General features: G+C 53.0%; 4 protein-coding genes across 10 annotated transcripts in view; 3 read left to right on the forward strand and 1 right to left on the reverse strand.

The window, feature by feature from the left end:
- ppp1r2 (protein phosphatase 1 regulatory inhibitor subunit 2) overlaps positions 1–2,383 on the forward strand; it is an 11,704-nt gene extending 9,321 nt beyond the window's left edge. The window contains exon 6 of one of the 4 annotated variants that reach the window (XM_062977577.1): positions 1,363–1,501. In XM_062977577.1, the coding sequence (XP_062833647.1) occupies positions 1,363–1,376 (14 nt within the window). In that variant the 3' untranslated portion in view covers positions 1,377–1,501. Of the gene's footprint in view, positions 22–347; positions 1,341–1,362 lie in introns of those variants that run through there. The other 3 variants (XM_062977576.1, XM_062977575.1, XM_062977574.1) reach the window with 3 other exon arrangements.
- A 3,073-nt stretch (positions 2,384–5,456) lies between these two features.
- On the forward strand, positions 5,457–26,975 carry acap2 (ArfGAP with coiled-coil, ankyrin repeat and PH domains 2). 4 transcript variants are annotated; one of them, XR_010005039.1, is made up of 25 exons: positions 5,457–5,623; positions 9,403–9,460; positions 9,749–9,868; positions 10,435–10,488; positions 11,412–11,470; positions 12,119–12,302; positions 12,446–12,490; positions 13,303–13,398; positions 14,160–14,234; positions 15,085–15,197; positions 16,133–16,153; positions 17,446–17,497; positions 17,689–17,789; positions 18,247–18,352; positions 18,746–18,957; positions 19,089–19,158; positions 19,914–20,008; positions 21,120–21,322; positions 21,759–21,863; positions 22,239–22,331; positions 23,722–23,972; positions 24,106–24,215; positions 24,470–24,580; positions 24,998–26,317; positions 26,733–26,975. XR_010005039.1 is itself a non-coding variant. In XM_062977554.1 (25 exons), the coding sequence occupies exons 1-25, from the start codon at positions 5,571–5,573 to the stop codon at positions 26,834–26,836; spliced, it is 2,553 nt and encodes an 850-aa protein (XP_062833624.1). In that variant the 5' UTR covers positions 5,457–5,570; the 3' UTR covers positions 26,837–26,975. The 4 variants fall into 4 exon arrangements, 3 of the variants coding, with proteins under 3 accessions (XP_062833624.1, XP_062833626.1, XP_062833625.1); XM_062977554.1 differs by having other exon boundaries at positions 24,998–25,059; XM_062977556.1 differs by lacking the exon at positions 21,759–21,863 and having other exon boundaries at positions 24,998–25,059.
- Positions 26,976–28,993: 2,018 nt separating this feature from the next.
- Positions 28,994–41,552, forward strand: xxylt1 (xyloside xylosyltransferase 1). The gene is made up of 4 exons (XM_062977570.1): positions 28,994–29,382; positions 36,722–36,869; positions 38,227–38,359; positions 40,249–41,552. The coding sequence occupies exons 1-4, from the start codon at positions 29,038–29,040 to the stop codon at positions 40,676–40,678; spliced, it is 1,056 nt and encodes a 351-aa protein (XP_062833640.1). The 5' UTR covers positions 28,994–29,037; the 3' UTR covers positions 40,679–41,552.
- A 17,642-nt stretch (positions 41,553–59,194) lies between these two features.
- Positions 59,195–60,735, reverse strand: fam43a (family with sequence similarity 43 member A). The gene has a single exon (XM_062977569.1). It carries the CDS (start codon positions 60,428–60,430, stop codon positions 59,330–59,332), a length of 1,101 nt encoding a protein of 366 aa, XP_062833639.1. The 5' UTR covers positions 60,431–60,735; the 3' UTR covers positions 59,195–59,329.
- Positions 60,736–67,773: the final 7,038 nt, after the last annotated feature.

The raw sequence follows: 67,773 nt of genomic DNA on the forward strand, positions 1-67,773 counted from the left end.
CAGTTTGCTCTGAGATTTCAAGAGTGGTGAATGTCAATGGAAATTGGGGACCATTGGGGCCTGAGTCCTTGAATCAGCTTTCCCCTTCCAGAGCTGCCTGGCTTCCAGTCTTGTAACCACAGTAATATGAAAACAAACTCTTATTTGCCAGAAATAGATTCAGTTGGGAAATAGGACTGGAAGGTACACCTAGGTTCTGGAGGAAGTTAGAAAATAACGTGTGTATGAGAGCATTCCACTGGAAGGGGCTGGTGGCACAGTTCAGAAGAGAGGGAACCCGTTTGAGGGATTGGCTTAGCGGCAGGGAAGGGTGCCTTCTGTCCTCTAGGAGCTCTGTCCTTCCGCAGGGGGTTATTCAAGGAGCCATGAGGGAGCGGCACCCCTACTCCCATGAGAATCCTACCTGTTGGGCTCCAGCCCTGCTTCCCCTTCGCTAGAGACTCCCCTTTGAATCCTCCAAGAAGCAGCTTCCTCCACTAGGTGAGGACTGGCTGTTGTTCTGGGACCAGTGGGGGGAGGGGGTCTGCAGAGGGGGGTCGCATAAAGTATGGCTGCATTTCTTTATCTCATTTGGAAATCCCTCAATTTGGCTGCGTTATTGCCACCTGTCCGTTGCCTCTTTGGAGTTCACAGAATTGTGTCCTGCTGCTCTGTATCAGTCTTCATTTTACCCCCTGCCCTGCCCTGCCTGAGTCAACTTCTGGAGCAAATTATCTCCCCGCACCCTGTCTCTCTCCCCTGGGAGATGGTCTGCCTGCTGTCTGCTGCAGTGGCCCCCAAGACTTGACCTGCCCCCTTTCTAGTGCAGGGCTCCATGACTGATTGAGCTGCGAAGGGGGAGGCGTAATAATGTTTATGCAGGGATTCTTTGAGACCTGAAAAGTATTTGGGGGGTCCTTCCAGGGTAAGAAAAGGATGGGGAGGATTCCAGGCCAGTGAAGAATTCTGGAGAATTGAGAAAAACTCATGCCTTTGTGGTTTTTGTTTGATGTGGTGCAAGGTACCATCTGTGGCAAGGGGGGGGGGGGGCTCTCTCTTGTTTAGGGAATCAGGATAAAATTGAGGGATGGAGGGTGTGATTTGCAAGGCTGAAGGGCCTGAGTGGGCAGCCTTATGGTGCTGCAGTTCAAGGGAGCAAAGGAGCTGCTGGGCACCTGGGGCGCTGATGCATCCCACTGTGTGTAGGGGACAGCTCTGTTGCATGTGCACTGCATAAAAAGGGTATCCCTTGTCACCACAGTGTTTCTGGAAGCCGCTTTGTCTTTTCAGAAGTATAGTAAAGGCAGTACCACTGCCTTGATGTAATGTGATGTAGTGTCATGTACTTTCCTGGGGCTGTAGAGGCCTAGTGGGCCTCTGCAGCCCGTCCCCTCTGAGAAACCCATGTTGCTCTTCTCTCTTTCCCGCAGTCCCCGCTGCTGCGTCTGCTGCTCCTTCTGACCCGCTCGAGAGCATGGCACACGGCCTGGAAGAGGTCTGCTCAGGACTGTAAAGCCAGCAGGCCCTTGGGTTCCTGCATCACGCCTCTCTGTCGTGGCCCAGCCCTGCGGAGTGGCCCGCTTGCACTGTTGTATTGCCAAGAAAGCAGCTGAGTAGCCACCGAGACTTTTCTGTTAGGGACTGGAGATGGCCTCAGAAGGCAGCTTCGTGTAAAATCTGTGACCCCAGCTCATTCACTCTGCTCCTCTTCTTGGTTTGAAGGCACCCAGCGCCTCCTGCTTCCTGCTCTTCCCCGTGGCTGCTGATGTGCCAGACCCTCCAGTGAGGGAGATGCCCCTCGCCCTCCTCTCTCTGCCACTCGCTTCCTACCTGCACCCACTGCCTCAGTTGTTGTTCTCTGAGAAAGAGCGGCTGCACTGAACCAGGCAAGGGGCTGGTGCTTCCTCTGGCCCTTTGTGGTTGCGCTTGGGGTGTTAGAGTTGGGAAACCATGAGCCAACCCCAACATGCGGTGTAGTTTTTTTCATGTCCTTGGCTGGTTTTTGTTCTGCCGTGGCTCTTTTTCCACCCTGCGGTGTGCCTCTCTGCCACCTAAGGCATCCATTCACCATGCTGCTCTGCCGCACTGCTGGGGCCCAGGGAGAGGCCAGCGCTGGGGGTCTTTGCTGGGGGAGGAGAAGCTCAGGGAGGCTGGGCCCTCCTCCATCTGGGAATTGGCCTCGGAGAGGAGCAGCATCTGGGTGTCGAGGGAAGCCTCTGGCCAAGAAGGGAGGAGCTGGCTTAAGTCTTCCTTCTGACTGCACTGGCTCAGAGAATATTTTTCCATGACTCCTTTTTAGATTTTGCGTAAATTCTGTATGTTTGCAGGACTCTGTATGACTGTGTAGATCTTATTTTAAGATGACATCTTGTTGTGTGTCCAAATAACACCTTGAGCTATTTTATCATTGTGTCAAACGGGGACTTTTTTCAAATGCCGGGCTCTAACTCTCTTGGAGGACTGTGCAATGTGTGTAACATAGTTATCAAACTTTAATTCAAGGAGGAGGGAAGCTGTAGAAAGGGTCTAAAAGAGCTGAGGCAGTGTTGGATTGCCTCAGGCAACCGGCTTGGATTTCTGTGCCCCCCCCCCCCCCACTCCCATCCAGTTGTGGCATTTCCATAAAGGAAAAGGCATTCTCTCCTCCCCCCCCCCCCCCCAAAGCCCTGGTAAATGTGTTGTCGAAGGCTTTCATGGCCAGTGGAAGAGGGAGACTCAAAGGATCAAGGGTTTAGAGAACAAGCCCTATGAGGAGCGGCTGAAAGAGCTGGGCATGTTTCTTCGAAGGCTTTCATGGCCAGGATCACAAGGTTGTTGTGTGTTTTCTGGGCTGTATGGCCATGTTCCAGAAATATTATCTCCTGATGTTTCGCCCACATCTATATACCGCACAATCTCTGAGGATGCCTGCCATAGATGTGGGCGAAACATCAGGAGAGAGTACTTCTGGAACATGGCCATACAGCCCGGAAAACACACAACAACCCTGACCTGGTAAATGTTTGACATTTGTTGAGAGAGGCTGGGGCCTGGTAACTTGGCATCTGGGTGGAGTGAGCCTGACCTGCCTCCCTGGGAGGCTGCCCCCCCCTGCTCCCACTTGACCCCTTCATGTGCAAGACAATGGCCGGAGGGTAGCGGGGTTGGGAAGTGGAGGTTAGCTTGCGCCCTGTACAGCACTTGGATTATTGACACTCAATAAAACATCAAGCAACTAGTTGTTGAGGCCAGTGGTTGCAGAGCTCCTGACTGGGTTATTCCTCCCCTACATGCATGCGCACGCACGCACACACACACGGGGGGGGGGGGAGGGGTGACAGTCAGAGAGGCCTGGCCCTGGTGGGGAAGGTGAGCAATCCCTGCGCTTGAGCAGCAGCAGCAGCTGGAACCCCCAGGATGCCTTTCTGCATGAGGTCTCTATTAAGAGGCTGAAACGTTTGGGGGGGGGGGGGGCGCGGCAAAGAGTTGCCCCAGCCTTTTCCAGAAGCTGCTGGGTCCGCCTGCCAGTCCCTTTCATTCTGAGGCATTTGGGGAATTGCAACCCTTGGTTTTGGTGGGATGGAATCTTAGGATCATGGAAGTCATAGAATCATAGAATAGTAGAGTTGGAAGAGACCACATGGGCCATCCAGTCCAACCCCCTGCTAAGAAGCAGGAAATCGCATTCAAAGCACCCCCGACAGATGGCCATCCAGCCTCTGCTTAAAAGCCTCCAAGGAAGGAGCCTCCACCACGGCCCCGGGGAGAGAGTTCCACTGTCGAACCTCCCTAGGACTTCCCTTCACGTATTTGTACATGGCTATCATGTCTCCATGAAGTCCAACCCTCATCTTTCTGCCAAGCAGGAAGGCTCCATTCAAGCACCCAGGGCAGATGGCCACCCAGCCTGTGTTCCAAGACCTCTGGGGAGGAGACCCCCGGGCAATCTGTTCCATTGCTGAACAACAGTTATCATTGCCAGGAGGTTCTTCCTCAGGTGGAGGGGGTCCCCTTTTCCTGCTGCTGAAACCCAAGGCTCCACTGTGTCCCTCAGGCCACGTTCTGCACCACCTTCCTTAGAGGAAGCAACTGGAAGCTGGGCTCCTATGTTGTGGGTACCGACCTGGTAGGGAGACCAAGATGCTTGTGCGTCAAGCCTTTGTCCTCCCAACTCTTCTTGTCACTCTCGGCTTCTGGAACAATTCCTTTAGTGTTGCCGCCAGAGAATCCTGCAAATCTCTTGGAAAGAAGGCGGATGAACATCAGCATCTGAAGATGGAGAGACCGTGACCCTCCGCCATCCCCTTCATTGGATCGAGTGCCCCGTTGTCTGAAGGCCCAGAGCAGTTGCTTTTCTCTCTGCTCATGAACAGAAAATGGCAAAAGAGACTTAATGGTGGGCTTAAAGGAAACCCAAACAAATGTGGGAAAATAACCGAAACTGGGAAGCCTGGGCCCTTGGAACCAGAAATCAGCTGCAAAGAGGCGCGACATCTGGAAATGCATGTCCTCTTTGTGAAAGACCAGCCCTGCAGACCCAGAACAGGCCTCCTTCACGCTCTGAACATTTTGGACACAGGAAAGGGTTTCGGAAGGCCAGCCACATACACATATTGGTAAGCAACAAAGGGAGCCCCTGGGGGCACATGGGGTTAAACCTTTGTGCTGGCAGGACTGCTGACCAAAAGGTCAGCGGTTCAAATTCGGGGAGACCGGGTGAGCTCCTGTCTGTCAGCTCCAGCTCCCCATGTGGGGACATGAGAGAAGCCTCCCACAGGATGGAAACATCCGGGCCATGTCCCCTGGGCAACGTCTCTGTAGAAAGCCAATTCTCTCACACCAGAAGCCACTTGCAGTATGTTCTCAAGGTGAGCTCCCGTCTGTCAGCTCCAGCTTGGGGGACACGAGGGAAGCCTCCCATAAGGATGGTAACACATCAAACAGGGCAATGTCCACTGGGCAACGTCTTTGCAGACTGCTGATTCTCTCACACCAGAAGCGACTTGCAGTTTCTCAAGTCGCTCCTGACACGAAAAACAAAACATCAAAATGGAGTGTTTGCCGTGGACGCTGCGGAAGAGGCTCCAGCTGCTCTCCACAAACCCGCGTGGTCTGGAAGGCTTGCCAGTGCTGCCCATGTTTTGGTTTTTATACCTCATTCATACACCTAAATATTCCCCGGGTGAGGCGGGGCCGCGAGTGGGAAAGGCCGAAGGAGGCCCTTTTCGCGGAGGTAGGCCGCAGGCAGCGGCTTCCGTTCAGCAGCCCCGGTTGCCAGGCAACGGCGCCCTGAGGGGCGGGGAGCGGAAGAGCTGTGGCGCCCCGCGATTGGGCCGCCGCCTCGGGCTTTCTCCCCAGCCATTGGCGCGCGGGCCTGCCATTCAAGCGCGGGGCGGGGCCTGCGCGCGGGAAGCCCTCCCCGCTGTAGCGCGCGTTCCTCCATTGGCCAGTCCGGGCGGAACTCAGGGAGTGGGCGGGGCCGGGTGGGGCGAGGCGCGCGGGGGCTGCCGGGAAGAGGAAGCAGGCAGCTAAGCCCCGCCCCTCGGCTTCTCCCGCTTCCTCGGCCCGGAAAAGCGGAAAGAGAGGAAGGAAGGAGCCGGGCGAGGGCGAGGATGCGCGGCGCCGTGGACTTCGAGGAGGGCCTCAGGGACTCCCCGCGGTTCAGGTGAGCCGTCCGCAAGAAGAAAGCTTTTTCGAGGGTTGTCTGGCCATGTCCCAGAAGCATTCTCTCCTGACGTTTCGCCTGCATCTGTGGCAGGCATCCTCAGAGGTCGTGAGGTCTGTTGGTAGCCAGGCAAGCGGGGTTGATATACAGTAGAGTCTCGCTTATCCAACATAAACAGGCTGGCAGAACGTTGGATAAGTGAATATCTTGGATAATAAGGAGAGATTAAGGAAAAGCCTATTAAACATCAAATTAGGTTATGATTTTACAAATTAAGCACCAAAACATCAGGTTATACAACAAATTTGACAGAAAAAGTAGTTCAATATGCAGTAATGCTATGTAGTAATTACTGTATTTACGAATTTAGCACCAAATTATCATGATGTATTGAAAACATTGACTACAAAAATGCATTGGATAATCCAGAACGTTGGATAAGCAAATGTTGGATAAGTGAGACACTACTGTATATCCCTATGGAATAATGTCCAAGGTGGGAGAAAGAAAGAACTCTTGTCTGCTTGAGGTAAGCGTGGATGTTGCCATTGACCACCTTGATTAATGTTGAATGGTCTGGCAGCTTCAAAGCCCGGCTGCTTCCTGCCTGGGGGAATCTTTGGTTGGGAGGTGCTACATCAGTGCTAATGAAGCTGGCCAATGACAACATTCACACTTGCCTCCAACAGACAAGAGTTCTTTTCTTCCACCCTGGACATCAGTCTACAGATACTGTCTATAAATCCGACTTGCCTCGTTTCCAACAGACCTCACCACCTCTGAGGATGCCTGCCATAGATGTGGGTGAAACGTCAGGAGAGAATGCTTCTGGGACATGGCCAGGCAGCCTGGAAAACTCACAGCAACCCAGTGATCTGACAACACAAAGCTTTTGCAGTTTAATAAAAAAAATTCCCATGTTTTTATGATACAGCCAATTAGGAAGTGTCATTTATAACCCAGGATCAAAAATCATGTTACATAGTGTAATATATTATAATACTATAATACAATTATAGTATAATTATATACAGTAGTCTCTCACTTATCCAAGCCTCTGGATTATCCAAATCATTTTTGTAGTCAATGTTTTCAATATATCGTGATATTTTGGTGCTAAATTTGTAAATGCAGTAATTACAATATAACATTGAACTACTTTTTCTGTCAAATTTGTTGTATGACATGATGTTTTGGTGCTTAATTTGTAAAATCATAACCTAATTTGATGTTTAATAGGCTTTTCCTTAATCCCTCCTTATTATCCAAGATAGTCGCTTATCCAAGCTTCTGCCGGCCCGTTTAGCTTGGATAAGTGAGACTCTACTGTAGTTATAATATAGTGATATAACACAACGTGCTGCAGGATGTCCCTCCCACAAGAACAACATTTTTGCAGTTTAATCCATTTTTCCCATGCTTTTAGAACCAGTTAGGAAATGTCATTTATAACCCAGGAATAAACATCATGTGACAGAGAGCAATTAGGGCCTTGAGGCCCCTCCCTCCTGGCAACAAACCAACCAAGCCCTCCTCCCCTTTCTCTTTGTTTTGGCGTTCCTTGGGGGGGGGCATCCCTCCCCATTGGTGCCCAGCACCCTCAGAAGCTGCCCGCCTGGCCTCTGGACTTTTGGAGGGGCCGGGTGCCAAGGGCGGGGCGCCTGAACCAATTGCTTAAATGTGACAAGCGGCTTCTGCCGCTGGAACTTGGGAGGATGTTGCCTTTTTGGCCGCCAGAGTGGAGGCAAGCGCCCTTCCTGCTTTGTGGTGAGCTTGGGTTTCCTAGATGAATCACTTGGTGCGTCTCAAGAGGGAAGCGACATGGAGGAAGATTGGCGTCTTTGGCGTGAGACCTGCAGTTCCTTGTGCCGCTTTCTGCAAGGAGAGCAGGCCCCGCTGCACACAATGGAGGGAACAGATGCAGGAGGTGGGGGGGGGGGGGCTGTGGCCCCTGATATTTGAAGGAAGGAAAGAAGGGAGAACTAGGCCCCCTGATTGACTGGACTGCAGGCCTCTAACCTTTACCCAATGCAAGAGACCTCTGGGTCTTGGTTCAGGTTTTTGGCCCTGGCCTTGTTTGGCCTGTTCCCTCCATAAAGGTCATCCTTCCTAAGCATGTCTTAGGTCAACTATCCACTAATTCTCAGGGCAAGTATACCATAGAACAGGCATGGGCAAACTCCGGCCCTCCCTCCAGGTGTTTTGGACTCCAACTCCCACAATTTTGGGAATTTACCATATATACTCGAAGATATAGCCGAGTTTTTCAGCCCTTTTTATCGTCTGAAAAAGCCTCCCCTGGCTTATAATCGGGTCAAGGTCAAGCTGGGCTGCAGAGCCTGGAGGCCGTTGCTTGCAATATATGATATATTTCTCTCCTCCCTTATCAACGTGTTTTATTTTCCAAAGCCTCCCTTGCTCTTAACCAAGGGAATGTTGTGAAAAGTCAGGAAGAAGAATATATATATATATATATATCCATTAACCTTATAAAAGCATTTTCCCCTGAAATATTTGGTAATCTCTGCTACAGAGATATAGGCATTTCCCCCTGCAAGCCTTTGCAATCCCTATGTACCTAAATATTTATATCTCTCTATATATTAATTTTATATATGAATTTCCCCTCATATGTTTGCAAGTCTTTGCAAATCCTATATACATATAGATATCTAGAGATTTCCCTATACCTGTATATATGTATCTATGTGTATACATTATTTTATATATGAATTTTTGCCTCACATATTTGCAAGTCTTTGCAAATCCTATGCAGATATAATTACCTATATAGAGAGAGATGTCTAGATAGATATATATGAATATAGATATATATAGGGCTTGGAAATGGTACAGGGGAAATGCACACACACACACACACACACACACACAGAGATTTCTAGATAGATGCAGGAGGAAAATGCACATATATAGACAGGATCAGAAACTGTGGTTATACATTCTGAGCATGGTCCTGGATTCCTTGTGACAGTCATCACAGCCCTTGCCTTGCCTTTTGCTGCTCTTAGTGAAAGTGGCTGTGGTGGAGGTGAATGTCACGAGTGCTTTGAGCTGTGGCCAGAATCGGTTGACGGCGTGCCCCTTTCCCCTCTAGATTCCACACAATTCTATTTCCTCTCCTTTTGTGAGTCTAAAATCATTGCTTCATAATAATGTTTCAATCCCTGATGGGCTGCCATGTAGAAGACGGGAGTGAACACAAACCAGGGGATTCAAACGGCAAGGAAAGAGATTCCACCTAAACGTCACTCCTGTAAGAGCTGTTTCATAGTGGCCTGTGAACCACGTCAGGAGGCCTTTGGGGACATTTAAATCTCGGTTGGATTGACATTAGATAAGGTTACATCATGATTAAATATTTGAAGGGATATCATATGGAAGACAAGGTTCTTTTCTGGTGCTTCAGAGATTAGGACACAGAGCAGTGGGTCCAACCTTGAGGAAACATTAGGAAGGACTTCCTGAGGGTAAGAGCTGTTCAACAGTGGAATGCTCTGCTTCAGGGGGTGATTGAGTCTCCTTTTTTTAAAGGGGATTTTTTTAAGCCTGAAAGGCTATCTGTCAGGAGTGCTTTGTTTGTATATTGTATTTGGATGGTAGGTTCCTCCCTGGCAGGGGTAGGTCTAGATAGCCCTTGAGGTTCCTTCCCACTCTGTGGTTCAGGGTTCGGCCAGTGTTCCAGGAGGGGAAATGCTTGCTGTGAGGCTGGAATGCAGAAGCGTTTGTGTTGTGGCATTTGACCGTGTTCCACGTTGCAGGGCTGCGCTTGAGGATGTGGAAGGAGATGTGACGGAACTAGAACTGAAATTGGACAAGGTGAGCAGATGCAACGGGTGGCTCTTCAAGGGGTGGGGGCTATCAGGGATGACGAGGCTGATTGGGGTGACACCATAGCCCTGGGTGTCCTCCCCTGTCCCTCCCCCCCCCCCCCCACACACACACATGCAGGGGTTTGCAGGCTCCATCCCAGTGAGGCCGTGGCCTTGGGGGTTTCAGGGGTGGCCAGCCCAAGGGTCAGCAGGAGGGAGGACCCGGCTGCAGACCCAGGGGTTCCGTGGCTGACCTGTGGCACTTGCTTTCTCTCTCCCTCCCTCCCTTTCTCAGTTAGTGAAGCTCTGCATCGCCATGATCGACACGGGGAAAGCCTTCTGCGCAGCCAACAAGCAGTTCACCCACGGCATCATGGACCTGGCCCAGTACTCCAAGAACGATGCCTTGGTGGAGGTGGGGCCAGGAAGGGGGGCCGGGGGGGGGGGCTTGGGAGGCGGGGGCCAGCTTCCCAAAACGGGGCCCCTGGCCAAGGTATGCTGGTCCCTCCCCTCAGAAACATGGGTGCAATTCAGGGCCTGCCTGCCTACTGGGTCCCCCAAACTGCCTCTGGGCCACATCACCCCCTCAAAAGCCTTGACCGTCCCCTGTCGGACTCTCCTTTGCAAAAGATCTCCAGTTCAAATCTGCTCTTGGAGGGGCATTTTTGCTCTTCCCCCCATGGCAGAAATTTCCCCCCCTTCCTCCTCCTCAAAAAGGGGAACCAAGTGGGGGCCTGGTCTCTTTGGGGATTCTTAGTGGGGTGTAAATATACCGTCCCTGGCCAGTTTATGACTGTCCCCCAGGCCCACAGAGCTGTTTCTCCAGCCTTTGCTTTTTCTGGCAAATGGTTCTGTGCTGCTTTGTGGCCTCTTTGTGGGGAGGGGTCCAAAGAAGAGGGTGATGCAGGGCGATCGGTGGCCCTTAGTGACCCTGCTGCCCGCCGTCCTCTCACTGCCTCTCCCTCCCTCCCTCCCTTCCAGGGCAGCCTGACCAAGTTCTCAGACACCCTTCAAGAGATGATCAATTACCACACGGTGAGTTTGGGGTCCGGCTTCACCTGGACTGCACTTTGTTTAATGTGAGGCAATGAGGGTTTTCTCTGTTTCTGGGACAGGCCTGCACCCAATGAAGTGGAACATCCCCACAAAACTGCTTTGCAGTTCCCTGGGGAATGCTTATATCTTTGTGTGTGTCAGAGAGAGAGAGAGAGATCTGCTTTTCTCTGGCTTCCTGGAACGTGGGACGTGGCTTGGCACGGCGTTCCTGTTGCCTTGGCTGCCCATCTGGAAACTGCAACGCTCCTTCCTCCCTCCCTCCCTCCCTCCCTTCCTTCCTTCGTTTGGGAGCCAGAGTTTGGGGCTTCTTGCTTTCTAGAAGGTTGCAAGCTCCTTAAAGACACCCCTCCCCCATTTCAGGCTTCCTCCTTGTGTCACCTCTTTCTCCCCCCCCCCCCCAAGGAGACCCCCTGAGAGGAGGTAATGTGGGTGGAGGGGGCAGACCCTTAAGTGAGAATGACTGAGAATTATAGCATCATAGAATAATAGAATAATAGAGAGAGGAGAGACCACGTGGGCCATTCGGTCCACCCCCCAGCCATGCAGGAAAAGCACAATCAAACCACCCCTGACAGATGGCCATCCAGCCTCTCTTTAAAAGCCTCCGAGAAGACGATGTGCTGTAAGACTGCCCATGAGGTCTCGCTCCTTCTGTTCAGGCAGCAGTGGGGAGTCCTGAGGGTTGTGGGGCTGACCTCCCAAGCACAATGCGCCTCTACTTCTGTACCATGGCAGTCATGCTGCCTCTTTCTAAACGGAGGATGAAGTTTTGGAGGAGTGTCAGGAGTCTTCATTTGCGTCCTGCCAGGGTGCTGGGGTGGGGCAGAAGGGCGGTGGCCCCTTTGAGCCAAAGAGGTGAGGGGGGGGGCTCTGGCTTGAACCAGACACTTTCCCCATTTCAGATCCTGCTGGACCAGACCCAGAGGTCCATTAGAGCCCAGCTGCAGATGTTCGTTAAAGAGTAAGTTGTGGGGTCTGCCTCCCTCTGCTGTATAGAGTGAACCAGAAGATGATCTGCGTAAAAGGCTGAGGAGAAGGTGTGGGGTGGGACCTGCCTCCTTTCCCAAAGACAGGCTCCTGGGGTCAGGATTCTTCTTCCCGTTGTCTTTTGGGGAGGGGAGAGGCTTTTGCAAGGTTTGCTGTGTCCTGTGACTCCTTTCCTGGGAGGGAGCAGTGGGGGGTTTGGCTGCAGTGGGAGGTTAGCGAGGTCTTGGAGCCCAGGGGTTGCCTTTGGCCCGTGTTCCGTGCGTTTGCACCTTTCGAGTGCCGTGTGAGCCACCCTGAGTCCCTCTGGGAGGTGGTGGTGGGATATAAATAAATATTATTTATTTATTTATATTCTGCTCAGCTAATTCAGGGGCAACTTATAACCATTCTCTTAACCGGTACCAGAAATAAACTTTGTGCCATGTTTCCTTTTGGGCCCAAGCGTTTTCTCCCTCTCCAACACGCCCCGCCCGAAAGGAAGGCCCTTGGGCCTGTGATAGAACGTTTCAGGCAGAAGTCCATTAGGAGAAGGAGGCTTCCCGGCTTAAGTGCTTTGGCGGGACCGCTCTGCAGTGGAGGGGAGGTGGACCAAAGGGGGTGACTTGTTTCCTTGGCGCTCCAGAGACATCAGGAAATTCAAAGAGGCCAAGAAGCAGTTTGAGAAGGTCAGCGAAGAGAAGGAGACCGCCTTGGCCAAGAACGCCCAGGCCCCACGGAACAAGCAGCACGAGGTGGAGGAGGCCACCCACATCCTGACCGCCACCCGCAAGTGCTTCCGCCACGTGGCCCTCGACTACGTCCTCCAGGTGAGCGTCCCAGGAGAGGGGCCGGTGGGTGGGCCGGGGGCCTGCTGCTGGGGGGCCATCCTCTCGCGACCCCAATCTGGCCTGCCCAGCCCCCTCCCCTCTCCAGGACACAGGACCTCAAGCAGGCCATTTCTTTCCCTCAGATTAATGTCCTTCAGTCAAAGAGGAGGTCGGAGATCCTGAAGTCGGTGAGTCTCTCTTGTGGAGGGGCTGGGGGGGGGGGCTTGGGCTCAGTAGGGTTTGGGTCAACTGAGGAACAGGATGGGGGCTCTACCCAAGAGGCGATGGCTGTGTGGAACCTGCCAGCAGAAGTCCCGTGGCCTTTGAGCCTTCCCCTCCCTGGCCATTGAAGAATGAGTTGCCCGGCTCTGGGCCCGAGGGACCTTGGCAGGGCCTGGCCTTTCCCTTCCTCAGCCTTGCTGCGCTGCCGCATGGGAGCCGCTTATTTATTTATTTACCATATTTATATGGTAGCCTGTGTGCCAGCTTCCTTCTCATCTTGTTGACTTTGCACCTCAGAGGGTTCCTTGCAGTCTCAGCATGCATCTTTGAGATTGGGGGCCAGGCCAGCCTACACTGCAGGGTTGTTGTGAGGAGAGAATGGGAGCAGGGGAAGCTTGTGCCTTTTTCTTCACCCTGGAGGTCAGGTCTGGTGCAAAAAGAGTCATTTGGATGTTCCTTTCAATGGCTTGCTGCCCTGGCTTCCTTTCTTCAGGGCTGGGAAGCCACAAATATCCTGGGAACCGTCTCTCCCCATCATTCCCAGCGTAGGCTTTTTGCTTCCAAAACAAGAAGTGATTCTTGGAGTGAGGCTGGTTATCGCTGCAGACACCCCTATGAGGGGTCTTCACAGATTCGCACTGCTGGAGGGGGGCTTCTGTCATGTTGGCAGGGATGGTGTGCTGTGTTGGTTGTGTGTTGTCAATAGGGGAGTGTGGGGGGGGGGGGCTACTGCTGGAGGCCCCTTTGTTCACTCCACCGTGTGGGCCTCTCTCCCCAGATGCTCTCCTTCATGTATGCCCACCTGGCCTTCTTCCATCAAGGCTACGACCTCTTCAGTGAACTCGGGCCCTACATGAAGGGTCTGGGGGCTCAGGTATGGAGCACCATGCATTTTGGGGGGGGGGGGATGCCAGAGGCAGAGAAAGGAGGGGCCCAAGGAGGGGACAGATTGGGGGAGCAGAGAGCATCTGACCATGGAGGGTCTCCCCATCTTTGCTGTTCACATCCCGATTAAACCATGGAACGTTGTTCCTGGGGAGGCTGGGGTTTCTCCCTGTCTGGCTATGTCCAGCCAGTCACGTTTCAGTTGAGAAGTAGCCTCTGCCGTCTTGGCCGTCCCTTGGGAGCCATTTCCAGGTGGTCCCAAGGAAAGAGGGCTCACGGGGGCCGGTTCAGGAAGCCTGTGTGCCTGGGGCCGGGTCAGTCCCCGCCAGAGGGCTGCAGGTCAGGCCAGTGCCCGTGTGGAAGGGGGAAGGGCCTCCTCCCAGGTGGTGCTCTGGCACAAAGAGGCCCCGTGCCCTTTCCCAGGAGCACTGCTCCCAGGCTGCTGTGGGTGATGAGAGGTGGCCGGCCAGCAGTCCGCCAGAGCAGCTCGGCCACAGTGAGTCAGCCTTTCCCTGCCGGCTCCTTTGCGATGCAGCCACACCGCTGCCTGCCTGCCTCTGGGCCATTCCTGGAAGGCAGAGTGGTGCCGAGACAGAGGCCGGCAATTGGGCACCTGCAGGCCTTGCTTGGCCCAGGCCTGTGAGGAAGGGGTGTGGGCAGCCCCTTCTCCCCCCCCCCCCCCCCAAGCAGAGCAGGCCCCTCTCCCCTTGCAGAGCCTTCTCCTGAGCAGGTCTTGTCTCCCCCGTTCAGCTGGAGCGCCTGGCTGTCGATGCTGCCAAGGAGAAGAAGGAGATGGAGCAGAAGCATTCCACCATTCAGCAGAAGGTACTGACTGGGAGGGCAGGAGGCCCAGTGCCCGCCTCTCGTGTGTGTGGTCCTTGCCTTGGCGTCAGGGCCAGGCAGGGCTGGCTGGGAATGCCCTCTGCCCTGGTCAGCAGCAGGGACACCTGGGCGCCCACCATTCCCGGGAGGGCAGACCCTTCTTCCGCCAGGCACAGAGTGGGGCAGTGGCCCTTGGGACGGAGAGGACAAGCAGGTCCCTGCTGAATGCCTGCAGGAGCAGTTCCTCCTGGGCTGCCGCCATGCGAACCTGCAGAGCCTTGGGCCGCCTGCCAAGTGCAGTCGCAGCAGCTGCTCCTCTGATGGCCGGGCAGCCAGCCAGCCAGCCATTCGCCTTGTATCCAGCTCTCCTGCCTCTGGTACAGAGTGGCCTGGTTTGCAATGGAATGGCTTCCTACATTCACTGCATTAACATCTAGATCTAACTCTTGGAGGAAAATGCCCCGGAAGTCAGTCTTCGGCAGCATTGCAGCCAGAGACATACAGTGTTGTCCAGTCCAGAATGTGTGTGTGTGGGGGGGGGGGGGGGGCTCGGTGGTGGCCTGTCCTCCACAGAGCAGCCTGAAAGCTGTCCCTTTCATACATTTCCCAACTCCTCCATGGCATCCTCCTTGAAGGGAGCCAGGGAGAAACGGGGATACTTTCCAGCCACCCATTTACTGTCCAGAGGCCAGGCCCTCCTCCATGGCTGCCCTGGGGCTTCCATGGCGCTCTGGCTGGCCTCGGGGTCCGGGAGAGGTGGGCTCGATGTGCCGGTCAGTGTGGCTCCCTTTGCCCCGGCTGTCCTCAAAGAGGCCTCCCTCCCTCCTTCCTTCCTTCCCTCGGCTGTTGCCAGGACTTCTCCAGCGATGAAGCCAAGCTGGAGTACAACGTGGACGTGGCCAGGGGCATCGTCATGGAGGGATACCTCTTCAAGCGCGCCAGCAATGCCTTCAAGACCTGGAACAGGTGAGGATGCTCCCCTCCCGCCCCAACACCCCCCTGAGGCTGCCATGGACTCAAAGGGGCGGCTGGGGGTTTCCCCTCCCACTTTGGGCTCAGACCCCCAGGCAGCCTCCCTGTTGCCAGGACCTGCAGGTGCCGCCCATTTGCCTCCCTGGCAAGATGCTCAAGGGGAGCCGTGGGGGTGTGCTTATGTCCGTGCTGCTGCTTTGACTGCTAACAAGAATGAATGCGGTGGGGGGGGGGCAAGGTGGGAGATGCTGCATTGAGAAGCCTCCATCAGAGTCCGTGGCTGTCCTGCCTTGATGGTGGGTGGCAGTGGGGGGCGGGGGGCGGTGTTGAATGGATGGAGGCCTCGCCAGCAATGTCACCTTCAGAGGAATCTCAGGGGTGTGTTCTGGGGACAGACAGGGAGGGGTGGGAACCAAGAACCAATGAGCATATTAGTGGCTTCCTCCCTGGTCACTGACCCTTAAGCCAGGGCATTTCAGCTGTTCAGAAAGGGAAGCAATATGGGCACAACCTGGGTGGGGATGGCGCTGCCTCTGTGTTTCCTGAGCCCTTGGTGGCACGGTCCACCATATCCACGCACAGCCTTGTCCTGTGAGCCTTCCTGGGAATTGCTCCTGAAGAGGGTTGCGCAGATGTCTCTTGCACACCTGCTGTGACCCCTCTGTGCCCCACATCCTGCTTCTTTGTCCTTCCGTGGCCCATTCTGGTTGTCCTTGAACCATCTTGGGGGGTGGGAGCCATGTGGGGCCGTGGGTGAGAGGACCCCCTTCTGCCCCCGGGCCCATTGAGCCTGGCCTTCCTCTGCTCTCTCCGTGTGCTGCCTCTCTGCTCTTGCTCCTTTCGCTTGGGTGCCTCTTCTTTATGGTTTGTTTCCTCCGTCTCCTCGCTCCCTCTTCCCTTCTAACCCTTCCCCGTTTTCTCCACGGCAGGAAAAAGCCCGATGGCATCAGGTACTGCTCCGCTTTGGCTCCTTCCCTCCCTCCCTCCCTCTTTCCTTCCTTTTGCACGCTCTTCTATGGGCAGGTGGGCAGGCAGGTGTCTGTTGACTATCCTTCTGCTTCCACTCCCCCTACAACAGACGCTGTGGGTCGCCCTGGGTGCTTCTGTCCCACTTGGGAACCGCTCTTCTGGGCACTCGGTGCTTCTCCTCTCTCAGGCCCATCAGCAGGGAGAGAGGGAGGGCTCACTGGAGAAGCTGCCATTATCTGGAAGGGTGCCGGGTGTCCTGCCTTCCTCTTCCACTGGAACCGGTCTGCCCCAGGACTGCTCAGTGGCCCTTGCCAGGGGCCCCCACATGCCAGGAGCCTCCAGGCTTTCCTGCTTCCTTCCTGGCCTTTCTGAGGGCGGCCTCTTGCACCTTGCCTGGCCACCCTTCCTCCCCCTCCTGCTCTTGCCCCCTCCCCTGCTTCAGCTGAGTGAAGAGCCGCGTTCCCTCTCATTGCTGGGCCCAGTTGGCTTTGATGCCAGGCGGGTGCCCGCGCCCTCTTGCCTCACACCCAGTGCAGCCGCAGCCTCTGCCTTGAGAGTGGGCCAGCCACTAACAGCGCCAGGCGTGTGCCTTTCTGCCGTGAAATGTGTGTTGTGTGTGGTCCTCACTGATAGTCTTTCTCAAAAGTAGCGGCCCGTAGGAATCCTTGGCGTCTATAGCAGAGCAGGCAAGCACTGACCCCAGAGCATCCGAGGGCTGAAAACTCCCTTTCCGAGGGGCTTCAGTGGGTTTTCTGTGTGGCATTTTGGAGGCACATGGGTGTGTTTGTGTGTTGGGGGGTGCCAGGATCTTGATGGCTGAATTCTCCCTCCTTGTTGGGAGCCAGGCTGAGGCATCTCTACTGCAAAATAGTGTGTGGCCCATGGGGCTGCCTGGGCGCTTCTCGCTCGAGACCTGCCCTGATCCTGGGCAGCCAGGGATCCACGGGGTGCTCCCACGCCCTCCCTCCCTCCCTCCCTCCCAGCCTTCTTCAGAGGCAGCCCACCTTCGCTGCATCTGGAGGCAAGAGCGCCAGCTCCACTTCCCTGGGTCAGGAATGGGGCCACCAAGGGGGTGATGGTCCACTCCCCACCCCAAGTGTGGCAGAGAACTTCCCTGGGGGAGCCTTGTGGGATTCCTCCTGATAGGAAGAGGCTCAACAGCAGCCGGGCCAGGAGAGCCCCCCAAGGGATCACGGATGGGCCCTTGCAGCCTGTGTGCCGACTGACCGCCTTGCCCCTCATTCCTTGTGTGCCCTTTTTGCTCCTTGTGCAGGCGCTGGTTCTCCATCCAGAACAACCAGCTGGTCTACCAGAAAAAGTTTAAGGTCAGTCCTGAGAAAGGCTCTTCTGCCAAGGGGAGGATGGGGCGGGGTGGGGGGGTTAAGGGCAGTGACCTTCTGGCGGCTGCATGGGACCCTCACGTAGAGGGTGGGCGAGAGGTAGAGCAAAGGACTGTGGGAGTGGGGCCCCCACTCTTGCAGCCCCGCGCCCACCCCACTGGCCTTCTCCCCCTCAGGACAACCCCACCGTGGTGGTGGAAGACCTGCGCCTCTGCACCGTCAAGCACTGCGAGGACATTGAGCGCCGCTTCTGCTTCGAGGTGGTCTCTCCCACCAAGTGAGGACCAAGCGGGCAGGAGGGGAGGGGTCTTTCTTCTGGCGGTGGCCCCATCCCTCTGGCCCCCAGTGCTGCCTTTCACACCCAAGGGGGAGTTTGGGGGGAGGGGTCTGCGGGGCTGCTTGTGGGGGGCTGTGTTGAGAGAGGGCCTGGTTTCCCCGTGGCACAGCAGCAGGCCACCCCCTCCCCTCCAGCCTGGAATGGAGAGTTGGCCCCTGATGGCCAGGACCTTGGCCCCAGGTGCTTTGGAGACCGGCCTGCGTTGTGGAGAGACGGAAGGAAACATGAGAGCGCTGTGAACGCTGGTGTTGGAAGGAGCTCCACGGTTCCTTTTGTTTTAAGCTGCATGGGAAAACAGAAACCCAATCTCTTGTTGAGTCTGTTCCCAAAGCGCTCTGGCTCCCTGCGCCCGGCCCCATCCTGCCCCACAGGACCCCCTCTCTCTCTCCCTTTGCAGGAGCTGCATCCTTCAGGCAGACTCGGAGAAGCTGCGCCAAGCCTGGATCAAGGCGGTGCAGACCAGCATCGCCACAGCTTACCGGGAGAAAGGGGACGAGGCCGAGGTGAGCGAGCGAGTGGGGGGCCGTCGCTGTCGGGCAGGCAGGGCTCTTCTAGCTCAGACAAGACTCCAGCCGGGGGGGGGGGGAGTGGGGCAAGAGTGGCCCCCCAAAGGCCCATGGTCTCTCTCGCCAGTTTGGCCTCCTTTGGTTTTTAGTGGCCTTTCATGAAGGCAGTGCCAGGTCAGTGGGGCAGAGAATGGCAGGCACAGAGCTCTTTACAGAGCAGGGTCTGCCTGGCCCCAGCTTCTTCACCTGTGGCATGGAGAGCCCTTGCTTAAACAAGCTGGGCGGAGCAAAGGCCTTTGAGAGAGGCCCCGGCAGGTGTGCTGGAGGCGGGGCTTGCCCACAAACACCTGCCGGCTGCCATTGACGGTGCTTCCCTCCTTCTTCCGGAAGGCGGAGAGGAAGCCGGCCCCTTCTGCGGGGAACCCCGAGTCCGGCGGGGGCGCAGAGTCCAAGGAGAAGCTGCTGAAAGGGGAGAGCTCCCTCCAGAGGGTCCAGAGCATTGCGGGCAATGCGTTCTGCTGCGACTGCGGCCTGGCGGACCCACGGTGGGCCAGCATCAACCTGGGCATCACCCTCTGCATCGAGTGCTCCGGCATCCACAGGTGGGCGGCTGGCTGGCGGGCGGGCGGTCCGTTGAGGGAGGGGGGCCTGGCTGGCACCTTATTGCCCAAGGCCTCCCCCACACCTCCCTCCCTCCCTCTCACAAACCCCTCTCCTCCTCATCTCCCACCAGGAGCCTGGGTGTTCATTTCTCCAAAGTCAGGTCCCTGACGCTGGATTCGTGGGAGCCGGAGCTCCTCAAGGTAGGACAAGGGGACCGGGGGGGGGGGGGACCAGTCTGTCAGGGTGGGTTTTAAAAAATCATCAGCTCCGCACCACCCTGATTTATTGGTGATCCAGGCCTCTCACCAACACATCCTCAGTCAGACTACTTGCCCGTCCGGATAAGCAGCACCGACAAATGACACCACAGTCGTTAATCGGCTGAATGCAGCGGTTCTTAGAGTTTATTCTATATACACATTATTTACAAGTTGCAAAGTCCATTGCTCATAGGAGACATGCTCTCTCCTTGCCGATCAGCGAAGCTCACACACTGCCGATAACAGCACATTCCACAGCAGAAAAACGAATGCCCTCTCAGACCGGAAGTCATGACCTATTGGCTCTTGCAGGCTATCACTCAAAACTGGCCTGCTTTTAACACTTAAGTTGATGGAAAACATGTCCGGTACACACAGTTGCAAACCTTCAACAGTAAAAACACTTGATTCATCATTTCACTCTTACACCTAAAAATACACCAACACAGTCATAGTCACACTGGGGCAGGTGGGGGGCAGGTCCCCCTTGTTGCCTGAGGCTGCCTTTGCACCCACCGGTTGCTGCCTTTGCCAGCAGGGATGGGGGAGTCCTGCCCCCGGTCCCCTGAGCCCTTTGCCACTTTCTGTCGGGAGGGCTTGGGGGGTGTGCTTCATTCCTAACAGAAAGGGGGTGGGCTGGATAGCCCTTGGGGGCCCCTTCCAACTCAAGGGTTCTGTGGTTCTCTCCCTTGCAGCTGATGTGCGAACTGGGGAACGAGGTCATAAACAGGATCTACGAAGTGAACCTCGAGGGAGCAGCAGCCAAGAAGCCTCTGCCGGGAAGCGACAGGTAATGGCTCCCTTTTCTGTGCCAATCCACCCACTCACCGCACTCATGCACGCTTCTTCCCTGGCCCTTTCCTTGGCGCCATTTCTGTTGCGGTTCCTAGACGGCCTGAGGGCTCCGCATGATGGCAGAGCGCCGGCTGCCCCACCCCTCACCCCCCCCCCCCCCCGGCAGTGATGGCTGGTCCTGTGGCAGCTTTGGCTCAACGGAGAGAACTTTCTTGGCTAACGGAGTTTGGAATGTTTCACGAAGGTCCAGCTTCTGCCTCTGATGCTTTGCCAAGATATTTGTTTCAGTATTTACTTGGGCATCACAGAGGTGAAAGGAGCCCCGCTGCATGTGCGTCCACAGCAACCTCAGAACATTCATTTTAATGGAGATTTAAATCAGGAAGGGCCTGAGCCCCTCTTCTTCACACACACCCACCCTCCTCCTCCTCTTCCTCCTCCTCCTCCCATGCATTGCACAGGGCAGCAGGGGCTTCTCAGCAGAGGCCCCAGTGGCTCCATGGTGGTCCACGCCTTAGTTACATCCAGACTGGACTACTGTTATGCAATCTATGTGGGGCTGCCTTTGAAGACGGCTCAGAAATTGCAGTTATTCCAAAGGTTGGTAGCCAGATGACTAAGTGGGGCGAGCTTTAGGGAGCCTACCATGCCCCTCTTAAAGCAGTTCCACTGGCTTCTGGCAAGTTTCCCGGTGCAGGTGGTTACCTATAAAGTCTTATATGCTTCGGTTTAAAAACATGGCTCTTCCGACAGGCCTTTGGGCTGGTGTAATCTGGCCAGCCCGGTGACCCGATGGTGCCCCTCCGCACTTCGTTATTGCTGATAATTAGCTTATTTGCAGGAATTTTTTAAATAATTCTTACATTTTTATTGGGATTTTACACCCAGTGTTGCTTTTATGCTTACGTTATAGATTGTGTATTTGTACTTGTATATTGTGTGTTGTGGTTCAGGTGCAGCAGCAGAGTGCTCCTGTGAGCTGGCCCAGCTTCCCCCGGGGAGATACATGGAAGCGGGCAGGGGACAAAGAAAGACTTACTATTATTATTATTATTATTATTATTATTATTATTATTATTATTATTATTTCCTCTCTCCGTGTCCAGGCAGGAGAAGGAGGAGTACATCCGGGCCAAGTACGTGGCCAAGAGGTTTGTGGCCAGGAGCCCAGCTGTCTTTGCCGGACCAGGAAGGGGGCCTCCCGCGCGGCCCCGGCAGGAGGAGCCCCAGCGGCAGAGCCCCCCCTCGGAGAAGCCCCTGCCTGGCCCTGGGAAGCCGGAGGAGAAGGAGGGGGAGGCGCTCCTGAAAGGTAGCCCCCCTCCCCCCACATGCTTTGGAGAGAAAGAGCCCCACCCGCTGCCTTCTCTCTCTTTCCCTTTCTGCCCCCCCCTCTCTCTCTCTCTCTCTCTCTCTCTCTCTTTTGAGATGCCTGCTCTGAGGAAGGGCACCTGAGGAGCCTGTGGGTGTTTCCAGAGAAGGGGAAGAGGCAGCGGCCACCCACTCTGGCCAAGGCTCTGGACGGACATTCCCAGGGCAACGGGGAGACGGGGCTCCTTGGCTGGGCTGCTCAGTGGGGGCCATTGGGGGTGGTGGTGCATGAGTCACTCTGGATGCTCTGCCGCCTACTAACCAGCTGGTTTCCTTCCCATTTTCCTCCTCCTCCTCGTCTTCACTGCCTCCTTCCTTCCTTCCTTCCCTCCCTCCTTGGGCCTCCTGCGCTGCGCTTTGCTAATTGCATGTCCCAGCGGCTGGCTTGAGTAGCGACCAGGCCAGGCGGGAGTCTCTCTTCTGCCCCGATGAGCTAGACTCGCTCTTCTCCTACTTTGATGCCTCCTCAAAGATGCGCAGCAGTAAGTACCGCTCTCGGGGCGCCTGCTCCTCCTCACCGCCTGCCCACTGCTGCTGCTCCGGCCGTCTCTGTGTCCTCCGACCACCAGCTCCAACGCTTTGGCCGCTGATCTGTCCATCCGTCCATCCGTCCGTCCATCAGAGAAGGAGCAGTTGGGACTCCGCTCGGCTTAGGTTGCTTGCAGCTGGCCCTTTTGGCGAGGATGCAGGGATGTGGGGAGGTGCCTGAGCGAGGCAGACCCACCCGGGGAGCTTTGCTTGGTGTCCATTGCCTGCCTGCTTGTCTCTGCCTGCCTCTCTGCCTGTCTTTGAGTCGGTTGGGTGCAAAGGCCACCTCAGCCCCCCAGTCTCCTCAGGGCTCCTCTTTCTTGAAACAGTGCAAAGCACCGAGAGCGGGTTCCAGCCCAGTGTGGACGACAGCAGGGGGCACCCAGCCGCAGCCCTGCCTGCAGACGCCTTGCATGAGCCAGGTAGGGAGGAAGGAAGGAAGGGAGAAAGGAAGGGTCTGTGTTCGATTCCTGGCCTGTCTCAGGGATCATTTGAGGGCTGAGGAGGGTTGTCTTCTGCAAACCAGAGGATTCCAGTGACAAGAGATCCCACCTAACCATAAAAGGAGAATCTCTTGGTGCGAAGAGCAGTGTGAGAGGGATGTGGGCACCTGGGTGGGTGGAGGGGTGGGAACAGATGACCTGCATGGCCCCTCCAATGCTTAAGAGCTTATGAATCAGGGATTGTAGTCTGGCCCTTGGGGGGGGGGGTGTGGGGGGGGGGAGCTTCTGCCCAGAGAACAGGACTGTGAGGGACCTTCTTGTCATTAATATCTTTAAACATAGGTTCTTTTTATTGCAGTTTCAGTGTGAGAGAGGGTATAACAGGACAACTTTTACAGAACAACTTTTAGACATACAGGCATACAGACTCTGTAAAACTACGTTGGATTCACAAATGACCTACAGTTACATTGGCTAACAAACAAGCCAAGGGAAATTACATTTTTATTCAGCATCCACACACATATACATGCATTTATTCTCATGTACACATCACCATTTTTCCCTTCTTCCTCCATGAAGAACACCTACATTTGGGGCAGACCCTGCTTTCCCTGCAGCCTGCCAACACAGCTCCAAAACTTCAAGAACTTCTAAAACGCCAAAACACATCCTTTTCCTAAGAACAGTGTCAAGGATCAGATCCCTGTTTTCCATTCAGAGAACCTGACTCCCTGCAACACGTATCATGACTCCAAAATCACACTCCTTCCTCTTCCCTTGAGAAAAGGAGGCAAGTGGCCAGACTGTGTCCCATTGCACATCTGTCACTCCCAAGGTAAATCCATCTCCTTCCTTCCCAAGAAGCAGAAAGGCGGGTGAACGGCATTGCTGTCTATCACTTTTTGGATTGTAATAAGGTCTCTTATGTAGCAGTATTTCCTGCTGTTGCTGTCCCAAAGTTGTAAACGAATGATAGACGTCTTCCATCCTGAAACATTCTGGCTCCATCTCGGTTTCCAGGCAGATGTTGACTCTTCTGGATTAGCGTTAGCAAACGCAAGGCTTGTGTTGACTTCCTTCTTAATGTTGTAAACATTTCCTTAACTTAAAAGAGCCATTGGCTTTGACTAATGTAAAGACATTGTTTTCCCCCAGAAGTTCAGGTCAGCAAATGTTGCAGATGTAAACACTTCTCTTATCACAGTCAGCAGTTCAGCAACTTTTAATTACAATTTCAGACTGGGGTCCTCAGTCTTTTAGAATGGAGTCTCCAAAATATCAGCTCTCATTCATTCGTCTTTCATACAATCCCATTCAAATCATATATCATATTTTTCATCATGATGTTCTTGCTCTTTGCTTCCAGGGGGGCTGCGCCCTGAAGCCCCCGCCCCTGCTGCCCCCAGCCCTGTGGCCGGTGCCGCCTCCTCCTCCTCCTCCTCCTCCTCCTCCTCCTCCCTGGACGCGGAGCGGTTCCTGGCGGGGCAGGAGCTCTACCGGGCCTCCTACGAGAAGAGCCTGCCCCGCATGGCAGAGGCCCTGGCCCACGGCGCAGGCGTCAACTGGGTCAATGCGGAGGAGAACCAGGCCACGCCTCTGATCCAGGCCGTCCGCGGGGTGAGCGCCCACCTGCCTGCCCTTCCGTGGGCAGCGCAGGCCGAGGGGGCGGAAGGGCCTCTCTCTCTCTCCCTCTCCCTGGGGCTCTGCTCTGAAGCCCTCCCCCCGCTGACCCCCTCCCTCTCCTCTGCAGGGCTCCTTGGTCACGTGCGAATTCCTGCTCCAGAACGGGGCCAACGTCAATCTCAGGGACGCCCACGGCAGGGGCCCCCTGCACCACGCCACGGTCCTAGGGCACACCGGGTGAGTGAGCAAGTGAGCAGCCTTGGGTTCCCCCCTTGGGCCCTTTTCACCAGCAGGGAAGGGTCTCTCCGCCGGACTCGGCCCCTTCCTTGTGTTGGGAATCCAGCGGAAAGGACGGGCAGCCCTCCCCCTCCGCGTGTGCCTCGCCTTCCCTTGCGTGTCCACTGCCGGGTTGGATCCCTTGCGGCCTCTTCTCCTTCCCTCTGCCCCCTTTGCTCGGGACCCCTTGCCATGTGTGGCCCTTCCCTGAACAGGCAGGTCTGCTTGTTCCTGAAGCGGGGCGCCAACCAACACGCCACGGACGAAGACGGGAAAGACCCCCTGAGCGTCGCCATAGAAGCCGCCAATGCGGACATTGTCACCCTGTGAGCGTCCTGCCTCGGCCTCCTGTGGGCGGCATTCTGGGTTTGGGGTGGCTCTTGGGACCCTCGTGCCCGCACAGCCCAGCCCCCACCCATCCTGCTCCTGGGCTCAAGAGAGAAGTGCCAGCCGCCCAAGAAGGGAGTGGCTGTTCTGGGCCATGTGTACAGCCCCTGCCAACAAGCCCCCTTCCTCACCCCCCCCTGTACCCCAGTGCTGTTCCTTCCTCCCTCCCATGAATAGCACAGGACTGGCTCCAGGCCTCTCCGAGGGAGGGGCTCCTACGGTGGGCTGTGCGGTCCTGAAGGGAGGGGCCCATGGGATCCAGGGAGGGAGGTCGAGAAGGGGCTTCTGAGTGTTGTGCTCTCTTTGTGGGCTGTCTCTGCCCCCCCCCCCCCTTGACACTGCTCTTCTCCCCGCAGGCTGCGCTTGGCCAGGATGAACGAAGAGATGCGGGAGTCGGAAGGGCTCTACGGCCAGCCAGGTCAGGCCCCCAACAGCCACACCGAGATGCAGTACCGGACTTGCATCCAGGAGTTCATTAGCCTGCAGCTCGAACAGGCTTAGCTCTGTGGCTCCAGTTGGGGGGTGGGAGTCGGGCAGTGATGGCAGTGCCTGTGCCTAGTGCCCAGGATGAAGGGGGGGGGGGCTCCCCTGACCTTTATCTCCCCCCCCCCAGCAATTGGCTCCCTCTGGAGCAAGGGGCCAACCCCTCCCAGGTCCCAGGCGTCATGTCCCTTTGACACAGTGCTGCCTCGGGGGTCCCGGCCTTTAAGGGCCCGAAAGATCAGCCTGCTGGCCTCCCAGCCTGGGCCCAGATCCCTTTGGCTTGCCCAGGGAGAGGGAGGGGTCTTCAGAGCACCCACTGTCCTGGCAGCAGAGCCTGGGAGCGTTTCAGAGGACTGCAGGGGTGGGAGGCCACCTTCAGATGCCCAAAGGTCTCTCTCTGTTCCCTCTGGGGTCCTGGGTCTGCCCCTGGCAAGCTCTGGCTGGCCTCCATTTGTGGGGGGGGGGGGGGGCTGGAACCCTTTCAGGCCACTCTTGGCCTCCTTTGCCCTGAGGGTCACCCAGAGGTTTGGGTCTCCTGAGGTGGGATGTGCTCTTTTGGGGAGGGCCCCGGGGGCCTTGTGTTGCTGAAGCGGCATCTGGCACACTCCCCTCTTTCCCTTCCTCCTGGTCTTCCTCCTCCTCCAGAGCAGCACCCCTTATTCTGCGTGGAAAGAGACTGGGTGGGATGGGACCTCAGAGACCTCTTTGAATGTTTCAGGAGGAGGAAGCTTGAATGTAGTGTGGAACCAAAAGCACTTTAGTTTTCTTACTGCTGCTGCTATTATTATTATTATTATTATTTTATTATTATCATCCTTATTTTGGCCAGGGTTTTCTCCTTCTATCTTGAGTTGCCAAAAAACTGCACCCAAAGACAAGGGCCTTGCCTCAAAGCTCCCTTTGCACAGGGCTTGATAGGGACCCCCCATTGCACCCAGAGACCCCCAGCAGGGCCGGGCTCCTTTCCCTCCTCCAATACCTCAGTTCTGCTGCTCAGGAGACCCCCCCCCCCCCCTTAGCCTCCGCTTGGTCCTGCCTTGCTGGGCCCTACAAGGGACTTTGGGGCCCTTTCCTTGGGAGGGGGGCTGCCAGGTGCCGCTTCCTCTTCCTTTTGAGCTCTGCTGCCTTTCCTTTCTTCTAACTCTGGGCTTTCCTGTCTGGCTGCCTGGCTGCCTGTGAGGGACTCGCCTCAGGTAGAGTCTGGCTTCCTTTCTCTTTCAGTTGCCTTTTTGGTGTGTGTGTGCGCGCGTGCCTTTTCTGGATGAAAGAGCCCCCCCGGAAAGACAGGCCTGGGTTTGCTCTTGCTGGGATTGAGAAGTGTGTGCATGCCGAATGGGGGAGGGGGACACTGTGTGTGTCGGGAGGTAGAGGAAGGGGCTGGGGAACGAAGGGGCTCCTGTGGCCCCCTCTGGCTTTCTGCCCACTTGCTTTGAGACTGACCCAGGGATTGGGGATTGGGGGAATGCAGTGCCCATGATGCAGAGGCCCCAGAGCGGACCCTGGTGCGGCCCTATAAAGGCCAGGCCTGTAGAAGGAGGGGGGGGGTTTCTGACCCCCTTTCCCTCCCTCCCTCCCCTGATGCCCCCCCTCTTGCTCCTCTATCCGCAGGGGATGAAACCTACCAGGACATCTTCCGGGACTTTTCGCAAATGGCTTCCAATAACCCAGAGAAGCTGAAGCGCTTCCATCCTCCGGAGACACAGAAGCCGTGAAGGGCCCTTGGGGCCGGATGGGGGGGGCCCTCCCCTCCCCCCCTCCCCCCCTCCCCCCCTCCCTCTGTGCCCCCTCCTCCCCGTGTACGGAGCTCCCCGCCCCTCCCCCTTTTTATACATAAACGCTGCTTTCATTAGACGTCTTGCCCTCTCTTTGCCCCTTTCAGGGGATGGGGGGGGGGGCTGTGTGTTGTGTTGGGAGGGGTCTTGGGTACGGGGAGGGCGGAGCATGAATTTGGAAGAGTTCTGGTTCTCCTCCTGCCAGGATTGCAACCTTTTTGAAAAGTATTTTTGAGCATGATGCTCAGCTCGAAGTGACTACCACAAGCATCACTTGGGCAAAAAAGAGAGACCTAGAGGCCGGGAATTGGGGGGGGGGGGGCTCCAAGGGGCCTGCTCTCCCGCCCACCCCCTTCTGCCAGGCAGGAAGGTGCACAAACCAAACACCCCCAAGAGAGGCCCACCCAGCTTCTGTTGAGAAACCTCCAGAGAAGAAGGCTCCTCTGTTTCCTGGGGAGGGTTCCAGGAGAGGGGGACCGTGACTCCTCTTAATGCAGCCCAGAATCGCATTGGCCTTTTGAGCTGCTGCCTCACACCCTTGGCTCATGTTCAGTCATACATATTCGTATTGTGAAGCCATGGCTGTATTACTTTCCTCCATCCAGGCACTAAGTGCCTATGGATGCAGCCCTAGAATCGCATTGGCCTCTTTCGCTGCTGCATCACCCTTTGGTTCCCTTTCCTCAGCCTCCCAGGCCCCTCCCCTTCCCAGGGCCTGATGCCTGAGCTCAGGGAGGGCAGGGCAAGGGAGGTGCCAGGGGGCCTTGAGAAAAGGGCTCTGCCGCCAAGGAAGAGGAGAAAAGTGGTCTTGCCAGACATCAAGGGAACCACTGACCACAGGGGGAAGCTGAAGAAGCACAACCTACAAACAGTCTACAGATTCACCAAGAAAATCCAGCAGATGCTCAGTTCAGCTGTGGACAAGTCTACAGAGGGAACACCAAACGCAGCAATGCCCAAACACGAGTCAAGATACGGGAATGGCAGGCACTGCAGACTCACTCAACCAGAGAAGCCAGCCATGGCAAAGCACTTGAGGAACGAACCTGGACACAGCATATTATCTGAAAACACAGAAATGGTGGACCACCCTCACAACCACCGTGTCAGGCGACACAGAGAAACCACTGAAATCCACAAGAAGCAGGTGGACAATGTCAACAGAAAGGAGGAAAGCATGAAAATGAACACAATCTGGTTCCCAGGATTTAAAAAAAACTCAACAGTAAATAAGGGACAACACTGAAAATGAATTCCTGGCAGGAAACAATCAGGGCCAGCTAACACCTCCCAACAAAGGATGCCCCCAGGCAGGAAGCAGCCAGGCTTTGAAGCTGTAAGGCTATTCAGTGCTAATTAAGGTGGCCAATGGCAACATTCGCACTTACCTCCAACAGACAAGAGTCCTTTCTCCCACCCTGGACATTATTCCACAGATATATAAACTCCACTTGCCTAGTTTCCAACAAGACCTCGCAACCTCTGAGGATGCCTGCTATAATTGTGGGTGAAATGTCAGGAGAGAATGCTTCTGGAACATGGCCAGACCTCCCGGAAAACTCTCAACAACCCAAGGAGGCGGGGTTTGGGGGGGGGGGCTGTATAGTTTTTCAAGCATTTTATTTTATTCTCTACGTCACGCAGGCCCTTCCCCTGCCGCCCCGCTAGGGGGAGCCCAGCCTTGTCCGTGCCCTTGCTTTCTCCCGGGGACGGGGCCCTCCTGATGCTCATTGGCTGCGTGACGGCTGGGGGCGGGGCCTCTCCCGTCGCGTCTCCAATGGCGGCTTCCTTCTCCTTTCCCTGTGGGCGGGGCCAGCAGCGGTGTCATTTTCTTGTTCGTCATTGGCTGCACGGCGATCGGGGGGCGTGGCCTCTCCGTCGCTTCTCCAATGGCGGCGCCCTTCTCCTGGGGCTTCCCTAAACCGCGCCTTTCCCTGTGGGCGGGGCCAGCAGCGGGTTCACTTTCCCGTTCGTCATTGGCTGCACGGCGGTCGGGGGGCGTGTCCTCCCGTGGCTTCTCCAATGGCGGCGCCCTCCTCCTTGGGCTCCTCTAGGCCGCGCCTTCTCCCGGGGGCGTGTCCAGGGGCGGGGCCATTCTCATTGGCTGCGTGCGGGCGGGGGCGTGTCTCCGCTCCGTTCCAATGGCGGCCTCCTGCCTGCCGCGGCCCTGCTGGCTGTTGGCGGCGGCGTCTCTGGCGGTGGCGCTGGGGCTCTACTACGCCGGGGGCCCCTCCTCGTGGGAAGCCGCTCCTCCTCCTCCTCGTTCTCCGCCGCGGGAGCTGCACGTGGGCTCGGTGCTGGCGCGGGCGGAGGGCCGCGCGGGGCTGGTGTGGCGGGCCGGGGCGGCGCTGCGCTCGCTGGCCGGGGCGGGGGCTCCGCGCCCGGGCACCGCCCTCGTCCTCCACCTCCTCACCGACGCCCAGAGCAGGGCCGCCGCCGAGCAGCTCGCCCGCCAGGCCCTCCACGGAGCCCCCTTCCCGCACAAGGTGCGCCGCCCCCAGGGAGCATGCGCAGAGCGGGGGTCGGGGTGGGTGTGTGGGAGTGAGTGAAGGAAGGCTCGTCAGGACCCCGTTCAGAAAGATTGAGGCCTCCCGGGAGTGCCCGCTTGCCTGCTGGGATGTGACAGAGATCAGAGACATAATAATAATAATAATAATAATAATAATAATAATAATAATAAATTTTGTCAATGTCTATTGTTTCCAAATGCCGCTGAGATCTTTTTGGCACGGCACCCAATGTGCCAATTGAAACCAGTGCAGGTGGTCCCGGTGGTGATGGGCACGCTGGGTGCCGTGCCAAAAGATCTCAGCTGGCATTTGGAAACAATAGACATTGACAAAATTACGATCTGCCAACTGCAAAAGGCCACCCTACTGGGATCTGCACACATCATCAGAAAATACATCACACAGTCCGAGACACTTGGGAAGTGTTCGACTTGTGATTTTGTGATACGAAATCCAGCATGACTATCTTGTTTGCTGTGTCATAGTAATAATAATAATAATAATAGACATTGACAAAATTACGATCTGCCAACTGCAAAAGGCCACCCTGCTGGGATCTGCGCGCATCATCCGAAAATGCATCACACAGTCCTAGACACTTGGGAAGTGTTTGACTTGTGATTTTGTGATATGAAATCCAGCATATCTATCTTGTTTGCTGTGTCATAATAAAATAATAATAATAATAATAATACATCACACAGTCCTAGACACTTGGGAAGTGTTTGACTTGTGATTTTGTGATACGAAGTCCAGCATATCTATCTTGTTTGCTGTGTCATAATAAAATAATAATAATAATAATAATAATAATAATAATAATAATAATAATAATGATAATGGGATCTGCGCGCATCATCCGAAAATGCATCACACAGTCCTAGACACTTGGGAAGTGTTTGACTTGTGATTTTGTGATATGAAATCCAGCATATCTATCTTGTTTGCTGTGTCATAATAAAATAATAATAATAATAATAATAATAATAATAATACATCACACAGTCCTAGACACTTGGGAAGTGTTTGACTTGTGATTTTGTGATACGAAGTCCAGCATATCTATCTTGTTTGCTGTGTCATAATAAAATAATAATAATAATAATAATAATAATTAATGATAATGGGATCTGCGCGCATCATCCGAAAATGCATCACACAGTCCTAGACACTTGGGAAGTGTTTGACTTGTGATTTTGTGATATGAAATCCAGCATATCTATCTTGTTTGCTGTGTCATAATAAAATAATAATAATAATAATAATAATAATAATAATAATAATAATAATGATAATGGGATCTGCGCGCATCATCCGAAAATGCATCACACAGTCCTAGACACTTGGGAAGTGTTTGACTTGTGATTTTGTGATATGAAATCCAGCATATCTATCTTGTTTGCTGTGTCATAATAAAATAATAATAATAATAATAATAATAATAATAATGATAATGGGATCTGCGCGCATCATCCGAAAATACATCACACAGTTCTGGACACTTGGGAAGTGTTTGACTTGTGATTTTGTGATATGAAATCCAGCATATCTATCTTGTTTGCTGTGTCATAATAAAATAATAATAATAATAATACATCACACAGTCCTAGACACTTGGGAAGTGTTTGACTTGTGATTTTGTGATACGAAGTCCAGCATATCTATCTTGTTTGCTGTGTCATAATAAAATAATAATAATAATAATAATAATAATACATCACACAGTCCTAGACACTTGGGAAGTGTTTGACTTGTGATTTTGTGATATGAAATCCAGCATATCTATCTTGTTTGCTGTGTCATAATAAAATAATAATAATAATAATACATCACACAGTCCTAGACACTTGGGAAGTGTTTGACTTGTGATTTTGTGATACGAAGTCCAGCATATCTATCTTGTTTGCTGTGTCATAATAAAATAATAATAATAATAATAATAATAATAATAATAATAATAATAATAATACATCACACAGTCCTAGACACTTGGGAAGTGTTTGACTTGTGATTTTGTGATACGAAGTCCAGCATATCTATCTTGTTTGCTGTGTCATAATATAATAATAATAATAATAATACATCACACAGTCCTAGACACTTGGGAAGTGTTCGACTTGTGATTTTGTGATACGAAATCCAGCATATCTATCTTGTTTGCTGTGTCATAATAAAATAATAATAATAATAATACATCACACAGTCCTAGACACTTGGGAAGTGTTCGACTTGTGATTTTGTGATACGAAATCCAGCATATCTATCTTGTTTGCTGTGTCATAATAAAATAATAATAATAATAATAATAATAATAATAATAATAATGGGATCTGCACGCATCATCCGAAAATACATCACACAGTTCTGGACACTTGGGAAGTGTTCGACTTGTGATTTTGTGATATGAAATCCAGCATATCTATCTTGTTTGCTGTGTCATAATAAAATAATAATAATATTGACACAACGACCTATCCAGCATATCTATCTTGTTTGCTGTGACATAATAAAATAATAATAATAATAACAATGACACAACAACATATCCAGCATAGCTATCTTGTTTGCTGTGTCATACAATGTTGTTGTGTCAATAATAATAATAATAATTTTATTTTTATACCCCGCCTCCATCTCCTCGGGGGGACTTGGGGCAGCTTACAAATACAAAACAAACATACAATAATATCAAATACCGAAAAACGCGCAAATGAAAATTAAAAGACATAAAATAAAGTCACAATCATTAGTAATATACAAGTTAAAACACAGCAATGAGATCATAAAATGAACTGGGCAAAAGTGCATTAAGTGAGACTTGTAAACTTGAAGGAAGTTAAAAGTGCTATAAGATCATGGGGGAGAACCTTAAAATGAGGGGTGAACCCTGAGGCTATAACAAAAAAATTAACCATGCGGATGCAACCAATCAAATAGTAACCGCTAGTGTGAGAGTTTAACATGTTTACATCTGTTAACGTTGGCTGACTTGGTCAACCTTTGGGGACCCCCCCCCCTCCCCGTTTACATTAATCAGAGACCATGGCTCTTTCTTTCCAGTTAAGGAAATGTCTACAAAGTTGTTATCTATCTATTTATTTATTTAAAATATTTATATTCTGCCCTTCTCCAAAGGTGTGAGAAGGAGCACAACATGTACGTGGCACGCATTCCATGCCGGGACATAAAATAATTGTAAATTACACAAACATTAAAAACATTAAACATTACAATCAGTTACAGCGTTCCCTCACTTATTGCTGGGGTTAGGTTCCAGGACCCCCCGCAATAAGTGAAAATCCACAAAGTAGGGACGCTGTATTTATTTTAGTAGTTATACACTATTTTAAGTCTTTATGAGCCAATCATGTGTTGATAAATTTCCTTCTCTGTGTTGTCGAAGGCTTTCCATTATTACATTGCACTTTATTGTCCATTTTAGCTGTGAAACTACCTCTCCCCATTTCGGAATATTCTGCACTTTGGCCTAGATCTATGAATTAGTCTCCTGTTTTTAACATTTTATGCTGCATGTTGATGTTAATGACTTTTTTATTGATGCTGATGTTTTTATTGTTGGGATAATAGTGTTATTGTTTTGTTATTGTTATTATATTGTTGTATCGGGCAAGGCCCCATGTAAGCCACCCGAGGCCCTTCGGGGAGATGGGGCGGGGTATAAAAATAAAGTTATTATTATTATTATTATTATTATTATTATTATTATTATTATTATTTCATGGCCGGGATCACAGGGTGGTTGTATGTCTTTCGGGCTGTGTGGCCATGTTCCAGAAGTATTCTCTCCTGACGTTTCGCCCACATCTATGGCAGGCATCCTCAGAGGTTGTGAGGCATGGATAAACTAGGCAAGGAAAGTAAATATATATTTACCCTGGACTCTCCACAGATATATATTTACCTTCCTTGCCTAGTTTAGTCATGCCTCACAACCTCTGAGGATGCCTGCCATAGATGTGGGTGAAACGTCAGGAGACAATACTTCTGGAACATGGCCACACAGCCAGAAAGACATACAACAACCCCAATTTCCTTCTCCTCCCTTTGCTGCTTGGGCTCCTTTTCTCTCCCTTTAGTTTCTCCTTCCTTAGGATGTAAATTGGAATTTTTTATGATTCATAATAGTCTTTTAGAGTTTATTGAAAAACCGCAAAACAGTGGATCCGCAAAAAGTGAAAAGTAGTGAAGGAACACTGTATTTCTACTTTAAAATCAGCTGTTTAATCCAACTCAGGACCCCATGCTGGCTCCGGAGTAAGTCTCCTCTGCTTGCCTCATTGCCCTGCCCCAAAGGTTTGGTCCCACAGCCAGGACCATCTTTCTGAAATACTATAAATAATAATAATAATAACTTTATTCTAATACCCCGCCCCATCTCCCCAGAGGGACTCGGGGCGGCTTACATGGGGCCAAGCCCAGACATAACAATATAAAAGCGAACAATGCAATAAAACAAACAATCAACGATAAACAACAATATTGATAAACACAGTCATAAAAAGTCAGCATACAAGATAGATATTAAAAAACATGAATTGAATTTACGAATCTGGGCCAAGGTGCAAAATATTATTTAAATTTATATTCCGCTCTTCTCACCCCAAAGGGTATTTATATTCGCCCTTCTCACCCCAAAGGGGACTCCGGGCGGATCACAGATCACAAGTCCGCGGCAAACATTCAGTGCCAGTTATATGGTGACAAGACAGACAACAGATTCGGGTATTCTTTAGGCTTTCCCGTCTTTTCGGCATCGGTTGTGGCCACAGGGGGGTGCTGTCGCGCCATCTCCTTGCCGAAGATCATTCTTTTGTTTGTAAACTTTTCCTCCTTTTTCCACCTAAAACACCTTCCTGCTTTAATGCGGCTCCTATTTATCTACTCACATTGCTGTTTCCAATCCATTAGGTGGGCAGGTAGCTGGGCTGAAGGCCAAGGGTTCAATCTGACCCAGCTTTGGTTGCCAAGCAAGAATTGCTGCAGCTGCAGCTGGCGATTAACCCGCTGTGCTAAAGCCAACCCTGTACTTACATACATATAAGGATGCTTATATCACTTATAATGAGGGAGATGGCCCTCCTTTGTAAACTGTAAAGGGGTTGTGTCAGAGTATTTTGCAGCGCAGCAGTAGTTTTATGGAATCACTGGAGCGCAGAACGAAGAGACATCAGAGACGATGGTAAAACTATATACAAAGTTTTACTGTAAGCAGTAATAATCAAGACAAACAAGCTTGAAGACAATAGACGAACACAGGACTTTCACTCTCAGCAGACAGCACTCAACACAACTCAGAACAGAACTGAACTGATCTGATGCAATCAGTAATGCACAAACACTTGTGTCTGGACACTCCCCAGTTCCAGCCACACATCAAGGACATCACAGCTTCTCAGTAATTAACTCTTTCCAGACTATAGTACACTCTGGATGATGCAATCAGTACGCAATACAGGCATGACACAAATTGCATTTAAACTCTACCAATTGCATTTAAACACTACTTGCTCTTCCGACAAGCTTTCAATGGGTGAAAAACTCGGGGCTATGTCTGTTTTTATTGTTGCTTTTATTGTTGTTTTTATTGTTATTTTAAAGCTAAGTGTATTGTTTTTATTTCTGTAAACCGCTCCGAGCCAAACTGGGAGTAGCGGCATACAAGTTTAATAAATAAATACACAAATCCCACATTAACAGATTGATAGAGATTCTTCGCATGACCTCCCACAAAGTTCTTGCTGCACCCCTCCCCACTCGTTCTTGAAAGCCACCACAACCTCAAAGGTTTCCTTATGTTAAAAAGAACATCAACACAAGGCCGCTTGCATTACCAACACTGCTCAAGAAGCGTCAACATCTGGAATCAACATTTTCCAGGATGGAAGACATTTATCAGTAATGTACACCTTTGGGAGAACATCACTGAAATATTGCTATAGAAGTGACCGTATTACAATCCAGAAATTGTGACAGAGACGCTGTTCACTCGCCTCTCTGCTCCATTGGGAAGGAGAGAGATGGTGTGCCTTGGGAGCATCAGGTCTGCAAGGAAAGCAGAATTCTAGACACTGGGGCCTCCTTTTCTCAAGGGAAGAAAGAGGGAGAAGTGTGGTTTTGCAGCCATAATATGGTTGCATCGAGTCAGTTTCTGCTGTAGATGAAACAGGGATTCTAATCCTTGGCATTGTTATTATTATTATTTTTATTATTAAACTTTATTTGTACCCCGCTAGCATCTCCCGAAGGACTCGATGTGGCTTACAAAGGCCAAGGCCTCAACACACAATATAACAATACAAAATAAAAGGCAAATTAAAAACAATTAAAACAGTATAAACAACAAGCAATAAACAATACGCTAAAACACAATAGAACTGGGCCGGGCCAGAGTAATGGGTACAAGATTAAAAGTGCTGTTGTGACAGGTGAAATATAAGGCTTCTAGGGCAAGTGCAGAGTGCGATAGGCGATCTTAGTTCTAATAAAGTGCTGATGGGACTTGGTGTTGGAGATTTCCTATTCATCTGGGAAGGCACATTGGAACAGCCAGGTCTTCAAGTTCTTTCTGAAGTCTGCCAGTGTAGGGGCCTGTCTGAGATCCTTGGGGAGAGTGTTCCAGAATCGGGGGGCCACCACGGAGAAGGCCCCGTCTCGTGTCCCCACCAACCGCGCTTGCGACGCAGGCGGGATCACGAGCAGGGCCTCTCCAGATGACCGAAGTGAACGCGTGGGTTCGTAGACGGAGATGCGGTCATGGAGGTAGGATGGTCCCAAACCGTTCAGGGCTTTGTAGGTAAGAACCTGCACCTTAAATTGGGCTCATTAAATTGTTCTTAGGGAAAGAAGATGCATTTTGGCGTTTTGGAAGCTTTGGTGTGTTGGCAGATGTGCAAGGAAGCCGTCTGGCCTAAGAGGAAAGATGGAGAAATGGCACCTGCGTGAATGCTGAGTAACAAAGGCCGATGCCTAAAGCAGCCTCAGGGCCATTTAGAAACCTCCAGTTTCCAAACTTTTGGTGACCCCAGCATTGAGCAAAGGGGGCCCATCTGGGGGCTGGAGCCACACTTTGAGGTGCAGCCTCTTGGCTCCTGGAAGATGAAGCCTGAAGCAGCCGGAGGACCAGCCTTTGGGAGACTGCAGTCCCTTCTTGTCAGCCTCAGACCCTGCATCCATGCCCCCCCCCCATTGACCCTCCTTCTCTTGAACTCTGATCCTCCAATTGACCCCTCTTCTGTTGATCTCTGAACTCCCCAATTGACCCCTCTTCTCTTGACCTCTGACCCTCCCAACGCAGGTGGTCTTCCATGACGTGGAGCCGCTGGTGGAGAGGCTGCTCCCGGTCATCGGCCCCATGCAGGAGCTCTTCAGCGCCGGCGCAGGCACCTACTACAGCGACGCCATCTTCTTCCTCTCGGTCGCCATGCACCGCATCATGCCCGCAGGTGGGTGCCTCCCCGTCCTTGGCTCAGGGATTATGGGCCCTGCCATCCAGCACGGCTCCTTTGCGGGGCTGCCGGGACCCCCTCCGCCTCTGGCATTGCCCAGGTCTGCTCTCTAAAGCTCGCTAAAGGTGTATCTCACCAAGGTATTGGTACAGTTTGTCATGTCTGAGTGGTAAGGGATCCTGGGAGCCGTAGCTTTGCGAATGGTCTTTGGCAGAGAAGGCTGAAGACCTAAAGTGTCATCTGCAGAGACCAGTGTAAACACCGCACAAGAGAATCTATGAGTTGTTAAGCTCAAATGACCCTCTTTATGAGGTAAATTCCCAGGAAAAAACAGCAGAGTGTGTGGAAGTGTGCCTTCCAAAACAGCAGGAAACTTACGCGGAGCGAGTTTAGGAAAGCCTTTGTCTTCTGGATGGCAAAGGATCGCAAAGTCAGCTTAAAAGTTTAGAAGCATTTATTGAGGTAAAAGAAATCCATTGATGGATAGAAAAGGTTTGGAGCTGACTAGCTTATCTATGCTGGTCTAAGACAGGTAGGCTGGTGAAAATAATAAACAACTCTAGATAGCTACATTTTGCCTATGAGAAGAGGCAAAATGCATCCCTTTTGATGTAACAAAGGGATCAGAAAGAGAATTAAGATCAGAATGGAATGGCGACCAAACTGCATGGTCTGTGCCTTTTGCTCAGGGCCATAAAAATTCCAATCTAATTGAGGAAGTTACATCAAACCCTACAAGAGGTCACATTGCTAAATAAACAAGTGAATGGGTGGATCCAAACAGAACAGGAAGAAGGAAGAAACAGCAAAGCCTATCTGGCATGCATGGGATATAGAGAGGTGTCCCTCAGTCTATTTCTATGCTTTCTATCTAATCATGGAGACTTGAGCAGTGCAGGATGACATCTCTAACAATCCCCAAAACAGTCTCTAGGTGGCGATGGGGATCGCAGTCTGGGCTTTTGGGATTGCGCAGAGCCTTGAGCCGGGCAGCCCAGGTGCGGTCGGGCTGCATTCCTTCCATGGTGTGGACATGCCGTGGGGCACACACGCAACATGAAATAATGACGCAGCAGAAGAGTGTGAAGAGATGGCACTCTGCACATCCAAGGCCAGGCCCCTGATAGTCATAATCACGATAATACTTTATTTCTAGGCCACCCTATCTCCCAAAAGGCTCTCAGGGCAGATCAGCAAACATTCAATTCCTCTAAAACATAACATAATAAAGCACTTCATAATAAAACAACCATATAGAGGGCATCAGAATATACTTATAAAACCACCCAAATTAGTGGCAAGGGATTTAAATATGCAGGTCCTCCCTCTTCTTCACCCCCTCCTTTACCCCCAGAGATCTCCCGGCTGATCCTGGTGGACCTGGACGTGGAGTACCGGGCCAGCATCCAGGAGCTCTTTGAGGAGTTCGACCGCTTCCCCGAAGGAGCCGTCATCGGCATCGCCCACGAGATGCAGCCCGTCTACAGGTAGGGGACGGGGACACCCCCCCCCCCCAGATGTGGGGCTGAAGCGCTGCGAGGGGGTGCTTGTGGGCTGACTGTGTTTTCTTAACGCCTCCATCTACTCCAACCTTGGTTTTGCTCCTTGCAAAACTCACCCCGTTTCCTGTATCACACCTCTGAGATCAGATAGGTTGCCTGATAAAAATACTTCTTTCCGGTCATTTCAAACCCTTTGCCCAGACCTGCTTCCCTGTTGAGGCTGAATTGGGGGCCCCTATTTTGAGCCCCCTTGACCATCCGGCCTTCCACCCGTTCTTCCTCCACTCGGTCTTTTCACAACAGTTTCTGACATCTTTGCAATCAGAGGATCGTCTTGAGTACAATAGGCTTTCAGTCTCTGGTGGACCTGCTTCAGATGCTGCTTAGGGAATCCTCTGCCACCATCTTCCACCTGTATTGGTCATTATCTAGTACAGGCCTGGGAAAACTTGGGCTGACTGGGTGTTTTGGACCTCAACTCCATACAGGCTGTTAGGAATTGTGGGAGTTGAAGTCCAACACACCCAGACAGCCCAAGTTTGCTCATGCCTGATCTAGTGTTTTCTTCCATGCAGAGAGCAGCATCGTGGTGTCTTTGAATATGGTCTGTCCTGGTTGTTCCACTATGTGCAATATTATCCTCCGCATGAATGTCTCCTTGCAGCTTGGGCTTGCCTTCATTTTGGACTGGTGCTCCTTCCTGCATTGTTGTTGTTGTTGCTAATAAGAAGAAGAAATCATCCTTTATTTGTACCCCGCCTCCATCCCCCATAGGGACTTGGGGTGGTTTACACAATGACATGCAATAGTGCCATAACATATACAATACAATACGATAATAATAATAATAATAATAATAATAATAATAATAATAATAATAATAATAAATCTTTATTTATATACCGCTCCATCTCCTCAAGAGGACTCAGGGTGGTTTCCAGCATGGACAAAACACTCAGTTGTCAAAATAACATACAACAGCATATATCACTCATATAGCAACGATAATATATCACTCAGAACACAATAGATAAAAACTAACATATAAAATCAATAAAAGCAAACTCAATTAAATAGATACAGTAAAATGTGGTTGTAGCCATAATTAAAAGATCCATACAATGGTTCAGTGTCTCAACTGTAGTACCTTAAATGATGGAAGGTGCTATAATAATAATAATAATAATAATAATAATAATAATAATAATAATAATAATAATAATTGCTATCTACCTAGCAATGCGCAAGGGTACCTCCCAAGGGGTGAGCACTTGGCTTAGGAAAGCGTCTGTGCATGTTGCTAGGTAGATAGCAAGCTACCTAGCAACGCACATGGGGCACTTCCTTCAACCAGCTTGCCGGATAATAGGGCCTCCCTATTATCCATCAGATCCGGTTATTCGACATTTGGCCCACCCATTTATGTCGAATAACCGGAACCCTACTGTATTATAATAATAATAATAATAATTATTATTATTATTATTATTATTATTATTATGGCAATTAGGTTGGCAATTGTCTAAACAGTGAAAAGCCTGCTGAAACAACCACGTTTTTAATTCTTTTCTGAAGTGCAGTAGTGTGGTGGCCTGCCTAAATTCTCTGGAGAGGGCATTCCAAAGCCGGGGGGCCACTACTGAGAAGACCCTCTCTCTCGTCTGCACCAACCGCTCTTGAAATGTGGCTTCCCTGGCAGATCTTAGAGCCCGCGCTGGTTCATGGGGGGTTGGATGTGGTCATGAAGTTAGGCTGGACCGAACCGCATAGGGCTTTGTACTTTGAACTGGGCCTGGAAACAAATGGGCAGCCAGTGGAGCTGCTTCCTTGAGGGCATGGCATGGCCGTAACCTTTCTCTCCCGCCCGCCCGCAGGCACCTGTTCTGGCAGTTCCGGAAGGAGCACCCGGGGACGCGTGTGGGGGACCCCCCTCCGGAGGGGCTTCCCGGCTTCAACAGCGGGGTGCTGCTGCTGGACCTGCCGGCCATGCGGGCCTCGGGGCTGTACAACGGCCTGCTGGAGGAGGGCCCGCTCCGTGCGCTGGCCCAGCGGTTCCGCTTCCGGGGCCACCTGGGCGACCAGGACTTCTTCACGCTGGCCGGCATGGAGCACCCGGGCCTCTTCCACCGCCTGCCCTGCGCCTGGAACCGCCAGCTCTGCACCTGGTGGCGCCTCCACGGCTACCAGGACGTCTTCGAGCACTACTTCCGCTGCGACCAGGCGCCCGTCAAGCTCTTCCACGGCAACTGCAACACCCCCATCCCCCAGGAGGAGCCCCCACGGGGGGCGGGGGGCGGGGGGTGACTGACCCCGAGGGCAACGGGGGAGGGCAGGCGTAGGCACGGGTCAGGACGGCCCCTCCCGCCGGACACTGGCGCAGTGCAGGACAATGGGACCACCAAAGGGGCAAGCGCTTCCCCTCTCCGTCTGTCCATCCGTCCATCCGGCTGCTGGACGTCACTCCGCCAGGAAGCAGCCGTTTCCTCTGAGGAATCCTGGCAGAAAGAGAGAGAGTGGGGGGGAGGATGGTCCCCTGGGGACTACTGGGGAGGGGGACATTCTTCCTGGCGAAAGGGATGATCCACGTTCAGGGGCTTCTCTCCCAAGGGATGCCTCATGAAGCCAGCCTGGAGCTGAAGCCCCCTCCCCATACCCACCCTCTTGGCGTCCGGCTGGAGCTGGGTCTTTGGGGCCAGACTCTGAGAGAGGACAGAAGGCCGGCCTGGCAAGGAAGAGAGAGGCAGGACCACAGGCCTTTGGAGCAAACTCTGGAGCTGGAAATAAAGCATCTTTGGGCCGGTGGCCTTTGTCTTTGCGGAGGAGCCTCTTTGCCCCGCCTGCTTTGGGAGCCGGATCCCGCCTTGGACTGGTCCTCGCCCTTGGGACCAGTGGGCTGAAGCAGAGGGGTCCGCCCTGGCTCTGGGATCCCCCTAAGGGGTCGCCTTCCGCCCTGGACCCCAGAAGGGTCAGTGGGGTCAGAGGGGCCTGTCCCCTTTGGATGCCGGCCTGCGGACTCTGAGGACCCGGCTCAGAGTTCAGCAGGTGCAGAGAGGGGCCAAAGCCAAGGGGCAGGGGGCATTGTATTGTATTGTTCTGGGCATGGCCCCGTGTAAACCGCCCCGAGTCCCCGTTGGGGAGATGGTGGCGGGGTATAAATAAAGTTTTATTATTATTATTATTATTATTATTATTATTATTATTATTATTGTGGGGAGGGGGCAGCACAACATGACTGGGAGGGGGGCAGGCGGGGAGACAGCTGTGTGGTTGCTTATTGACATGAGGTGGCCAAACATATAATGTCATTACTAATATAATATAATATAATATAATTCTTTATTTCTACCCCACCACCATCTCCCCGAAGGGACTTGGAGGGGCTCACAGAAGCACTCCAGGTGTCTCACATAAACAACAAGACATAGGTGTATACAGGACATAAGTATAATCACACACACAAAATCCCAGCAGATAAAAGTCCAACACAAGGAAGCAGTGCAGAACAGCTGCATAACCCCCCCCCCGCCTCCATGCAAAAAAAGTGCAGGATCTGGTCCACAGAATGCCCCCCCCCTCCATTTCAGGTTACCAATAATATTAGTTCTCAAACCAACAAGTTCTTCAAACATATAGAAGCACAAAGGAGTTGTAAAGGAAGACCACATAAACCATGAAGGGGCTCTGGACCTTCCCCATCTGCCCCAGTGGCTGTTGGTCGAGGACAATAGGGTCTGTAGTCCATACCTTGGGGAGGGGTCAAGAGTGCTTTCCTTCCTTTCCCCTTAAGCAGCTGAGAGGGGAAAGGAAGGGGCCTGAGGCTGTGAGGAGTGGTGGGAGTTGGAGTCCAAAACAGGGTGGGAGGGAGGGCTGGAGTTGTTCCGTGGCTGGTATATCCCCCAAGTGTACATGTCAAAAAACCACCCCACCCCCAAAACAGGGTCAAGGGTCTGCAGGTGAGTGTGTGGTCTATACCTTCACCTTTGCCAAAAAGGGGGGCTCCCCTCCTCTGAGTCCAGGGTGAAAGGCAACAGCTTTGTCCCCCCTTGAAGGACCCCAAAGAAGCCCTGGCCCTCTTTACTCTGCCCTGCAAAGCTGCTGCTGCTGCAAGGGCGTTTTGCCTGTTTCTGGGGAGGCGCATAGTGCCATTGGTGTTTAACCCTCTCTGCAGAACGGCTCTCGGCTTGCACAGCCAAATTTTGGGACCCCAAACCTGCGACTTCTGCATGAGGACGTCTTGTGCAGGAGAAGATAGATGTTGACAAGCTGGAAAGTGTCCAGAGGACGGTTACTCAGAGGATCAAGGGTCTGGAGAACAAGCCCTATGAGGAGCGGCTTAAAGAGCTGGGGATGTTTAGCCTGCAGAAGAGAAGGTGGAGAGGAGACATGATGAGGGCCTGGGATCAAGATGTGGGGGGAAGTTTTAGGGAGGAGGGAGCAGGCTTCCTTTCTGCTGCCCTGGAGACTAGGACACGGGACAATGGCTTCAAACTACAGGAAAGGAAGGAGACTCCACCTGAACATCAGGGAGAACTTCCTCACTATGACAGCTGTTCAGCAGTGGAACTCTCTGCCCCGGAGGGAGTGTGGTGGAGGCTCCTTTGTAGGTTTTCAAGCAGAGGCTGGATGGCCATCTGTTGGGGGTGCTTGAGGTTTGTCCTGCTTCTTGCAGGGGGTTGGACTGGATGGCTTGTGAAGTGTCTTCCAACTCTACGATTCTGTGATTCTATGGAGTGCGCCCCGTGTTTTGCCCAGAGACAGCAGTGGCGCACGGTGCGCTTGGCGTGTGCCGGGAAGGGGGTCCGGCACGTGTGCAGGCGTGTGCCAGGGCCAGCTTAGGAGAAGCAGAGCATGGAGCCCCTGCGGAGGTCCCTGTGCCCAACGGGAGCCGGCCGGGATGCTGTGGTCACGCTGCCTGCTGCCTGCCTGCCTGCCTGCTATAAATAGCGCCCTGCCCTACGCATCAGTGCCCACATCTGTCAGAGCGCGCATGGGGGGGGGCGGAGGGGGAGATACTCAGTGGCACATCACAGCCAGACTCCCCTCCTGAGCACTGGCTCTCCAAACGGAATAGGGCATCCCCTGGGGCCTTGTGGGGCCCTTCTGCCTGATCCTGCCTGGCGCATGAGGGCGCATTCCCCTTGGGCTCCCACAGAGAGCCCTGCCAGCACCGTCTCCCCCACTTTGCTGCCGCATTGCCGTTGAGGATGCCTGTGGAAGGACTGCTTGCTCCTCGGTGGCGCTCACGTGGCCCAAGCAGGCAGGAGGCAAGTGCCCTCATCCATGTGCACTCGAGCACTTGCAGAGACACACGCGGGGCTGGCAGAAGTGGTCGGAGCATTGGGGAGCTTTCTCAGATTCCAGCCCAGGAAGGCCAGTGTGACCGGATTGCACGGGGCTGGCCCCCCAAAAGGTCCTCGGGGACCCTGACAAAGCCATTGGGGGCCTGGGCCTAAGCGAGGCACCCATTCGTCTCTTGAAGATCCTCCTCTTGATACAAACGGTGCACGGCCAAAAGCAGGACACAAAAGCCTTGGGTCCTGGCTGGTTGGGCTTGGTGTTACAGGTTTGTTGAAAAACAAACTGCGTGCAGACTTATCCAGTCCTTTATTGTATCCACAATGAGCAAAAGAAAAACAAGCCAGGAAAATGGGGAAAAATCAAAATTTACTCTTAAGTAGCAGAGTCAAAAAATCACAATAAAACTTCCAGCAACAAAACACATAAAGTTCCCTGCATTAAAGTCATGCATCTTCATAGTAGGCTCTCAGCAAGTATTCAGTAAGTCCCCAAAAGACATTACAAACATTTCCCAGATATCCCCCATTCAGGGAGTGGCTCAAGCCTGTTAGCCCTGATTGTTCCAATTACTCAACCATGAGTTGTAATTGACCAGGTGTTTTTCTCTTAACACACACATACACAAGTAGTGATCCCACAGAAACTTAGTCACATACATGCATGCATATATAGTAATACTTGGCCCAGGTGCCATTCCAAGGGACCCGGGCTGCCTACTCCAGGAGCAGAGACCAAGGGCTTTCCAGGGCAGTCGGTGTCTTGGGTGGGGCCGGGAGGGCCAAGAGGAAGCCCCTGCAGAGAGCGGGAACAACAGCTGCGTGGCCTCACCCTCCCTGGACAGCTGCAAAACCATTGCCAGTAACAAGTGGTCTCAGGCCCAGAAGCACCAAAGGCTGAGCCCCACGGAAGGCGCCTTGTGATGCCACACCATCGTGCAGGAAGCCCGTGCAGGCCACACTTGCAAAGAGGGGGTCCTTCCTGTTGGGAACCACCCTGGACTTCTCAAGTCTAGATGTAGTCAGATAGATGATAGTTAGATGGAGGGAATCCTTTCCCTGTTTCCAAAGCATGCCTAGACAGGCGTCACTGTGTTTCACTCTATCCTGTTTACGTCACATCCCTTACTTTGAAGTTAGTAGAAATGTCAATCTCCAGGGACACTAACTTCTCATTGGTCAGAATGTCTTTTATGGCCCCAATAAACTGGACCATGAGGTTGGAACCATTTTGGTTCTCTTTTCTCCCTTTGTTCTTCTAGCTAACAAGCAGCATCTCGCTCTCTCTCCTGGCAAGATGTAACTACAGTAGAGTCTCACTTATCCAAGCTAAACGGGCCGGCAGAAGCTTGGATAAGCGAATATGTTGGATAATAAAGAGAGATTAAGAAGAAGCCTATTAAACATCAAATTAGGTTATGATTTTACAAATTAAGCACCAAAACATCATGTTTTACAACAAATTTGACAGAAAAAGTAGTTCAATAAGCAGTAATGCTACGTAGTAATTACTGTATTTATGAATTTAGCACCAAAATATCACAATGTATTGAAAACATTGACTACAAAAATGACTTGGATTATCCAGAGGCTTGGATAAGCGAGGCTTGGATAAGTGAGACTCTACTGTATTTAGATGTTTGTTATTTTCCTTTCTTATTTTCCCTTAGAAACCAGTCTAGAGTAGACTAGACAGCTCCCAAGCCTTTCTATCTACAATGGAGTTCTTTTTACCTGCATAAACACTTTTTTGAACTTTTACTGAAACTCTGCAGTCCATTGCAACCCACTGCTCACCCCTTGTAAGTAACTGTTGCATTTGAAAGCTTTTGCTTTTGCTACTCTGCTGCATTTTGGTGGAATGGATGTCCAAAGAACTTCTAACTGAGCTAAAGCTCAAAAGTGACATGCACAAGAAGTGGAAAAGGGGAGAAATCACCAAAGAAGAATTCAAACGTATAGCCAACACCTGTAGGGAAAAGGTTCGCAAGGCTAAAGCGCAAAATGAGCTCAGGCTTGCCAGGGACAGAAAAAACAACAAAAAAGGCTTTTTTGCTTACGTTGGTAGAAAAAGGAAGAAAAAGGAGGCGATGGGGCCATTGCAAGGAGAAGATGGGGTGATGGCGACAGGGGACAGGGAAAAGGCAGAACTACTTAATGCCTTCTTTGCCTCGGTCTTCTCAGAAAAAGAAAGCCATCTTCAACCTCAGCAACACGGAATGGACGAAGGATTGGGGGAAATCCAACCCCAAATAGGGAAACAAGTTGTCCAGGAACACTTGGCCTCTCTAAACGAATTCAAGTCCCCAGGGCCAGATCAGCTACACCCAAGAGTACTGAAGGAACTAGCGGAAGTTATTTCAGAACCACTGGCAATCATCTTCGAGAGTTCTTGGAGAACAGGAGAAGTCCCAGCAGATTGGAGGAGGGCGAATGTGGTCCCTATCTTCAAGAAGGGAAAAAAAGAACGACCCAAACAATTACCGTCCGGTCAGCCTCACGTCAATACCAGGCAAAATTCTGGAAAAGATCATTAAGGAAGTGGTCTGCAAACACTTAGAAACAAATGCGGTCATTGCTAATAGTCAACACGGATTTACCAAAAACAAGTCATGCCAGACTCATCTGATCTCTTTTTTCGATAGAGTTACGAGTTGGGTCGATACAGGGAATGCTGTGGATGTAGCGTACCTGGATTTCAGTAAGGCCTTCGACAAAGTCCCCCACGACCTTCTGGCAAGGAAACTAGTAAAATGTGGGCTAGACAAAACTACGGTTAGGTGGATCTGTAATTGGCTAAGCGAACGAACCCAAAGGGTGCTCACCAATGCGTCATCTTCATCATGGAAAGAAGTGACAAGTGGAGTGCCGCAGGGCTCCGTCCTGGGCCCGGTTCTGTTCAACATCTTTATTAACGACTTAGACGAAGGGTTAGAAGGCACGATCATCAAGTTTGCAGACGACACAAAACTGGGAGGGATAGCTAACACTCCAGAAGACAGGAGCAGAATTCAAAACGATCTTGACAGACTAGAGAGATGATTGGCCAAAACTAACAAAATGAAGTTCAACAGGGACAAATGCAAGATACTTCACTTCGGCAGAAAAAATGGAAATCAAAGATACAGAATGGGGGACGATGCCTGGCTTGACAGCAGTGTGTGCGAAAAAGACCTTGGAGTCCTCGTGGGGAGGAAGGGGAACATGAGCCAACAATGTGATGCGGCTGCTAAAAAAGCCAATGGGATTCTGTCCTGCATCAAGAGGGGAATAGCGTCTGGATCCAGGGAAGTCCTGCTCCCCCTTATTCTATTCTGCCTTGGTCAGACCACACCTGGAATACTGTGTCCAATTTTGGGCACCGCAGTTGAAGGGAGATGCTGACAAGCTGGAAAGCGTCCAGAGGAGGGCAACTAAAATGATGAAGGGTCTGGAGAACAAGCCCTATGAGGAGCGGCTTAAAGAGCTGGGCATGTTTAGCCTGCAGAAGAGAAGGCTGAGAGGAGACATGATAGCCATGTACAAATATGTGAAGGGAAGTCAGAGGGAGGAGGGAGCAAGCTTGTTTTCTGCTGCCCTGCAGACTAGGACACAAGGGAACAAGGGCTTCAAACTACAGGAAAGGAAGGAGATTCCACCTGAACATCAGGAAGAACTTCCTCACTGTGAGAAGGGCTGTTCGACAGTGGAACTCTCTCCCCGGGGCCGTGGTGGAGGCTCCTTCCTTGGAGGCTTTTAAGCAGAGGCTGGATGGCCATCTGTCGGGGGTGCTTTGAATGCGATTTCCTGCTTCTTAGCAGGGGGTTGGACTAGATGGCCCATGTGGTCTCTTCCAACTCTACTATTCTATGATTCTATGATTCTATGAATCTCCCCCAGAGAGGGTTAACTTGAATCTAACCGCTCAGAGATTGCCACAACACTTCCAAGTAAAAGCCCCAAGTGTAAACGATCTGTGCGCACACCCCTTTGCAAGGCCGTGCTCTTGCCCTGAGACTCCTCTCACTGGACGGGACTGCAGGCTGCGGCAGAGGGGCCGGCCGGCCGGCCTTCTTGGGGGGGGGGGGGCAGGCACAGGGCAAACGCGGGCTCCCCCAGGAGGCAACTCAGCAGTCAGCCTTGGAGCCACGAGAGCCCTGCAGAAAATGAACAAAGAGTGTGGTTGCAGACCCTTGTTGCCTGCTGCTTGCCTCTCTTTCAAGGGGTGCTCCCCTTTGGCCCCTCCAGCCCCCTTTCTCTTTCCTCCCCAGGGCTGCTCTCCCTCCTTCATGAGGCCATTCATATTCGCTTGCCCAACCCAACGTCCCTTTTCTTTAGATACCGTGTTTCCCTGAAAATAAGACAGTGTCTTATATTAATTTTTGCTCCCAAAGATGTGCTAGGTCTTATTTTCAGAGGATGCCTTATTTGTCCATGAAGAATAACTCACGTTTATTGTTGAACAAAAAAAATGAACATCTATATATATAAAAGAGTGATGGCATCAGGGCAGCGGACAAAACAACAAAACTACAGGCCCCCTTACCTCGAAATTTGACAACACAACCCATCGTTCACGGCTCTAGGTTGATACAACAAAAAGAAAAGAAAAATAAAGTCCTAATTACAGGGAGAGGAATAATAGTTTTTATCCAATTGCTGCCAGTTAGAAGGCTAAGCTCCGCCCACTTGGTCTCCTAGCAAACCTACTCAGCCCAGGGGACAGGAAGACTTAGGCCTCACTTAGGCCTCTTCAACTGATTATCAGATTTTAACTGGATTATATGGCAGTGTAGACTCAAGGCCCTTCCACATCTATATAACCCATTGAGAATCTTATATTATCTGCTTTGAACTGGATTATCTTGACTCACACTGCCATATAATCCACTTCAGTGTGCATACTAAACATAAAGACAACCATACAACAGACATTCAATACCACCACTAGCTCAACAATTTCTCACCAACACCACCAGACAACGCCACAGCAACGCGTGGCCGGGCACAGCTAGTTTATTATATGGAGTACAAGCAGGGACGTAGAGTCATCCACATCTGTGGCTCCTGCTGTGGGCCGTGCAGTGTGTGGGAGCGTGTGCCTGCTGCAGGAAGAGTCACAGGCCTGTGGAGCCGTGTTTGCGCTGAGATCGCGGAAGAGGAAGTGGGCAAAGGCTGTGATAAGGAGGCGCCAGAGGTTCTGGGAAGAGCAGAGATAAGAGCCTCCCACGCAGCAGAGATGGAGGGCCCCCAGGACCGTTCCCAGCCCCTCACCATCCACATCAGGGGTCACTTCTCCTCTGTGGACTTGCCTGCAGAGTCAGAAGGGACCCCCAAAGGGCATCCAGTCCAACCCTTCCTACTATTTGGAAGGCACAATGCAAGCCCCACAATACGTTTTCCCCAGAGGCTGCTTGAGGGAGGCAGGAGGGGCCTGGGCAACCTTTGGCCCTCCCTCCGGGTGTTTTGGACTCCAACTCCCACCATTCCTGGCCTCAGGCCCCTTCCTTTTCCCCCTCAGCCGCTTAAGCGGCTGAGGGGGAAAAGGAAAGGGCCTGAGGCCAGGAATGGTGGGAGTTGGAGTCCAAAACACCTGGAAGGATGGAGGGTCCAAGTTTGCCCAGGTGCCAAAGGGATGACTTCATGAGTTCTTGGTCGGGCCTGAGGGGGAAAAGGAAAGGGCCTGAGGCCAGGAATGGTGGGAGTTGGAGTCCAAAACACCTGGAAGGATGGATGGTCCAAGTTTGCCCAGGTGCCAAAGGGATGACTTCATGAGTTCTTGGTCGGGCCTGAGGCCAAGAATGGTGGGAGTTGGGTCCAGAAGGAGATAGAAGGCCCTCCATCCACCCCATCCTCTCTTTCATGGCTGCTGGACCTTTGTCCCAGGAGCTCTGTATTCCAAACCACTGCCCTCACGGCATCTTCTCACATGCTAACACGCTATTCTAATCTGTCCCAAGAGATATGGGGAGATGCAAGTGAGAAAGGCCCTTGGGCCACTGGCAGGTGGGAGATGCATTTGTCTTCATGGAAGAAGGCCTGTTGTCATGCCCAGGGCAACGAGAGCACTAAGAACCGACACACGGAGGCCAAAAACTATCTAATATCTTTATTAAGGAAATATGTAAGAATAATAAAAACAAGTAGGAAATATAGTCCAATAAAAGACCTTTCAGGAAAGGTCAAAAATAGTCCAAAATTATATTGTCCAATATTTTATATTAGAGTCCAAAGTTGAAGATCCAAACCGAAACACACTCTATTTGCAAGCAATAGAGTGGGGAAACGTCCAAATCCTTTCCAAGGTTCAAAGTAAGTCCACAGCAAAGTTAGAAACAAGGATTGATACTAGATGCAAGGTCCAAGGCTGGAAACAAGACAAGATTTTTCTTGAATACTTGGTTAGACAAGGCAAGACAAGAAACTGGAGTTGCGGACTTTGCGAAGTCCACACTTGGCTGGAACCACGAAATCACTCCCGAAGTAGATCTGTTGACTCAGCATGGAATCCTTCGTGTCCGGCACTTTTATCCCGGTTTCATTTCTCTGCAAAGCAGGTGTCCCGCTTCCTTTCCCAAGGGAAAGGAAGAACGAAACACATCTACTTCCAGATGCGTTCCTCCCTATAATTTCCCAGGGGAACATGGCTAATTAGCGTCTTGTTCAGCTGCTATTCTCAAGCTCCTCCGAACCTGCTCTTTCTCGCTCCTGCCCGCCGCATAGGACTGTTTCCTGGGAAAAGGAGGGGAGGCAGTGGGGAAGGCCTGGTCAAGGTCGTCATTAATGGGCTCTCGGGTAGAAACATCAACAGGCATCTGGAAAGATTCCGGCTCTGCTGAGCCGGTAAAAATCCCCTGTTTTCCTCCTCATCAGCTACAATGGCACTGGGATCAGGACTCCATGGCCCATGGGATATCACACCTGTGTGGCTAGAAAGAGCCACAAAAGCCCTTGCTGTCTTAGTTTCGTGGTTTGTGAAAGGAGGAGGCTTTGCTCTGGTGCTGAAATGGGCGTTTTCCCTGACTCCTGGCTGGAGCCCTCTTGACCTCCTTGACCACCGTCCAGTTCGGTGCCCAGCCCAGCGGAAGGGGGAACCGAGATATGCCTTTTACCTCATGTGAGGGCCTCTGGCAGAATGGGGAGGTGGAAAGTGTGGCAGGTGGGCATGTCCTTCCCTCCCTTCCCCTCCCCACCTGACCCCACACCCACATTCAGTGGCGCATGCAGGAGTGAATGCGCAATGCACACACCATGTTTATGAAGAACTTCCTGATGGACAAAGCTGTGGAATCTGCTGCTGCTGCCTGGGAGTCTGGTGGAGCCTCCTTCCTTCTCTGGATGGGCCTCTGTCGGGAGGGCTCGGATGGTGTCTCCCTGCCTGGCAGAAGGGGCTGGACAGTATGGCCCTCATGGTTCCTTCCTCCTCTGTGAATCCATGGAAGTGCACCACATTGCTCACATGCCTGGCGCACAGGGCCACGTGTGCATTGAGGGCACAGTTGTTCATTTGTGCAAAGTTGCCATTCATCACAACAGCTGTGCAGCACGACCATTTGCGCAGCCTTGTTTCAGGACTTCAGCCTGGGAAGAGGGCTTTGTGGTGGGGCAACTCCGGGCTTTGCGTTCCCACTTCCCTTTCCTGGCTCTGCGCTGGGAAGCCATCTGTCTTGTGCCGGTTCCAGCCGCCTGCCGCTGCCGGCTGCTCCGGCTGGGATTGTCGGCTCAGATTAAGGCCCTTGGACGTCTGTGGCTGCGAAGGGCTCCTGGCGGACGGAGCGCCTCCTGAGGTCACGCGCATTCAGGCTGCGCAAAGCGGCCGTGCATCCTGGGAAGGCTGCGCTCTCCGTGACATTCGTTCTGCGTGGGCTCGGGAGGCAGAGCAGAACCTGCCCTTTGCTGCTTGGCCCTCCTTCTCTCGGCTCGCGTCTGAAGCCTCGGCATTTGGGTCTGCGGTGCCGGAAGGGCCGGATGGACGGACCCCAGTGCTGGGCGAAAGGGGCCACTTCTGGCCCGTATCAGGACTGCCATGCGCAGAGCACTCAGCCCTGGGCCAAATGGGCAAAGGCCCAGCTTGCATCCACCCCACTGCGTGGCTTGCTTCCCCTCTTTCCTGGGGGGCTTCTATCAGATGAATCAAAGCCCACCTTCACTTGCACTTCCTTGGAGATTCCTAATAGAGCGTCAGGATGTGATTGCCCAGCATTCACACGAGCTGACCTGTTCCCATCCTGCCAGAGCAATTGGGGTGGAGATAGCATGTGAACCGCCCCAAGTCCCTATGGGGAGATGGGGCGAGGTATAAGAATAAAATTATTATTATTATTAGCATAAATGATAAGGGCCATCTGGCTAGGAGGATTGATTTGTGGCCTGCCCTGGTCTTCAAGCCTGGGAAAGGAATGTCAACAGATAGGTGTGAATGTAGAAGGGGGGTCGGGGGAAGTAGTAGTTTGATATGCTGGGGTCTGGGCAGGAATTGGTTAGTAGTAGCTTTGTGTTCATCTTGGCAAGAAGGACATCAATAAAGTGTTTCCAGGAATTACCTGTGTGAGCTCGTATTGTGTCTTATAACTTCCAAGGACTGACATAGAGCCTGGGTGGCCACCTGTCAGGGGTGCTTTGATGGTCTGCTCCTGCCTGGCAGAGTGAGGCTCTTCTCTCCTTCCTGGTTTGGAGGCCTTTGGACAGGGCGCCATCCTCTCCCGCTGAGCCACTCCTGGTTTTGTGGCAATTCCGCCAATGCTGCTGCTGTTTGGAAGTGGCGCATGCCATGGTGTGGATGTCCTCTTCCCATGAGAAATGTGCCGCTGTGCTGCGGATGTGCAGCATAAACCTTGAGAGTCACAGGCTGATACGGCTGCAGAAGGCAATGCTGAGCAGCCTCGAGCCCAGCTGCATAGGAAGCACATACTCGGCTGAATGGATGCCGGCATGCGTGTGCACAGGAGCCCAAGGCCACATGTGTGATGCAGTAATCATAATAATAATAATATCAGGCTGCCATTGTTGGAAAGGACAGGCTCTAGGCTTGGCACCCTGTTGCTTCTTCTGGCCCACCCCCCTCCAAGGATTTGGGGCCAGACGCTGGTGGGGAGGGGCTCCTTCCCCGCCTGTCCCTTGCCCCCTGAGCCCCCCCTTCAGCGCAGTCCCTGCAGAGAGGGACGCCTTTGGGACTTGGAAGACTAACATCCCAGTTTAGGAACAAACATGTCAATTAACAAATAGACATCAAGCAGAGAAACCAGGGACAGGCTTCAAGGCTGTGCAGCGGTCTGTCTGTCTGGATCCTGGATCGCCCATAATTATGGGACCAGGACTCATAGCCAAGAAGGAGGCCATGCACTATTTCCACATGTGTGTGTGTGTGTGTGTTTGTGAGCTTGTGTTGAGGCTTCTTGACCCTCTCTTTCAAGGACCAAAGTTAGAAAGTGTTGTGTGGAGGGAGGGTCCCTTTGGGTTGTCCTGGAATGAGAAGTGGGGGCCCGTTGGGTCTTGAAAGCAAGGGCCCCTTTTCGAGCTCTGAGGATGGCCTGGGAAGGAACCCCACGGGAGCATTGCAGCACACCCAAATACACAGGAGTCACCCTGGACCGTGCTCTGACCTACAAGAAGCACTGCTTGACTATCAAGCAACAAGTGGGTGCTGGAAATAGCATCATGTGAAAGCTGGCAGGCACAACCTGGGAATCACAACCAGACACAGTGAAGATATCTGACCTTGCGCTTGGCTACTCTGGTGAATATTCATGCACAGTCTGCAACACATCTCATCACGTTAAATCAGTGGATGTGGCCCTTAATGGGACATGCCGCATCATCACAGGGTGTCTGCGCCCAACAATGCTGGAGAAATTATACTGTTTGGCCGGCATTGCACTACCTGACATCCGCCAGGAAGGAGCAGCCAGCAATGAAAGGACCAAGGTAGTGACATCTCCAGCTCATCCTCTGGATGAGCCAATGCCTTAAATCAAGAAATAGTTTTCTATGATCTACAGAGATACTTGGAGGAACACCCCAGCAAGCGAGAGTCCAAAAGTGGCAGGTTAGAACCCAGAAGCTCAATCCATGGCTGAGACCAGATGACATGGAAGTTGCTGAACAGAATGGGCTCTGGCACCACAAGATGCAGAGCTTGTCTTAGTAAATCGGGCTTCAAAGTGGAGTCCACGAGATGTGAGTGTGGAGTGTTGGGATTCATCCTGGACTACTCAAGTCTAAATGTAGTCAGATAGATGCTAGAGTTAGATTGAGGGAATCCTTTCCCTGTTTCCAAAGCATGCCTAGATAGGATTCACTGTTGTTTCCTCCCTCATGTCCTGTTTAGGCCAACCTACCCCTTTGATGCTTTAGAAATGTGATCTCTCCTAAGGCTTTGACGTAACTTCCCCAGTTTGGTTTTTGGAATGTTTATAGCCCTAGAGAAGAACAGCCCCATGAGGCTGGTCGCCATTCCTTCCAGCTTCCTGCTTTGTTTCAGAGAGGACGCTCTACTCTGTCCGCTCTACTAGCAAGATGTAGCATATCTAGAGCTTTGTTATTTTAATCCGTCTATGTGTATTAGAACAGGATAGATTAGCTAGTTAGGTCCGAACCTTTTCTATCCATCAATGGATTTCTTTTTACCTCAATAAATGCTTTTAAACTTTAAAGCTAACTTTGCATCCCTTTTGCCTTCCTGATGACAAAGAGGCCTCCCGAAACTGACACTGCCTGTAAGTCTCACTGCTGCAACTTTGCTATTTTAATGGGAATTTACCTCATAAAGAGGGTGATTAGAGCTTAACGGCTCGTTCATTCCCAACATGGAGAAGAGCAAACTCAGACCACCAACTACAATGCAGCCTGAGCCCTGCCACATGCACAATGAATGGAGGACCTTCTCACAGCCACACCAGAGGCCTTACTCCAGCCACTCCAGAGGCACTCACTCCAAGTGGCCAGCTTCTGGTCAAAGGAAATGCCAAGTTTTAAACTTTGTGTTTTTAAATACATTACAACTGTACCCTTGGTTCACTTCTGACATGATAAATAAATAAAAGGCCCCTTTTGCTCAGACCATGCATGCATTGGGGGGGGGGGGCTTCCAACTCCATGAGTCTTACTTGCCATTGCCTTTGGCACCTCTTTCTCAGGCCTCCAAAGAGGAAGGAGGGGGTCCTGCTTGAGCCCCCCACATGCAGCCCAGCCAGAACCCCACAGACCCCCTCCTGCACCATCTTGGCCAAGGGAACCTGGGAAGAGAGGGTCTCCCACCCCCACTTGGCTTCCTCTTTGAGGGGTGGGGGGCTCTTTGAAGGCGTGACGCGGGGAAGCGCAGCCAGAAGCTCTTGCTGCCAAAGGGGCCAAAGGCCCAGCATCAGCCCCAGCCTGGATCCACTGAAACTTCCTTTCCTAAAGCTGTAACTTTTCCAGATTGAAAAAAGATGACAGTGCGCAGCTGCCTGGAATTCGGCTCTGCGGCAACCGGGCCTTCCTGTTTATCGGAGTCCCAGTGGCAGCTGGGGGGGGGGGGGGCGGGGGGGGTCCATTGTTCTCCTCAGGAAGCAGCCATTTCCCCCCTGGCCCCTTGGGCCTTGCGAGGCAGGCAGCCCAGCCGGAGCAGCTTTTTTGGGGGGGGGGGGAGGGATGGGGGACCCTCGTAAGGCTAGAATTAATGGCAGGAGAACAAGCCCCCCCTCCTCTTTCTTCTCCTCTTCCTCCCTGAAATGACTCAGTCCAGGCAGAGGGGGGGGGGGTCAGTTGGGTTTGGGGGAGGCAAAGAGCCCCCCTTTGAGAAGACTCAGAGCACACTTTGGGGCTGGAGGAATAACAGGAAGAGAGGCCGTCTGGCCGCCTGCAAAAACATCTCCTCCAACACTCAGGGGAGGGCTGTGGGGCAAGGCCTTCGTCACAGGGTTAAAGGCTCTCCCCCCGTTGTTATTGTTTAGTTTTCCCTGCTCTATTGGGGGGGGGGGGGCTCATCCTTGGAGGGTTCCTCCATAACACAAATCATGGAATCACTGAGCTGGGAGGGACCCCCAAGGGCCATTCAGTTCAAGCCAGGCAAGAAAAGCACCATCAAAGCAGCCCTGACAGATGGCCACCCGGCCTCTGCTTGACGCCTCCAAAGAAGGCGCCCCTGTGGCCACGCTCCCAGGCAGAGTTCCATGGCAAATCGCTCTTGCCATCAGCAAGGCCTTCCTCGTGTTGAGGTGGAGCCCCTTCCCCCAACGCAATGGGGAGGATGTTAGGAGAACACAAGCACCCCAACAGATCTGGTGGAAACCCATCCCATTTGATGCACAACACAGGCAGAGAAGTGTTATTTCTATAGTTATAGCCAAATATAAACAGATTGTTTTTCCATTCACCTTTCAAATAAGATGCCACGCCCCTCCGGAAAGCCCACTCCCACAATTCCTTCCATGAGGCCTGTTTGTTCAGCCGGCCTGTCCCAACAATCTCTGCCATCCTTGCCCAAAATCTAATGAAAACATTATAACCGACCGAGTGGTATCACCCCAGACCCCTCCCCTCAACGCCATAGCCAGCCAGCATGTCCAGAGAGGTTGGGGATGCTGGGAATGACAGTCCAGGCGTTGGCCTTGAAATCTCAAAGCGCGAGGAGCCCCTTTCCTGGGACTCTTAGGAAGGGCCCCCTCCCCACACCCAACGCCCACCCGGCTTGGCTTCCTGAAACCTTCCTCCCCTGGGATGTCTGTCCTTCCTTCATTCATAGAATCATAGAGTCGGAAGAGACCTCATGGGCCATCCAGTCCAACCCCTTGCCAAGAAGCAGGAAATTGCATTCAAAGCACCCCCGACAGATGGCCATCCAGCCTCTGCCTGCCTGCCTTCCTTCCTTCCTGTTCCTCCTCCTCTGGGGAGGTCCTGCATAGGCTGGAGCCCCCCCCCCCCCAAATCGCCAGCTGCTTTCCTGCCTGGAAGAACGTCTTGTGATTGCTTGGGAAGGGAGGGCCAATCACTTGTGTCTAGGGAGGGCGGCCTTCACCCCAAATGCTCCCAGAAGAGGAGCCAAGTCTCTCTCCATGGACGGCCAAACGTCCCCCCTTCTCCTCCCCAGCAACTGTGGGGGCAGCCTGGGCCCACTGCACTTCTGGGGGGCCCCCTCGGCCCCTCCCAGGCTCCAGCACATTCCTGCCAGATGTCCCCTCCCTCCCTTCCTCCCTTCCTTCCTGGACCCCCACCAGCCAGAGTGACAGGAGAGGCCTCCACTCGCTGGGGCAGAAGGAAGGAAGGAAGGCAGGCAGCGCAGGACAAGCAGCCGCGAGGAAGAGGACGGGTAAACATGCGGGTTTCCCTGCCTGCCTCTGATGTCTTGCCTCCACCTCCTCACCAAGAAAGACCTCCTTCCCCTCCACCTCCTGTACATTAAAATGACATTTCCTTGACCCTCAGTGTGGCAACAAGCAAAGGGATCAATGACTGCACAGGGCCCACCCGAGGCCATCTAGTCCATCCTGCTGCCTTTCATCCTGCACATGAGGAACAGGATCCTTCCCTGGTGATGGCTCTCCTGCCTCTGCTTTCCGTGGGGACCTGCCTCTGCCTCCCGCCTGGAGGTTTCTAAGCAGAGGCCAGAGGGTAGGAAGCCTTGGACCTGGACGAAGGGGGTGGACTGGATGACCCCTGGGGTCCCTCCTGTCCCATAGGACGCACCCACCCCCACCTCCCTCTGGGCTAGCGGCAGGGCCAAGGAGGGAGCAAAGAGGGTGCCTTCAGCATTTTATTACTTCCAGTTGTGTGCAAAACAAACTCAAGATCTCTGGATAACAACCCCCCCCCATGAAAAACCCCACAAAGACAGTGGTGAAGGGCAGAGGGAAGAACAAACCAGCAGAGTCTGTGTTTCCGAGGTGCCTCCGCTTCCATCTGCTGCCTCACTGGTTCTTTTCTCCCCAAAAAGACAAGGGGGGCGGGTGTGTGAGTGTGTGTGTAGTGGGACCCCCCCATGCATGCAGCCTGGGCCCAGTGGGGGGGGGCTTTGGCAGATCCTCTTTGGGGGGGGGGGGTAAGTCTGATGGGGTGGGTGTTGTGTCCAAATAATCCAGGTGTGCCATAATTAGAAGGCACCCTCCATGGCCTTGGTCCAAAGGGGGGGGAGGAAGGACCAAATTCCTGTTTGGGGGGGGAGAGGCCCCTGTGCCCCTCTCCTCCCCCCTGTGCCCCTCTCCTCCGCCTCTTCTTTCCTCAACCAGCTTCATTTCTCAAAGGGGAACATCTGGAGACTTTTCCTCCGAGGCCCAGCACGTATGCAGCCATGCGCTATGCCGTCATCAGTGGGTGATGCACAATTCGGGAAAATAGGGTGGTTGTCGTCATCATAGATGTGGGTCACAGCTGCAACAGTTGGGGGGCAGTAGTATCCATGCACCTCAGGATCCGGGTGAGCCAACCCACCTGGAGAGCAAAGGTCCACGTTCCATCTCCTTCTCAGTCTAATCCAGAACTTTCCAAACATATTGTGCTTTTTGGACGGGATTCCCCCCTTCCTCCGGGCTCTGCCTGCTCTCTCTCCTTCCTCGCCTGGCTTCATTTTCCAAAAGCATCAGCATCAACAGGAGCACATTGTCGTGGCCAATGCCATCAGTGGGCGACACACCTTTCAGGAATAGATGGTGGTCTTCACAATCTACGTGGGTGCAGTTCAGGAGTATCAACAGGAGCACATCGTTGTGGCCAATGCTATCCGTGGGCGACACCCCCTCGAGGCACACACTCTGGGGGTCTTCACAGTCAAGTGGGTCACAGCGGCCATATCCATGCACCTCAGGACCCAGAGGAGAGACTGGGAGGGGAGCGAAGGTGCAGCCAACAAGCCTGGCATCTGACCTAGAGCTTCCCAAACATGCCATGTGTGTGACATGCTTTCTGGACGCCATGCCTCTGCCGGCTCTCTCTCCTTCTTCGCCTGGCTCCATTTCTCACAGGCATCGGCATCAATAGTCATGGCTGATGCCATCAGTGGGTGACACACCTTTCAGGAATAGATGGTGGTCTTCACAATCTACGTGGGTGCAGTTCAGGAGTATCAACAGGAGCACATCGTTGTGGCCAATGCTATCCGTGGGCGACACCCCCTCGAGGCACACACTCTGGGGGTCTTCACAGTCAAGTGGGTCACAGCGGCCATATCCATGCACCTCAGGACCCAGAGGAGAGACTCTGGGAGGGGAGCGAAGGCGCAGCCAACAAGCCTGGCATCTGACCCAGAGCTTCCCAAACATTTCATGTGTGTGACATGCTTTCTGGACGCCATGCCTCTGCCTGCGCTCTCCTTCCTCACCTGGCTCCATTTCTCACAGGCATCGGCATCAACAAGAGTGTGTAGGTGTGGCCGATGCCATCAGTGGGTGACACACCTTCCAGGAATAGATGGTGGTCTTCACAATCTACGTGGGTGCAGTTCAGGAGTCTACGATGGTGGTGGTCTTCACAACAGCCGTGGGCCTGAGCTGCAGTATTGCCAGGAGGTGGAGGTCTATGTCCATGCATCTCGGGGTTGGAGGAGGGGGTGCAACCAAGTCCGGCCCCCTCCTCCTCCGTCTGTGGAAGGGAGTCTCCCGCACCTCGGGGTCCAGAGGAGTGGGGGTCCCGTCCCGACTCGGCTGTGGGGTCCCCTGGACAGCCAGGTCCGGCCTCTCCGTGCTCTCCTTGGTGGCTGCGCTGCCTGGGCCTCTCACCCGGTGTCGGGCTCGGCGGGGCCGTTCCCGATCCCCAGGGCGCCGATCCCCCGCAGCAGCCCCCCGAGGCCCTTCTCCCCGGCGGGGGGCGCCGCCCCTTCTTCCTCCTCCTCCTCCTCCTCCTCCTCCTCTTCGGCGATGGGCCCGAGGCGGGGGGCGCCGCGGCCCCTCCCGGCGGGGGGCTTGTATCCGAGGGCGGCGCGGGCGGCGTGGGCGGGGGGCGCGGGCGGGGCGGGGGGCGCGGGGCCCCCGTGGGCGGCGCGGAGGAGGAGGAGGCGCTGGCGCTGGTGGCGGGCGTCGCTGCGGCGCTTGAGGCGGCGGAAGTCGGCGAGGGCGGCGGCGGAGGTCTGGAGCAGGGCCAGGGCCAGGGCCTGGGCCTGCGCGGCCTTGGGCAGCAGCGCCGCGTGGCACCGGAGCAGCACCGCCTTGTGCCGCGCCTCGTGCCGGTACACCCACGAGAGCAGGCGCGGGAGGCGCGCGTCCGCCGCGCAGTGGGTCACGCGGTGCAGCAGGTACAGCTGCCCCCCCGCCGGAGGGGCGGAGGGGGAGGGCGGGGGGTCGGCCTCGGGGGCGGCGGGGGCGAGGCGCAGGCCCTGGGGCCCCACGCTGAGGCGCATGCGCAGGCCCAGCCGCCCGCCCTGGCTGCGCGCCCACAGCCGCCCCACCGGCGCCTCCGTGCAGCCCTCGCCCTTGGCCTGCAGCGTGGCCGCGTGGCCCAGGTACAGCGCCGGCACGCACGGCGCCTCGCGGGACACGCGGAAGCTCCGCCGCCGACGCTGCCCCGCCCGCCGCCGCGACGACGAGAAGAGCCGCCGCAGCGCCGAGCCCGGCCCGCCGCCCGAGGAAGACGGCGAGGACGGGGAGGAGGAAGGCCCCGGCGGAGGCGGAGGAGGAGGCGGAGGGGGGCCCGCGGAGAGCTCCGCCTTGTGCCGCTTCCAGGGCAGCATCGCCTCCGGCAGGACGGGCAGCCGGGCCGCGGGACGGGGCGCGGGAGAAGGAGCCTCTTGGCGGTGGGGCGGCGGCTGCTGCTGCTGGAAGAAGGCGGCCGCGGGCTCACCCGGAGGCGCCCGGCGAAGGCCCCGCCGCCGGCCCCGCATCCCCGCCGCCGGGCGCCCCTCGCCCTCTCCGCCGCGTCTTCCGCCCGAATCTGCCCCGCATCCGCGCCTCCTCCGCCGCCGCCTCTCGTCCTCGCCCTCCTGCTCGTGCCGCGCCGGCCCCGTCCGGCCGCCTCCGCCTCCGCCTCCTGCTCCGCGGCCGCCCTCTCGCCATCGCCGCCTCGCCACTCACATCCTCCCGCCTCCGCCGCCCAGTCTGGCCAGGAGGGGGAGGGGCCAGCGAGGACGCCCCGCCCCCAACAGGGGAGGAGGGAGGGAGGGAGGGGGGCTGCCGGGCCAGGAAGGGGCCACACACCCGGGGGGGGGGGGGGACCCGGAAAAGGGCCGCGCGCGCCTGACCTCCCGAGTCCTGAGGCGCTGCGTCCGCTCCGGGTTTCCGTCCGGACGGTCAAGGCGGGGACTGAAGCGGCGGCGGGGGTTCAGGACCTTGGAGAGCCAGGAGGGGAGGGGGGACGGGCAAGGCCAAGGCACTCTCGCCACGAAATGGGGTTCGTCATGTGGCTCAGGCCTGGGTCAGCTTCGGCCCTCCCCCCCTCCCTCCCCCCCTCCCTCCCTCCCTCCAGGTGTTTTGGACTCCATCTCCCACAATTCAGTCCAAAACACCTGGAGGGGGGGAGGGAGGGCCCAAGTTGGCCCAGGCCTGATGCAGCTGAAACAAAGCCACCCTCTAAGCCAGGGGTCCCCAAACTAAGGCCCGGGGGCCGGATGCGGCCCATCGAAGCCATTTATCCGGCCCCCACGGCACAAGGGCAGAAGGGGGTTGGGCTAAATGACCCAAGGGGTCTCTTCTTCTCTTATAACCATTATTATTATTATTATCATTATCATTATTATTATTAACATTGAGGCTGGGTGGCCATCTGTCAGGGATGCTTTGCTTGTGCTTTTGGTGCACAAAGGCAGAAAGGGGTTGGACTAAACGGCCCAAAGGGTCCTTCCAACCCTCTTTTTTATTATTGTTGTTGTTATTATTATTATTATTAATTATTATTATTATTGCTCGGTGGCCAACTATAGTCCGGCCCTCCAATGGTCCGAAGGATCGTGAACTGGCCCCCTGTTTAAAAAGTTTGGGGACCCCTGCTCTAAGCAGGCACTACAGCACAACATATGCCTCACAGGATTTATAGAGCCATAGAGTTGGAAGAGACCCGGTGGGCCACACCGTCCAGCCCCATTCTGCCAAGAAGTAGGAAAATAGCCTTCAAAGCCCCCCCCCCAACACACACACAGATGGCCACCCAGCCTCTGCATCAAAGCCTCCAAAGAAGGAGCCTCCACTGGACTCCCTCCAGGGCAGGGGGGGGGGGCTCCACAGCTGAACAGCTCTCTCTCTCACACACATGGCCAGGAAGTTCTTCCTCATGGACCTGTTCATTGTGTTCATTTTGGCCAATCATCTCTCTAATCTGCGAAGATCGTTTCTCTTCTGGAGTATTGGCTCTCCCTCCACATTGGGCCCTGCCTGCAAACTGGATGACCCTGCCTCCTAACCCTTCATCTTTAATAAAGATCCTGAACAGAACCGGGCCCAGGACAGGACCCTGCTGATGGCACTCCACTCGCGACTTCTTTTTTAAAAAATCATTTTTATTGAAGTTTACCAATTGTGTATCAAAAACACAAGGAAAATTAAAGGGGAGGGGTAGGTAAGTCTGTGGTGCAAAAGAAAGAAAAAAGGTCGAAGAGGAGGAAGCCTTGGGGAGAATCCCTCTCTGGGTTCATTCACTTAACCAATTCCAGACTCAATCAAACGCAGGCTGGTCTTTACTCCTCGTTGTCCCAATCCCTTAGATAACACTGGATAACCACACCTCTGCTTTGAATGGCATCCTCTCATTCATAATCCCAGCATTTGAAGTTTGCCCCACTTCTTGTTGTGAAAAAGTAGGACTCCGCATGGAATACATCAAGGGCTTGAGGAGAGGAGAGGAGAGGAGCGTCCTGAGCCGCTGCCAGGTTTCATGCAAGAGAGAGATTGCCAAAGCGCAGCTGGGAAGCGGGGGGGGGGGGGGGGGACAATGACAAAGGGGGGGGTCTCTGAGGGGGATCCACAGGCCTCCCCCTCCCCACCACCCGGGCCAATGCAGCCCCCCAGGTCTGGGCTTAGAGAACAGCAAAGGGAGGCCAGCCTTGCCTCCTCCGCCTGGGCCCACGCAAGAGCCACGGCCTCGCCTGTCAATGGCTGCCTTTTGTGGCGTGAGGTCCCAGCCAGGCTTCCTTCGACTCCCAGAAACTGGCAGCTGGTCTTTGGCAGCCGAAGCCTGCAATTAGAAGCGCCTCCTTCCTCGGCAGAGCAGCCCAGCCGGGGCTTGTGGGATCCACCCGGGGAGGGATTAGGCAAGGCCGCGCTCCACAAGCAGCCGGTCACGCCACAGATGGGCCTGCCAACAACAACAGCATCATCCTCTTATGCAAAGGCCCTGTCCATGCGCCCTGCCTGGAAGACAGTTTCTGGGTCAAGAGGCAGAGGAGCTGGGCGAAGACGTCTCCTTGGCGCCGTGAACATCCCCGGCTCCCAGAGATCCTGGAACCCTTGACCGGCACAGAGGAGGCCCAGGAGCTTTGATGGGGACGGGATCCCAACCAGATGCTCTCTCTTTCCCGGTGGACCGGTGCCCAAGAGGACAGACCTGCACCCACTTTAAGGCTTCGTGTTAAGCACCGGGTTCTGTGTATGTGGCACCTGCTCTGACTGACAAGGGCACCAGATGCCCTTTTAGCATCTGAGCCAGACCTGAGCAAACTTTGGCCCTCCCTCCAGGTTTCTTGGACTCTGGCTGTTAGGAATTGTGGGAGTTGAAGTCCAAAATCACCTGGAGGGAGGGTTGAAATTGGCCCAGGGCTGATCTAAGTAGTGGCCAAGGTCTGCAAAGGGTTCTTGTAGCCTTTAGCCTTCCTTGCAAAAGAGTGCTGATGTTTCAGCAAACTGCAACTCCCAGGAATCCATAGCATTGTGCCACAGCAGATGACGTCCAACTCTACTACTCCTTTCCACCTGATGCTAAGGAGGCTGCCCAGGTCGTGAACGCCTGGCCACTGTGACAGTCTGGATGCGGGCAAACAAATTGAAGTTGAATTCAGACAAGACAAAGGTCCTCCTGGTCAGTCGCAAGGTTGAAAAGGTTGACAGCCTGTGCAGGAAGGGGTCACGCTGCACCTTGGGAGTTCTCCTGGACTCATCACTCAACCTGGAACCTAGGTTGTGGCGGTGGCTAGGGGGGTTTTCACACAATTAAAACTTGTGCGGCAGTTGCGCCCATACGTTGGGAAGTCAGACTTGGCCAGGGTGGTCCACGTTCTCATTACATCCAGGATAGACTACTGTAACACACTCTACATGGGGTTGCCTTTAAAGACTGTTCAGAAGCTTCAAATAGTCCAAAGAGAGGCAGCCAGGTTAATAACTGGGGCAGCATACAGGGAACACATAACTCCCATGTCAGATGCACTGGCTGCCAGTCTGCTACCGAGCACAATTCAAAGTGCTGGCTTTGGCTTATAAAGCCCTAAACGGCCCCAGCCCAGTTGGCCTGTCCGAACGCATCTCCCTCTATGAACCACCACAGAGATTAAGATCTTCTGGGAGGCCCTGCTCTCGGTCCCACCATTGTCATAGGCAAGAGACAGGGCCTTCTCAGGGATTGCCCCCCGGCTATGGAACTCCCTCCCTGGCGAGGTTAGATCGGCCCCCTCCCTCCCTCCTGTCCTTCAGAAAGATGGTCAAGACCCAGCCATGGGACCAAGCCTTTGGGGCAGCGCAATGATGCCAACAAGAGGAAACCTACTCTGCTGACCAGAGCCAGCAGGGCATCCTGAGTTGGTTTAAACAGCTCGTTTTAAAGTAGATATAACTAACTAATGTTTGTGTGTATTTATAGTTATTTTATGTCCCGGCATGGAATGCTTGCTGTATCTACGGTATGTTGTTTTCTGCCCTGAATCTCCTTCGGGGTGAGACGGGTGGAATAGAAATGTTTTAAATAAATAAATAGATAAATAACACATTGGTGTCGCACTGCGTGGCGTCTGCAGCGTAGATGCGCCCTGATTCTACTTCCTGAGAAAGTCTTGTCATTGGGGTGAAGTCTTCAGGACTTAAATGGAGGCTTCATTGCTTGTCCTGAAAGCAGGGAAGGCTGGTGGCCGGAGTTACGAAGGCGGATGTTGCAGAAGCAAGGGTTCTCGAGAAACAGCTGGCCAAGGCACCATGTACAATGGCCATTTAATGCAGTTCAAGACTAGCTTCAAGCTGCAGGGGCCAGACAACAATATCTCACAAAAAAGTGTGCAGAATAAAGTCATTAATGTACAGCAGTGACCTCTGGGTTATGTCATCACCTTGGTAAAAAATTTTTTCAGTTAGTTCACACAAACACTCCATGCATCTCCTACTGGTGCGACTTGCCTATCAAATTTTAAAACACAGTGTGTCAAATGGTTTGCCCATGCCACATATATATAAGAACATTTTTTGGGGCTTAACAAGAAAATGTTGCTTCCAAAAGGGCTCAGTGGCTGAAAATGTTGGAGAAGCCCTTCTCTAGCGCATTGGTTCAGTCCCAACCCCCTGGAGCAACACCAAGCAAACTTGCTCCATCTCCCACTTGCCATCCATCCCTTCAGGTATTTGAAGATGGAGGCATCTCTCACCTCTCAGTCTTCACGGCTTCAGACTGAACAAGCCTCTCGCTCAACCACCCACATAGGGCTTGGTTGCCAGACTCCTTGCCTCCTGGCTTGGCCTCCTTGGGACGTGTTCCAGCTTCTGGGCCTCCTCCTTGAATGCCTCGGTGGTGGCACTTATCTTTTACATAATGTTCCCCATTGAACTCGAGAGGCAGAAACTGTGTCACGCTTTGAATGGCTCTCGTAAACAGAATTATGGATGCAAGCCTCCCTGGGAAGGAGTGGCTCTTTCCCCCCGCCCTGTCATTATATTGCCCATTGGCATGCTTCTCATTATTTGCTATTACAAAATGGTTTTGAAACTGTTTTGCATCCTTTTATGCTGTACTGAAAAACAGATTGCATAGAGATTGTTATTACATTACGTGGCATATATCTGCCGTGCATAAATGAACATCTCACTAGAATTGGCAGCCAAAGGGGCAAGCGAGCACAGGTGTATTATTCAGAAGTTTTTCACATACAGCACAAAATGAAACAGTGGAACTCACTGCCTCAACATGTAATAATGGCTGCTGACTTGGAAGGCTTTGAGTTGGGAATTAAAAGACAAGAGCCTCAAGAGCCTGACAAGAGCTGGGCTGTGGCGCAGGCTGTTGATCAGCTGCAATAAATCACTCTGACCATGAGGTCATGAGTTCAAGGCCAGCCCATGGCAAGGTGAGCACCCATCAATTAAAAAAAAATTGCCCCTGCTTGTTGCTGACCTATCAACCCGAAAGATAGTTGCATCTATCAAGTAGGAAATAAGGTACTACTTATAAAAGTGGGGAGGCAAGTTTAACTAATTTACGACTTGGAATGAGGAAGTGCTGTCAGAGTGGATGATGAAGCAGCTGCTCCCCCCTGTGGCCAGAATCAAACATCCCCTCAGGAGAAGGTTAAATTGCTTCTGTGTCTGTCTGTCTCGGTCTCTGTTTGATGTGTTTATGGGCATTGAATGTTTGCCCTATGTGTGTATAATGTGATCCGCCCTGAGACCCCTTCGGGGTGAGAAGGGCAGAATATAAATACTGTAAATAAATAAATAAAATAAATGTTCTGGAGATGATGGTGATTATAACATCAACAACATACGGTCATGATGACTACAGGCCAGCCTTGTCCTTCAGCAGTAACACGTGGGGCAACCACTGCATTCCTGGCCCTCAGGTTGTCCACTTCTACAGGTATCATGGTGCCCAGCCACTGTCCAGGCCGGATGGGGACCAAGACATTGGTTCTTAGAAAAAACCCTTTGAGGTCACAGCTCTAGCTCTGGGCCAGTTGTGCCCTTGGCAGAGGCCCATGACAAAAGAACCCGGATTGCAGGTTGTGGAAAGACACAGCTTCACTCGGCACCGGCAATGAAAAAAGGGCTCCAGGTTCGCACACCTAGAAAAGAGATTCCACTTGAATATTTAGAAGAACTTTCTGTGGGTCAGAGCTGTTCTGCAGTGGAATCTGATGCTTCCTGGGAGTGTGGCTGAATCACTGGGAGGGCTTGGATTGTGTCTGCCTGCCTGGCAAAATTGGGTTGGACTTGATGGCCTTTGGGGTCCCGTCTGACTTTATTTATTATTTATTTATTTTATTGCAACATTTGTATCCCACCCTTCTAACCCAAAAGGGGACTCAGGGCGGCTTACAATAAAATACACATATGTAAAATATAAAATACAATGCAAATCAATTAAAATTAGTTAACTAATTAATTACAACAACATTCATAAAATACAATATTAAATAAGCAGATGGGCGCAATCAGATCTAGAAATACGAGTCTATCAAATTGAGTTCCAGCACACATAATAATATTTAATGCTGCTATTGTTCGAATTATGATTCTATAACAAGGTCAGAGCTGTTGTGGGTGGGACATCGGGCCCAGCATCTCCTTGCAAGCCTTAGTCATTAGCTACATGCTTCCAAAAACCCCTCTAGAAGCATGAGGCTCTGTCCACACCTTTACCCCCAGCCAGTTCCAGAATGGCCTGAGCTAAACTCTAATCCCGCGAGAAAGCCACTTCTGACTGTTGTTACATTGGGTTGTTGTATGTATTTCGGGCTGTGTGGCCATGTTCCAGAAATATTCTCTCCTGACGTTTCACCCACATCTATGACAGGCATCCTCAGAGGTTGTGAGACATGGATAAACTAGGCAAGGTGTGGGCGAAACGTCAGGAGAGAATACTTCTGGAACATGGCCACACAGCCCGAAAGACATACAACAACCCTGTGAGCCCGGCCATGAAAGCCTTCGACAACATGTTGTTACATTGGCTTGTTTTCCACTTCCCTCGAGACTGTGACCCGGAACAATGGCTTCAAATTAGAGGAAAGGAGCTTCCACTTAAACATGGGGAAGAACTTCCTGAAGAGTTGTTCAGCAGTGGAACTCTCTGCCTCAGAGTCTGGTGGAAGCTTTTGAACAGAGGCTGGGTGGCCATCTGCCGGGGAGTGTTTTGATTGTGCTTTTCCTGCTTAGCTGAAAGAAGGGGGCTGGACTGGATGGCCCTTGGGGGTCCCTTCCAGCTTCACGATTCCATGATTCTATGTAGCATTGGACAATATGAACCCAGGGCTCTGGACGAAGCCGGGGGGAGGGGGGGGGTCTCCTTGGGGTGGATGTCTCTGCCCGACCCCTCCAGGTGTGG

This window comes from Anolis carolinensis, chromosome 3, assembly GCF_035594765.1.
Source record: "Anolis carolinensis isolate JA03-04 chromosome 3, rAnoCar3.1.pri, whole genome shotgun sequence".
Classification (NCBI taxonomy): Eukaryota; Metazoa; Chordata; class Lepidosauria; order Squamata; family Dactyloidae; genus Anolis; species Anolis carolinensis.

What these genes read in the sequence shown, in the direction of transcription:
- acap2 (XM_062977554.1), top strand. Translation starts at nt 5,571, where the DNA reads ATGCGCGGCGCCGTGGACTTCGAGGAGGGCCTCAGGGACTCCCCGCGG. An exon ending in ATTCCACCATTCAGCAGAAG is followed by an intron (nt 14,235 to 15,084) that starts GTACTGACTGGG and finishes GGCTGTTGCCAG; the next exon opens with GACTTCTCCAGCGATGAAGC. An exon ending in ACGGTCCTAGGGCACACCGG is followed by an intron (nt 24,216 to 24,469) that starts GTGAGTGAGCAA and finishes TTCCCTGAACAG; the next exon opens with GCAGGTCTGCTTGTTCCTGA.
- fam43a (XM_062977569.1), bottom strand. Translation starts at nt 60,430, where the DNA reads ATGCGGGGCCGGCGGCGGGGCCTTCGCCGGGCGCCTCCGGGTGAGCCC.
- xxylt1 (XM_062977570.1), top strand. Translation starts at nt 29,038, where the DNA reads ATGGCGGCCTCCTGCCTGCCGCGGCCCTGCTGGCTGTTGGCGGCGGCG. An exon ending in GAGCCCCCTTCCCGCACAAG is followed by an intron (nt 29,383 to 36,721) that starts GTGCGCCGCCCC and finishes CTCCCAACGCAG; the next exon opens with GTGGTCTTCCATGACGTGGA. An exon ending in GCACCGCATCATGCCCGCAG is followed by an intron (nt 36,870 to 38,226) that starts GTGGGTGCCTCC and finishes CTTTACCCCCAG; the next exon opens with AGATCTCCCGGCTGATCCTG.